Source organism: Meriones unguiculatus, chromosome 8 (assembly GCF_030254825.1).
Source record: "Meriones unguiculatus strain TT.TT164.6M chromosome 8, Bangor_MerUng_6.1, whole genome shotgun sequence".
Lineage (NCBI taxonomy): Eukaryota > Metazoa > Chordata > Mammalia > Rodentia > Muridae > Meriones > Meriones unguiculatus.
This window is the reverse complement of record NC_083356.1, coordinates 45988654-46060742: the sequence shown is the minus strand read 5'-3', so window position 1 is coordinate 46060742 and position 72089 is coordinate 45988654. Positions and strand designations below refer to the sequence as shown.

Below are 72089 nucleotides of genomic sequence, written 5' to 3'. Positions count from 1 at the left end.
TTGATAGGCTGGAGTCAGTTGATTGGGGAGGAGGACCTCCCCTTTCTGAAGACTAGAAAAGGCTAGGCAGATGGGACTGAAGAAAAAGGGAAGGTGGACTGAGATGAGACAAGGGAAGGGGCTACTACCAGGATATAAAGTAAAGAAATTTTTAAAAAATATTAAATAAAACGAATCAGAGTCAGGTGCAGCTTCTTTTTTTTTTTTTCAATGCAGTTTATTCAGGAACATTGAACAATCCTCGGACCCCGGAGAAAGCCAGCCCACAGCTTAAATAGCCTCTGGGTAGCCAACCCAGGCATGCCACGGGGGCAATGCAGATAGGTCCACATACATGGAAGCAAGCCAGATCCTCGGCCTTAGCCAAATGTGGAGTTGTTCGTGACAGAGAGCACTCACCATCGGGAAGGTGGGAGGCGGAAACCAGCTCCATCTTTAAGGCATAGCATTCCGCAGCTCTCTACAGTTCCCCCTTTTTGTTTTACACGCATCAGGCAAGAGTAGAGGTCTGATCTCTGATATTAGAAATAAATTGGGACTTTGTACAGATGTTCATTTAGGTGTGAGAAAAAGGTATCGGACGGTCTGATGCTCAGGTGCAGCTTCTTAAGTAACACCAGGATACAGGGTTTCAACTGTCCAGAAAAACTGTACCCCTGTAGTTCCAAACTGATCATAAAAAATGAGGAAGAACTTAGGCCAAAGGGCTCTGATTTTTTCTTTGGCACTGTTATCACTTGGCATAGGGCAATACCACAATGCAAATGCAATGGATGAACAGCACAAAATTGGAGACAGGGGAATATCCCCAGTATATTTATGTGAACATATTATAACACTATGACTAGCTGCCACTTTCTGACTTTACTAAGTGTCATTATTAGTGCTATTTCCTTGCATTATCTCATTTCTGCTTCAGTAAAGTCTCCCTCATTCTCAGTAGCAAATGTTTTCAGGATTCCAAAAGGCCTCTATGGAAGCACCTACCCACACACATGCATATGTGAATGGACTTTAGATGTCTTATCTGACATCTTTTAAATCTGTAAATTATTCTTTGTTCAAAAGTTACTGGTACTTTGGTATCTTCCTTGTTTCTTCACAGTTACCAAAATTGCTAAGGGATAATTTTATTGTTTGGAGAAATTTTCGTTTCACTTAAGGTTAGTTCATTATTTTACACGTTGAACACATAATTATTTTACCTTCTATCTCTTAACTGCTTTGTGTGTAGAGTGGGTTACAACATTCTTATCTCTTAAACATCCAGTGTTGTGAGGAAGAATGACTAGCATGTAGGTAATTGCTAGGAAGTTACCCTTTTATTCAATGTGTATCCGGATATTAGCTCCAGGTACTACAGAATATCTGATAAAGAAGAAATATGGGTCAGTCACAGGAGACTCAGGGAAGACTTCTCAGAAATGGGTAATTTACATGCTAGGATGTAAAGTACCTGAGTAGGAGATGGAAAGTAAAGTAGAAGGAATAAGTTACTCCATGGAGTACCGAACATTTACGAGGATCCAGATAGGACATGGTTTCACACTGGAAATCATCCTTGTTTATTCGGCTTCAAGACAGTTTGCATGCAGGTCAGTGAAATAATTCACTCCTTAGTTAATTGTAGGAAGAAGGGGAATTGACTTAGCACATTGCCAAGAGAGCACACAGGCAATAACAAAAGAATGGCCAGCATATGGCTATAGTCGGAAAGGATAGTCCTTGCATTAGGATGAGCCACTGGGCTGTGCAATTTCCCAGCATACAATTCCTGCTATGTAAATTAGGCAGGTTTTGATGGTTGGCATTTGGTCTGCAATTTGGTTAGGGTCAACAAATGTGTAGGCAGTTGGTTATGCAAATCCAGCCATGTAAATGAGGGCAACCCTGTGGCAAGTGTTGCCGCTGATTTTGTTTGGCCACACCATTCTGCTGTTCTGCTTTTTAGGCAGAACAAAATTGTTTTCTTTTTCCTGTTGTTTCTAGACCACGCTTACATTGAAAGACCTTTCTTGCCTCTCAACTATAAGAGAAGTGACCAATGAGATCATACACCAGATGCAGATTAGCTTCTAAAAGTTAACCCACCATGTTGAAGAGTTCGGATTTTATCCTCAGGGCACTTGGTCTGTCAAGACAGACACACGGAATGGATGAGCGTAATTACCCAAATGAATTGAGAGGCTTACACATTAGCATTAGATCAACCCGTGTAGGGAAAGTCATGGCCCTTCAAATAAAATCATCTAATTAGAACTAGTGCACTCACTTTGCAAACAGCTTCAGGCTGTTTCTCTATGCTTTCCATCACTCATATGTATACACCTCCTGTTGGACTGTATCTTCCATAGCAAACCAACAACAATGAAATAAGGTCAATGCAGAGTGAGAAGAATCTCTCACAACAGTTAAGTTATTTTAGTTCAAAATAGAACACGGACAGTCTCCAAGGGAACCCCCAGCTGGAAGCTGCTTCTAAACTGTTAAACATGCCAGGTCCCTGGCAAACGCCTGCCACCTCTGTCACTGAGTTCTTTGTAAACCACAGTCCTCCAGCTATTTTCGCCTCCGTCTGACTTCTGTTCCAGCTACGGGTAAAAAACGGAAGGTGCTGCGGAAAAGGAGACGGCAGAACGATTCTGCAGAGAGCACCTGCTCCTTGGCATGCTAGGTCTCTCCTGCTACTGTTACTGTATTCATTTTGATCCTTACAAAATGAGGTAGGTAAAACCCCCATTCTGTGCAGACATTGAGCCGCTGGGTGTTGCCTTTCCACTCCCTCTATGCCAGGCACTGGGCGGAGCCAGAGAAAGCTGTGTTGGGTCACTGTGCCGGATTTGGGAGGGATCTGAGGACAAATTCTTTGCTCATGCCTTTCCAACTACATCATAAACAGGGTTTGGTGTCTGTTATCAAGGTCTTTTGTTACAGGGGCCAGTGCTCATGAGCTTGCCCAGTTTCTGGTTTCCCAGCTGTCTGTCCCTGCCTTTCCCTCCCTGTGTCACTCTGAGTCGATGGCTACCTGCCCAGTCAGACTTGGGAGTGAGTACTCATATTACTTTGCCCTTGGGTGTCTGCGGCCTCCAGATTTCTGACTGCCCACCTGTGTAAACTTCCTCTTTGGTTTATAGCCAGCTCAAAACAGCTCACCTGGATTCAATATTTTAGTTCCAGTTCCCCCTTCAGCCCCCCCCCAAAAAAAACCTATGTCTGACAAATACCAACATGTAGGAAACCTGACTCTTACCAGTCTCCAAATCCCTGCATGACCCCTCTCCTGTCAAAGGCCTGTCAATCATTCTCAAATTCAATAAGAGAGACATTTAGAACATGCTCTGTTTTCTCCTCCTGAGCCATTGAGCATTTAAAACAAATTCCAAAATAAATCACAAAGAGCCTCATGAAGAAGTATTAATGCTTTCTGTTTTTATTAAAGTTTCAGGATCCAATTAAGTCTAGTCATTTCTTGCAAATTGAATACACACAGTAAATTCAAGCTTATGGGTAAATTTGAGTCAGAAAATATAGACAGAGAATTACAAGTTTGAGCTTTCTCAAAAGCAATTTACCTTGCCTTTCCCCTTTAAGAAGGAGCCTAATTAGAATTGACAGACAGACAGACGAGGAGCGAGGGGAAGAGGGGAAGGGAGAAATAGAGAAAGAAGGAGAGAGAGGAAGGGAGAGGGAGAGAGAGGCCAAGACACAGAAAGAGATTTCATGATACATGGTATTCTTTTAAACTTCAGGAGAATTTTAAGCTATTTTTCCCTTAGGGCTATTCATACTAGAGATTATTGTATGGAGGAAAGCATCTCAGCATCCCTGAAAAGGGGGCTGGAATGGTTTTTACAATGGAAGAGGCTCTTTCCTGAAGCAGCTGTTTAATTTGAAAAAGTCCTATGTAGCACCCCAACTTCATAGCACAGTTCGAGTCTGGTACTTTTTTTTTTTAATATGGATAACTAACTTGTTAACTAATCATAATGTGTTTCCTGGTCCAAGATAAGATGTGAATGATCAAGTCTCATGTTTCGGGTTGCAAAGTAATTACTGAAGAGAACAGAGTTCCTTTGCCTGTTGGGAGGAGGGAACAGAGAAGGAGGAAGAGAGTAAAAGAGAACTCACAGTGAAAAATATAAAAATAAATGGATTCTGGAGAAGTGGAAGGGGATTAATCTCAAGGCTCATATGTGGACGGGAGGTTTGTTTGTTTTGTTTTTTTGAGCAGGGTTTTTATATGTAGCCCTGGCTATTCTGAAACTTTCTGTGTACACCAGGGTGGATTCAAACTCATAGAGATCCACCTGCATCTAGAGTGCTCGGATCAAGTGCATGAGCTATCATGCCTGGCTTTCAGCTAACAAAGAAGAAATAAAAAGCAAATATTCCTTTAAATTTAGTTCATAATCTAGGAGCAGCTGTTGGACACTCATGGAGGACACCCCACTCAGAGATCTCTCAGCCTGCTTAGAAGCTTGGAACCTTCAGTCCCAACAAGAGGAGATTCTTCAGCTCTCTGTCTCTGCTTCTCTCCCATCTCTCTCTCTGTCCCTCCCTCTCTCCTGCCCCACCTCTCTGTCTCTCTGTCTCTCTGTCTGTGTGTGTGTGTTCAGAGAGAGCAAACCTAATGAGTTCCTAACAAAGAAAAAAGTGACAGTTCTCACAAAAGAAAAAGAAAAGTCTTCCCAGCAGCAGCAGGGAGATCTCTGAGTTTGAAGCCAGCCTGGTCTAAAGAATAAGTTTCAGGACAGCCAAGGCTGTACAGAGAAACCCTGTCTTGGAGGGAGTGGGGAGCAGAACATTCTCAAGATGCTTTTATAGATATTATAACACCTGCTGTAAAGTCAACTGTTACAAAGTCCAGGTGCTTAACAATAACAAGCTGAGTTTATTACACATATACACAGGCTGGAATGTTTCATAACTGTGTTTAACACTCACTGCAGCCTCAGAAGATGGGCATTTTTTTTTTAACATTCAGCTTAGTTTTTATTGGATCTTTACTTCAGGCTTCTTTTACTTGACTCTTTTAAAATGTTTTTATTATTATAATTTCATTGATTTACATCCCTACTCTGACCCCCCACCCTCATCTCCTCTCAGTACCCACTCTCCTCCCCCTATACCCCTCCAATAGTCCACTGATTGAGGAGGTCCTCCTCCCCTTCTATTTGACCTTAGCCTATCAGGTCTCATCAGGACTGGTTACATTGTCTTCTTCTGTGGCCTGGAATAAAAACTGAGCCCTGAGGGCCCTTCAGAGACTAATACCCCAAACAAGCACAATGCATGGAGAGGAACTAAAACCCCAGCTCAGGTGTAGCTCATAGACTCAGTCTTTCAGGAGGCTCCCTAGTAAGGGGAAAAGGGACTTTTTTTGGCATGAACTCAGCGGCAGGCTCTCTGATCACTACCCTTTGGGGGCTGCCGCCTTGCCAGGCCACAAAGGAAGACAATGCAAGATGGGCATTCTTAACTCTACTTTGTAGAAGGAACATTGAGGCACCTGATGTCACATGAATTCACTAAGAATATACAGTTAGCAAGTAGGTAGAAATTTTAAAGCCAGGCAGTTTGGCTGTGGGTTGGGGGAGCAGTCAGTAAGCCCATATTTTCTTTCTGAGAATGGATATAAACAAGGAAAGGGAGTATTCTGGACCCAGAGTCAAGACAAGAACATGAAAGTACTGTTAGGGGAGCAGACAATCACCACTGTGTTCAGCCTTTCTTGACTCTGAAGAACATCAGCTTATTGTTCCAGAATTTTCAAAACTTTTCTTGAAGAGAGAAGCTGCACTATAATAAACTCTTACCATTTTAAATTATATGATTTTATGTGTATGAGTGTCTTGTCTGCATGCATGTCTGTAAATCACAGGCATGTCTGATGCCCAAAGGGATCACAAGAGAGAATTGGAACCCCCGGAATTGAAGTCATGGACAGTTGTAAAACAGCATGTGTGTGCTGGGAATAGAACCCAAGTCCTCCAGAAGAGTGACAGGTGCTTGTAACCACTAAGGCATCTTTTCATCCCTCTTATCATTTACAAACATTGGCAACTCATTTTATTAATTTAATCCTTACATTTGGGATATAGTTCCACTGACAGAATGTTTACACAAAGTCCTGAGTTCAGTTCTAAGCACTAAATGGCACATGGTGCCACAACCCTGGCACCCTGCAGTGAGATGCTAGTGGACCACAAGGTCAAGGTTGTTCTTCACTACATAGGAAAGTGGAAGCCAGCCTGAAATACCTGAAACTCCATATCAAAGGGCAAGAAAGAAGAACTTAAATATTACCTGGGAATATGTCCAAAAGATGCTCAAGTACACAACGAGGACATTTGCTCAACCATGTTTGTAGCAGCTTTATTTGTAATAGCCAGAAGCTGGAAACAACCCAGATGCCCCTCAGTGGAGGAATGGATACAGAAATTGTGGTACATTTACACAATGGAATAGTACTTAGAAATTAAAAACAAGGAAATCATGAAATTTGCAGGCAAATGGTGGGATCTAGAAAAGATCATCCTGAGTGAGGTATCACAGAAGGAGAAAGACACAAACGGTATATACTCACTTACAAGTGGATACTAGACCTATAGGAGGATAAACATACTAAAATCAGTACACCTAAAGAAGATAAAGAGGACCCAGGGTAAGATGATCAATCCTCACTTAGAAAGACAAATGGGATGGACATTGGAAGTAGGAGAAAACAAGTAACAGGACAGAGGGCCCCTGAAAGACTCTACCTAGCAGTGTATCAAAGCAGATGCTGAGACTCATAACCAAACTTTGGGCAGAGTGCAGGAAATCATATGAAAGAAGGGGGAGTTAGCATGACCTGGAGAGGACAGGAACTCCACTAGGACCAAATATATCTGGGCACAGAGGTCTTTTATGAGACAGTTTCTCCAACCAAGGACCTACCAACCATGGATATAACCTAGAACCCCTGCTCTGATGTAGCCCATGGCAGTTCAGAAACTAAGTGACTATCCTAGTAAGGGGAACAGAGACTGTTTCTGACATGAACTCAATGGCTGGCTCTTTGACACTACACTTACTAGGCCACAGAGGAGGACATTGCAGCCAGTCCTGAAGAGACCTGATAAGCTAGGGTCGGATGGAAGGGGAGGAGGACCTCCCCGCTCAGTGGACTTAGAGAGAGGAGAGGCAGGGATGAGATGAGGGAGGGAGGGTAGGATTGGGAGGGAATAAGGGACTGGGCTACAGCTGGGATACAAAGTAAATAAACTGTAATTAATATTAAAAAATAAAAATTTAATTAAAAATATTACCTGGAAAAGCTGTCTTTAAAAAAATAGAGGCAGTTAATATTTTTTCTTACACATATCTTAATATATGTAAGAAAAAAAGTTAAACACATTTAAGCTCTTGCTTAAATGTGGGTACTTGTCTCACATATGGGATAGCTTGGATTCAATTCCTAGAAATGAGATTAAGATTAAAATGAGAATGATAATAAAATAATAATAATCAAAATGAGAGGAGGAAACCTTCAAGGAAAGAAGAAACTCACAAAATTACATTTTTAAATTTTTAATTTATTATTTATTACAATTTATTCACTTTGTATCCCAGCTGTGTCCTCCTCCCAATTGCTCCCTCTCTCCCTCTTCTCCTCCTATCCCCCTTCCCTAGTCCACCTATAGGGGAGGTCCTCCTCCCCTTCTATCTGACCCTAGCCTATCAGGTCTCATCAAGACTGTCTTCTTTGTCTTCCTCTGTGGCCTAGCAAGGTTGAACCTCCCAGGGGGAGGTGATCAGAGAACAGTCCACTGAGTTCATGCCAGAGACAGTCTCTGCTCTCCATACTAGGTACCCCACTTGGAGACTGAGTCTATGGGCTACATCTGAGCCAGGGTTTTAGGTCCTCTCCATGCATTGCCCTTGGCTGTGGTATCAGTCTCTGCAGAGGCCCCATGGTCCAGGGTTTTTGCCTCTGTTGGTCTCCTTTTGTAGCTCCTGTTCTCTCCAGGTCTTTTTATCTTTCCCTTCTTTCATAAAATTCCCTGCACTCTACCCAAAGTTTGGCTATGTGTCTCAGCCTCTGCTTCAATACCTTGATCAGTATATTCTTTCAGAGGCTCTCTGTGGTAGGCTCCTGTCGTGTTCCCTGTTTCCTCCTGCTCCCAATGTCTATCAAATTTAGATCTACCTTCCTCTGACTCCTGACTTCTGGGATTAAAGGAGTGCACTACCATTTTTTATTAATAGTAAGATTCAATATTTTTACCTGTTTGTTAGACACCTTTGTCGTTTGTAACTCATGCCTATTTATCTACTTAAGCTATAATTTTAGTTATAGAGTTAGTAATTTCTGAAGTGTTTTTATGGTTTTTTTTCATATATTCAAGGCTTGGTTCTCAATATGATATTCAGCTTCTAAGAAGGAATTTGTTTACAAGAGCTATGACCTAACCAATAAATTAATATGTTGCTGGGTTCTTAATTGGACAGACTCATTGGGCTATGCCTTTTAATGAAATATATTGGAGTTGGAAATTATTTTCCCTGCTTCCCAGCTGCCCGAGTTGAGCAACTTCCCTCTGCTACATCTTTCTGCCATGATAATTTTGCTCCATCACAGGCTGAAGAAGAATGGAGACAGACAACCATAGACTCACATCTGAAACCGTGAACTGACTTTCTCAAGTGATTCATCCAACTAAGAAAAACTGACTAACACAAATGATCCTATATATAACAACACACATAGCTCATAAAAAAGCACTTTGGGAGGCAAGTCTATAAGTATGTCAAGGAAATCCCATACCTTTCACTTGGCAACATAACTTTATAAAAAGATCTTATTGACAAAGATATTTAACATCAGAGGTTTTGTTTTGTTTTTAAAATTTTATTTATTTATTTATTTATTTATTTATTTTATTTTTTTTCAATGCAGTTTATTCAGGAACCTTGAACAATCCTCGGACCCTGGGGAAAGCCAGCCCACAACTTAAATAGCCTCTGGGTAGCCAACCCAGGCGTGCCACGTGGGCAATGCAGATAGGTCCACATACATGGAAGCAAGACAGATCCTCAGCCTTAGCCAAATGTGGAATTGTTCCTGACAGAGAGCACTCACCATCGGGAAGGTGGAAGGTGGAAACCAGCTCCATCTTTAAGGCATAGCATTCCGCAGCTCTCTACAGTTCCCCCTTTTTATTTTAGACGCATCAGGCAAGAGTAGAGGTCTGATCTCTGATATTAGAAATAAATTGGGACTTTGTACCGATGTTCATTTAGGTGTCATCCACCCAAAGAGCATCAGACCCGTCTGATACCTTTTTCTCAGAGGCGGGACCTGGGGCATCAACCCACATGCAACCAGACATGCTCTTCTCTGGGTCCAAAGCGGCTGACCCTGAGTGCAGTGCTTAGCCTTGCATCCTGAGCGTAACATTTTAGCTTTTTATGGTATCCAACCATGCTTGGGGAGAATGTCCTGCTTCAATGGCTGTAAAGGCCTGAATGATCATGGCTGCATCACCCTGTTTTGAGACTCTAATCTTGCATATATACCACAGGCAAACCAAGGAGACCAACACCAGAAGGCCTGCTAACGCTCCCATGCCCGCCCATTCCTTCAGATGATTCATGGCTGCAGCAATCCATGTTGATAATCCTGTGGCTAGTCCTGCGTCCACTCTGGTAGAATTTACTGTGACAATGGCCACTCTCAGCTGCTCCATCGTAGTATCGAATTCTCCAGTCCACTTACCTAAAATATAGCTAGACAATTGTTTAGACAGATTTGCAGCACAGGAAAAATTCTCATGTTATATGCTAGTGACTCAAAGTCCAGCATATTTTCATTGACAGCCAAGTTGAGCGATTTGCCATAGGGTATCAATTTGCTCCTGCACGAGGTCAATCCTCTGATTGAACACCATCAAGCTTCCTTTTAGTTGAGCATTAATTCCTTTATGTACAACTAAGGCATGAGCTACATTGGCTAAATGATTGTTCAGGGTCTGAGCAGTCTGCCCAGTATGACTCATGGCTAATGCCCCGGTGGTAGCTCCAACAGCCGCCAATGAGATGGTAGTAACAATGGTGGCTGTAGTTCCAAGATCCCTTTTCTGTCTGAAGAGAGTCATAGCGTGAGGGGCATCAATGGGCACAGGCACGCAGTGAGGCATGCGAGTAACCAGGGCATACCTAAATTTACTAGCATTCCAGCATTGGGCAAAAAAGCAAGTATCATTACCACAATTACTTGGCTCTATCTGGCTAATAATGAATAAAAATGGGGGATATAGACAAACAGGTGTGGGCTTATAGGAAATATTATGAGAAACCTTAACCCCCTCGTTGGAACATCCTGCGTCAGTTCTAGAACTAGCAGTGGTGTGTCCAAGGTCTGAGTAGGTTCAGGAGACCATTGCCCCCAGGGGCGAGACGTGCTCCATGCCAATTGACTAACTCCATGTTTTCCTCCACTTTTGAAAGTCATTTAAGGTTCTTAAATTATTTTTTTCCCTTTTTTTTAAAATTTTTCATCAATTACACTTTATTCATTCTGCATCCTCCTATAAGCCCCTCCCTCCTCCCCTCCCAGTCCCACCCTCCTTCCTCCCTCTGCATGCATGCCACTCCCCAAGTCCACTGATAGGGGAGGTTCTCCTCTCCTTTCTGATCTTCTTCTGTCAGTTCACATCAAAAGTGGCTGCATTGTCCTCTACTATGGCCTGGTAAAGCTGATCCCCCCCAGGGGGAGGTGATCAAAGAGCAGGCCAATCAGTTCATGTCAGAGGCAGTCCCTTTTCACATTACTATGTAACCCACTTGGACACTGACCTGCCATGGGCTACATCTGTGCAGGGGTTCTAGGTTATCTCCATGAATAGTCCTTGGTTGGAGTATGAGTCTCTGGGAAGTTCCCTGTGTTCAAATTTTCTTGTTCTGTTGCTCTCCTTGTGGAGACCCTGTCCTCTCCAGCTCTTACTATTTCCAGTTCTTACCTAAAATTCCATTCACTCTGCCCAACAGTTGCCCATCAGGCTCAGTATCTGCTTTGATAGTCTGAAGGGCAGAGGCTTTCAGAGGCCCTCTGTGGTAGGTTCCTAGGTTGTTTCCTGTTTTCTTCTTCTTCTGATGTCCATCCTCTTTGCCTTTCAGGATGGGGATTGGACATTTTAGTTAGGGTCCTCTCTCTTGCTTAGTTTCTTTAGATGCACAGGTTTTAGTGGGTTTGTCCTATGTTATATGTCTATATGAGTGAGTATATACCATGTGTGTCTTTTTGCTTCTGGGACAACTCACTCAGGATGATCCTTTCCAGATCCCACCATTTACCTGCAAATTTCATGATTTCCTTATTTTTCATTGCTGAGTAATATTCCATTGTGTAGATGTACCACAATTTCTGCATCCATTCTTCAGTTGAGGGGCATCTGGGTTGTTTCCAGCTTCTGGCTATTACAAATAAAGCTGCTACAAACATGGTTGAGCAAATGTCTTTTTTGTGTACTTGAGCCTCTTTTGGATATATGCCCAGTAGTGGTATGGCTGGATCTTGAGGAAGCGCTATTCCTAGTTGTCTGAGAAAGCGCCAGATTGATTTCCAGAGTGGTTGTACAAGTTTACATTCCCACCAGCAATGGAGAAGGGTTCCCCTTTCTCCACAACCTCTCCAGCATGTGTTGTCACTTGAGTTTTTGATCTTGGCCGTTCTCATGGGTGTAAGGTGAAATCTCAGGGTTGTTTTGATTTGCATTTCCCTAATGGCTAGTGAGGTTGAGCATTTCTTTAAGTGCTTCTCTGCCATTCGGTATTCCTCTACAGAGAATTCTCTGTTTAGCCCTGTTCCCCATTTTTTAAGTGGATTACTTGGTTTGCTGCTTTTCAGCTTCTTTAGTTCTTTATATATACTGGATATGAGTCCTCTGTCAGATCAGAGGTTTTTATAAGAGTGCAAGACTTAAAACAGTCTAAAACACATAACCGGAAAAAAATACCTGAATGTGTTAAAATAACAGGAGAAATGCTTACAATACCGCCTAACAGAGAAGGAAAGAGATTGTCTTACTCAGGGTTGTAATGAGGGACCATGACCCTCATTACTCAGGGTTGTGACTCAGGGTTACTCATTGTTGTAATGAGGGTTCATGACCCAAACAACTTGGTGAGGAAAGGGTTTATTTGGTTTATGCTTCCACATCACCGTTTGTTGTCAAAGGCAGTCAGGACAGAAACTCAAACAGGGCAGGAACCTGGAGGCAGGAACTGGTGCTCAGATCATGGAAGGGTGCTGCTTATTGGCTTGCTGGCTTGGTGGCTTGCTCCCCTTGTCTTGTTCAGCCTGCTTTCTTTTTTTTTAAGATTTATTTTATGTATATGAACACTGTTTTCATGCTCAGCAGAAGAAGAAACTATTACAGATAGTTGAAAGCCACCATGTGGTTGCTGGGAATTGAACTCAGGTCCACTGGAAGAACAGCCTGTGCCCTTAACTGCTGAGCCATCTCTCCAGCCCTTATGTGGACTTCTTAAGCCAAGAGATATATTATAGTGTCAGAATAAGATATTGAAGTTACCATCAAGTCTTTTTTTAATTTATTTTTTACTTTGAACTAAAAATAAAAAACAGTTTAAAAAAACTTAAGACCTAAATAATTGCTTTGAGAATCCTCATGCATGCCTTTTGAATGTCTGTTACTGCCTGTCGCTGGTCACTTTTGGCATTTCCTGATGACATCACCTTTGTCTTACCTTTTTTTTAATTATGTCTTACCTTTTATTAATTATGCTTTATTCACTTTGTATCTCCCCATAAACCTCTCCCTCCTCCCCTCCTAAACTCACCTTCCCTCCCCCTTCTTCATTCATGACCTTCCCCAAGTCCAATGATAGGGGGATCCTCCTCTCCTTCCTTCTGATCTTAGTCTATCAGATCTCATCAGGAGAGGCTGCATTATCATCTTCTATGGCCTGGTGGGGCTGCTCCCCCCTCAGGGGGAGGTGATCAAAGAGCAGGCCAATCTGTTTATGTCAGAGGCAGTCCCTGTTCCCATTATTATGGAACCAACTTGGACAGGACTTACTTCAAAAGTCTATATGCCACAAAATTTGAAAATCTAAATGAAATGGACAATTTTCTTGATCGATTCCACTTCCCAAAGCTAAATTAAAACCAGGTAAATCAATTCAATAGTCCTATATTCCCTAAGGAAATAGAAGCAGTCATCGAAAGTCTCCCATCCAAAAAAAAAAAAAAACAAAAAACAAAACAAAAAAAAAAGCCCAGGACCAGATGGTTTCAGCACAGAATTCTACCAGACCTTCAAAGAAGAGCTAACTCCAATTCTCTTCAAACTATTCCACAAAATAGAAACAGAAGGAAAACTACCAAACTCATTCTATGAAGCCACAGTCACCTTGGTACCTAAACCTCACAAAGACCCAACAAAGAAAGAGAATTTCAGACCAATCTCCCTTATGAACATTGATGCAAAAATACTCAACAAAATACTTGCAAACCGAATACAAGAACACATCAAAGATATCACCCACTATGACCAAGTAGGCTTCATCCCAGGTATGCAGGGATGGTTCAAAATATGGAAATCCATAAATGTGATCTACCATAAAAAAAAACATTATAATCTCCTTAGAAGCTGAAAAAGCATTTGACAAAATCTAACATCCATTCATGTTTAAAGTATTGGAGATATCAGGGATACAAGGCACATACCTAAACCTAGTAAAGGCAATATACAGCAATATACAGCAAGCCTATAGCCAACATCAAACTGAACGGAGAGAAACTTAAAGCAATCTCACTGAAATCAGGGACAAGACAAGGCTGCCCACTCTCTCCATATCTCTTCAACATAGTTCTGGAAGTCCTTGATAGAGCAATAAGACAGTTGAAGGAGGTCAAGGGGATACTAATTGGAAAGGAAGAAGTCAAATTATCACTATTTGCAGCCTGCTTTCTTAGAGAACCCAGAACCATCAGCCATGGGTGGCCCATATGCAGTGGACTGCCCCACATCCCTACCCAGCACTAATTAAAAACATGTTCTACAGGATTACCTGCAACATGATTTTATGGAGGCATTTTCTCAATTGAAGTCCCTTCTTTCAGATGATTTTAGCCTGTGTCAAGTTGCTATAAAACCAGAGTTTGTTGGAGTGCGGTTAGCATCAGTATGTAAATATATAAAGAAAAACGAATGGGATGAAAAAAAAAATGCCTCCTGTTGTGATTATAAATAACCATGGCTTACTCATAAGTTTTCTGTGTTTGCTCAGAATGAGATGTCCCCCAAACACATAGGCTCTGGCATTGAATACTGGGTTCCCAGTTGGTGACATTATTTGGGCCTTGAAGGAATAAGTATGTCACAGGAGGCAGGCTTGAGGTTTCAGAAGCCATCTGCCGTTTTCAATGATCCCCACCACCACCTACCCCACTAAAGTCCCCATCCCCAACCTCACCCCTGCCTCTTTGATTCCCATTTGCGCTGGAATTGGGCTCTCAGTTGCCACTCCAACTTCCCTCTACTTCTGCTCCCCCATCATGAACTATTATCTCCAAGGAATGAAAAGCCAAATAAATCTTTTTCTTCTACAATTTTCCTTAGCCATGGTGTTTTATCACAACAATAAACAGGTAACAGTATACTAGGATGAATGCATATCATTTTATATATATTACCCAAGATGCCATGTTTTAGAAATGCATTTCTTTAGTTCTTAAAGAATTTGAGAATCAAGACTCATGTATGCATCGTTACTTGGAATAAAAACAGATGTTAAGAACCCCAGGTCCCGCCTCTGAGAAAAAGGTATCGGACAGTCTGATGCTCTTTGGGTGGATGACACCTAAATGAACATCTGTACAAAGTCTCAATTTATTTCTAATATCAGAGATCAGACCTCTACTCTTGCCTGATGCGTCTAAAACAAAAAGGGGGAACTGTAGAGAGCTGCGGAATGCTATGCCTTAAAGATGGAGCTGGTTTCCACCTTCCACCTTCCCGATGGTGAGTGCTCTCTGTCACGAACAACTCCACATTTGGCTAAGGCCGAGGATCTGGCTTGCTTCCATGTATGTGGACCTATCTGCATTGCCCCCATGGCACGCCTGGGTTGGCTACCCAGAGGCTATTTAAGCTGTGGGCTGGCTTTCCCCGGGGTCTGAGGATTGTTCAATGTTCCTGAATAAACTGCATTGAAAAAAAAAAAAAAAAGAAGTAGAAGTAGGTGGGAGGCAAGTCAAGAAAATCTTTGTCTTGGGACATCAATAGGATTCTCATTTGCCTCTGAAAGAAGAACTCTGTATTATGAATATAAAATGGTTTTATTAAAGTGCATGATATAGCTCAGTGAATCTAAACACAAAGCTAGAAATAAACATACCAAGAAATATGTGAATCACTCTGAACATTTTCTGGAGACATCGCTGCCTCAACTGGGCTCAGCTCATGCACTTGGCTTCACAGATAATGAAGCTGCCCTGGAACAGTCACTGCTGATACCAGTCATGTTGGCATAATGATTGGGCTTAAGAGACCACCCAATCAGAATGATTCTGTGTGTTCTCGGGTTCATTTACTAAAGTCTGTGCCAAACTCTGACACAGACACATCTAATAAGACCTATCTATACAGCACATTCTACCTCAGTGGCAAGGAAGATTACAAAATAAACAGATAATGAGTAGTTAGAATATTTAGCTTCTGAACTTGGTAGTAGACTATGTCTCAAGGTAGGGGAATTTTCTAATCTTGAGGACACACCTATACTAATGGTAAAAAAAGGAATATATCCTCTATAAGGGATAGATAACTAGGGTCTTGTGGGGCACAGCATGGTATTCTGGAGGCCAGGCATATACACACTTGAACAAAGCCTTGGAACTCAGCCTTTCAGAGTTTAGAACCTAACAATTCTTCAGTAATGTGAGATAAACAGTCTCTGAGATCCAACACTGAGGCCGCTTGTCTAAACATTGTCCCTCCTTGCCTCTTTCAGTTTCTTCTGTAGTTGAGTGTTTTATCCCACTTGTTTTAAAAGAGAGGTACAAATTAGAAAATAACTTAGCTGATCTCTAGAATTATTTCCTCAGCAACTAAGAATCTGTTTTCATTCATCTCACTTTGGAGGGAATATGTTCTCTATATGCTTTTCTTTTCCCATAGGAGTCATTTTTTGAGCCTTAAATCATATCACACTTCATTTCTTTTTAAGGTTCTTGCAATACAAAAGATTCATGTTTGATATAAAAACCTGATATGTTTGTAAGTAGCTATATAACACTGAAACATATACCAGAAACCCAAAATCTGTGACTTACTTTTTTCTCTCTTTGTAGGTAATTTACAATATTTAAATGGGGTTCAGTGAATCTCCCAAACATTGTGCATTTACCAGTTTCTTGCAGCATTTCCAGGTGAATGTCTTAGTTCCTTGTCTGGGTTCACATGCATGTCTAACCAAACCTCTTCAAACAAAGAGAAATGTAGTAAGCCTCGAGTGGAACAGTAGATCTCAGAACTAGAAAGCATGTATAATGCATTTCCTTCTCTACTGTCTATCCGCGTGCTGGCTTTGCTATCTGGCATAGCTAACTCCATAATCTGACCCTGGGAGTAACCAGATTCAAGAATGTCTTGGGCTAGGAAGATGGACCAGCAAGCCACACAACCCTGACTGCCTGAGCTCAAAACTATAACTCATGTAGGAAGTGTTGCAATGTGCACGTCTGTAATCTCAGCTCCCTTATGTCAAGATAGGAAGACACAGAGATTTAGCCAGCCAACCTGGAGTAAGCAGTGCAGCCACAGAAACAGTAAGACAGACCATGTCTCAACAAGATAGAAGGCGAGAACTCAGAACAAAAGTTGTCTTCTGACTTCCACACAAGCTCGTACAGACACACACATGTTCATGTGCAAAAAAACACGCACATGAAGTTTTTTAAAAAGGTAAGGACTGGAGAAATGGCTTAGTGGTGAGGTTGTTCCTGCAGAGAATCTGGGGTTTGGTTCTCAGCACCTACGTGACACCTCACAACCATCCAGAGAATCCAACCTCCTTCTTCTGTTCTCCAAAGACACAGGTAAATAAGTATAAAAGTACACACAAATAGGATACACAAATATCCTACATGTACACACAGGGGCATATAGATAAATGCTCACACATATTAAATAAATGAATAGATAGATAGATAGATAGATAGATAGATAGATAGATAGATAGATGCTTTTAAAATGAAAAAGAAAGTACCCTACTACAGCAGTTTGATGGGAACAATGAGCCTTGAGAATTCATCTCACAGAATGAATGGATAGGAAGACTGACCAGGACCCTCTGTGTTCTTAGCTTGCAGACAGAAACAGGCTTTTAATTCACCGGAGCTGCATAGACTAAGACTAAGGAATTATGCCTCATTATAAGATGTAAAGTCCTTTTCCCAAAAAGACGAACCAGTTTATAAACAGGCAAACCAATGATGCACACCTCAGGATAACCCTGAAGTTTGTTAGCAGATCATATCATGTTCAGGTATAATTTCAAGGAAGATTGTAGTGAATGTTACAAGAAAGAAATGTGTGTGGCAAGAACCGGCATGAGGATAGACAGAGGAAAGAGAGACAAGGCTGGAAAAAGGGAAGGCGCCATCTTTGTGGAAATTCCCAGCATCTGCTAGAACTGACGCTGCTAGCAGAAGTTAAGACATCACCTACTCAGGGATCTATATGAACCAATTCTGACATGGTTAATTGGGCAGATGCCTGGGAAATCAGAAATAAAACACATTAGTGAGGAATACACTATTTGGCAAGAATTCTGGTCTAGTCTTGATTTTCCCTGTTCTGTGCCAAATTCTTTTTTTCTAGCTCTTGGCCATGCTGACCAAAATTGACCACAGAATAAGGCTGCCAGACTCAACAAATAGGAATATAGGAACACTGGGCTAAATTTTGACTTCAACTACACAGAAATTACCTTCAAAACGTAAATGCGATATTTGGAGTATACTTGCACCAAATGACTATGTTTGTCAAAAATCTAGATTGCCCCTGATTCAGACTCTTCCTGTTTGTCTGGTAATATAACTAACACACACACACCTCAAAGTGCCCCACTGAGAGTCATAGAGGCAGCAGCCATGCTACCCATCACCTCCCATACACTTCCACAGTAGCTGGACCTTGCCTACAAGCCTCCTCAGGCAGGGTTGCAGAACAACTTTTTATAATCTTTTTCATAACTCTGCTTCTTCATGTTCCTCCCATCATTGTATAAATCTGAATGCCTAAACAGTGTTTTTTTAAAGGAGAACTAGTTGTCGGTTGTAGTTTTTTCTCTTTATTTTTACTTATTTTCCCACAAGTCATCCATTTACAGTAATTATGTTCCCACCTATTAGCCTCTCTTATCTCCCTCCTGCTCCTACTTTTATTGTTTACTTCATAACAGTCATGGGGTTCCTCCTTTCCTGATTGAATGCTAATACTCATTAGTTAGGGATTTTACAGACATTGGTATTTATATTCCATGGAAAAGAAAACCTGTGGCACTGTACAGTAAAGGTACTTGCCTTTATTTACACATGTGATGTAACCTGGGAATTCTAACTCAAAAGTTGATTTAACTATCACAATCTAATGCCAAGCAATACCCCTTCTCTTGCTCTCCCTATGTGTGTGTGTGTGTGTGTGTGTGTGCAGCATTTATAGATGCATGTACATTTGTATCTGTAAATACATAATATGTCTTGCATTTCATAAGTAAAATATATTACATAAACTCTGTAGCCAATTAGTTATATTGGTGTCAATGCTCAATACTTACAATTTAGTATGACAATTTCATTTAAATTCATTTTCCACAGTTTTTACTAGTAGATATAAAAATAACAATTGTGTGACATTGAGACTGGGAATATAAGTACAATTGTGTCTTAATCATGTGCAGCTGGTATTTTGATAACAGTTGAAAAACCAGTTCTGATATAAAATATTAGAACTCAGCTGTCACATGGACACAAATAATAGGTATCCCTGGATAATATTGGTTTCATTGTGAAAAACAAAAATAGGAAAGACAGCTCATTACTGTTCAAATGAGGATGCATTTAAAGAGAAGGTTAATGAGTATTTGGCGCGAGAGGAGTCCTAAGACAGTTTAAGGCCTTGAAACAAATGCAATGTTTAGGGAAAAAAAATGATAGATAATTCAATTTAATGAGTATATAGCAGATTAATTACTGTAATGGAGTATGTTTAATTAAAAAGAAGAATGATTTCTAACAATTATACACCCTGTAAACCAGTTTGTAACATCCTAAACATATGAACATGAAGGTCGCAGGAAGTTTGAGGAAGAGAAATGTATTTGCTTATTATTATCATTTAAATTTAGTGTCCTAACAACATTAGCCAGCTTATGTAAGAGCATTCTTAGTCAAGTTTCTACTTACTTCGTTATTACACATAGCCAGAGTTCTCCAAGAGGACAATGAAATAGAAGAATCAACCCTTCCAGGTTGACCCTTCTTTATTATAGAACTTTCTCTCTTTTTTTCTATCAAATAGGTCTTTGATATCTTTTTTCCTGCCATCTCAATCTACTTCTAAAGTAACAGTTTTTGATAGTGTAAAACCTGATCTTGACCTACACATGTGAGATGGGTACATTAGCCACCCCCAAAAAATACATGCTTCAAGAAAGACTGAGTTAAAAAAAATAGTATGGTGGTCTAAGAGTGTCGCTGCTCTTCTAAAGGAGATGACTCATAGCCATTTGTGACTCTGGTCCCAGAGAATCCAGTACCCTCTTTATTTCCAGAACCAGACATGCACAAGGTACATGAACATTTATGCAGCAAAACATGCACATACATATCATTAAAAAGCCATTTTTAAAAGTAGTATAGCACTTGCTATGTATTTTTACCATTTTACCTAACTTTTCATTAAATCATTCTTCTTTCTTCTAAACTATAAGCTAGACAATAAAATATTATTCCACACTAGAAATAAATGTTATTAAACTATGAAAGGATGTAAAGAAAACTTTACAGGAAGGAAGATTATCTGGAAGGTTTCTGTTACTATATGATATTCCTGAAAAGGCAAAATTTTAGCAATAGAATAAGTTGAATGGTTGCTAAGCACTTGAAGGAAGGAAGGATGTCCAGGTGGCCTGCAGACCATTTTCAAGGAGGCAAAACTTCTCTGTGTGATACCTCAGTGGAGAACATTAATCCTCACATAATTTGTCCAAATCCACAGGATGTACAGCTGTGATGCTGAGTTCTGAAGTTAACCATGGGCTGAGAGCAATAATTATGTGTGGAAGCCAGAGGGTGTGTGAGAAATCTTCATGCCTTCCACTCAGTTCTGCTGTGAACCTAAAACTGTTCTAATAGAATCACAATCTTAAAGCATCAGAAGCTTTTGGTCTCTGCTAATATCTGTCTAGAGGCTATACTTATAAATGTAATGTAATTAGAAGAGAATTAGATTAATAGGCCATATCTATCATAGTATAGTTTTCTAGCAAGATAGAATCTGGTTATGCCTAAGTCTTTAGAACAGTGGTAGTACAATTCCCTAGGGAAACATTTCTTTTTCTACTTTGGTGTGACAGAGCACTCAGTATAAATTTGGCCATTTGAAAAGGCTTTTCTACAGTAAAAGTCCTGGAAACACTAATTCTCTATCCTATAAATGTTTTATATAAACACCAATCCATTTCTTCATTTCATATATACTAAAATCATTGTCTATTGAACAAAATTAGGTAAGTGCCAAGGCACAGAGCTAACATTGCATTTTTAGGGATGATCTCTATGACTCATATGTTATTATTAATAATGTTTAGCACACAGCAGATGGTCCCTATGCATGCCGAGCCTTCTGCACACAGCTACTAGACCCTATGCAAAATAGTATGCCTCTACCCTTCAGATTAGCTTATATTCATCCTTGGGTTTAATTCACTTACTGATTACAAGGTTCCTCAACGTCCCACATTGGATGAAGATGCTCAGCTAAACATTTGCATGCTCTTCATATAAAGAACATCTGCCATTGTCTTCTTGGCAGCTCAGCACACAAACCAAGTGTTTATTGGCCAATTTTCCAAAGTTTAAGCTATACTGAGCCATGAAGACATTTCTCATTGTGTAAGACTAAAAACAGAGACCAGTGTGCCTTATTTTCCTTCCAGCTGGTCTACAGGTGCGGAAACCAGCTTTGGCAGGCTGGGTAAACTGGCTTCTTGGTTTGAATAAGAACTCACAACTCAAAGAAGCTTATGTGGGGAGGACATATTTTCAGGTGGTGGCGGGGGCTTCACCAATATCCAGTTTTAGGTAGACATGGGTGGCAAAGGGTCTGGTGGTGGTAGAATCAAGAATCTAGCTATAGTAAGAGTGGATGTCACGGATTCTGATGGTTAGTGATAGAAAATAGTGTCCTGGCTGGCTGTGGTGGTTCACACTTGTAATCTCAGCTCTAAGGAGGCTGAGGCAGGAGGAATAGGTTGTGTTTGAGGCCAGTCTGTCCTATGCAGTAAGTTCTAAGCCAACTTTGGCTACAAAGACTTTAAGTTAGAGAGAGAAGGGGAGGAGAGGGAAGGGAGAGAGAGAGGGAGATATAATCAGCATTAGCCTATTAGACTACTCCTGTAGTTGAATTTTGTACGTGGCTTTGTGGCTTTGGCTATGTATCTGTTCTTTTGTCTGTAATTTTCTGAGTTTGGCTTTCTACCCTGCCTGCCAAATCTGCCATCTTCTACAAGTCTTCTCAATAAAATGTATTTCTATTTAAATGACCTACATTCAAGTTTTGTTGCTTGCATTTTAGAACCCTGACCAATGTCCTTTATAATACTTACCATAATTTAAAATAAATACTTGTATCACTGATGTCTGCTCCCCTGATAAACTAGAAGGTTGATAAAGAGTAGATTTCTGTCAGTCACATGTGCCAGTATATCTCCAGTGCCTGGTATAGATTGGTCACAACACAAAATGAATCTGTGAAATAAAAGAATGACTTAAACCAAGTGATGGTGCAGGCCTATAATCTCAACTATTAAAGAAGGCAAGTCAGGAAGACTTCAAATTCAAATGTGGACAACAGAGTGAGTTCAAAACCAACCTTGAAAGTTAACAGGATCCTGTCTCAAAACAAAAAGTGAAAAAAAAAGAAAAAGAGGCCATTGTCATTATCACTGGTAACTAGCTCAACTGTAGAATGCTTCCTAGCTTAGGCATAGCTTTATTCTCAATACCCAAACACTACCAATAAATAATAAATAAATAAATAGATAGATAAATAGATAAACAAATAAATAAATAAATAAATAAAAGGAACGAATAACATGCACAACACTGGCACACAAAGGGCAATAATAATCATGATATACATTAGAAAAGCAAGTATATAATGAATTGTTGTATCATTCTGCATGTAAACACATATATAGCATGTATATGTGTGTGTGTGTGTGTGTGTGAATTTCCATGTTCAGAAATATTTGTTTGTAGATATACATAGGTGTATGAACTAGTAGGTGGCTGCTATGTAAGACAGAATGTGGAAAATGTTGGAAAGACAGAAAAGTTCAAATAAAATCACTGTGGTTTTCAAGAAGAAAGTTAAAGAACAGATCAAACTCAAACTCATATAAGCAAAAGCTGAAGGAGGGATTACCCAAAGGAGAGAAAAAATGGAGAGACTAACAAAGACGTTGTGATGGGGAGGGGGAATGAGGCAGCACAGCATCTTCCATTTGTTGTTAGCTTAAGATGTAAAAGGCAGACATTGAAGCTAGGAGGGCGGCAAATGGAGTGTCAAGGCTGCTTTTGATGAAGCCAGTGTCAGAGAACTGTCTAAAATTTACCAGAGAATATAAAGAGGGGATGACGAACAGCGGTATTCGCAAATGTTAGTGTATGTAATTCAAAGAAGAGGCAATTCAGCTTTGCTCTCAGTGAGGAAAGTGGATGAATGGGATGTATACAAAATAACTTGAAAATTACCTAAAAATAAGAAGTTTAAAAAAACAAAGCAGTTTGGTTTTGTTTGGTTTTGACTTTTTAAAGTAAAATTTAAAGCTGAGTGACTGGAAATAAAGTAATAGCAAGAGCAGCAGAAGAAACCAAAAGAAAGGTGAAGTATAACTTGAAGGAAGTTTATTGTACAACACGTTGAGCTTCGGATACAAGGTCGTTCCGAAAGACAGAAGCTGAAAGTGGAGAGAGAAGCGAGTTTGAAGTGTAACTAGGGAGCAAGGGAGCTGCTGCCATCACACCCCCAGTCCCTTTAAACACCACCTTCTGGTGCCTTCTGTAGCACATGGGGAGGGTCTGGAGGACATGGAATGGAGTCTTGTGCAAAGGACTGGGAGAAGTGGCGGCCAGGTAAAGAAGTATTAACTTGGGAGTCTTAACATGTGCCCTAAGTCAGGTCTAACCAACCTTTCCTCAATAAGCCAAGAAAGAGTCAAATTGATAGAGAAAAGCAGAAAAGGGAGATTTATCCAGATTAGTCACATTGGAAAGAGAGGGAAAGATCCAGGAAACCCCCACCCCAAGTTTTTGGTTGTGGTCCTGAAGTGAAATTAAAGTTTTAACATGGAGGGTCAAGGATACACTTGTAAGCAGTCCCATCCAAGTGGGGTTTGGACAGCCATTAGGTCCATCTTTGTCCATCATTTAAGTAGTTGGAATTATGTGAAATCTCTTCCTGGGTCACAAGTTCCCCCTCTGACTGATGCCTTTTCCTTCTCCAAGCATGCGATTCCTGGGGAAATTCCCATTTCTTTGGGGTACATTACTTCAGTCGTGTAATAGTAAGATCAAGAGACACCTGGGTCTTTTTAGAATATCTTCAGATTTCACTCCAGCTTCTTGGCAGCAACAGCTTGACTTTGGCCTGAGGTCACACATTCTTTCCTGGCCTCCTCAGTTTCCCTGTCTACTTTTTTTATGTATTTCCATTTCAGGCTTCCCCGAGGGCAGCTATTTATCAATTATTTGCACACAGACTCCTGGAGAGCCAGACATGTTACTGGTTGGTGGTGATAAGTCACCATACTGCCTTTCTAACTTTCCAATTATTGAGAAAAGGGGATAAGGAAATCCCACACTCCAGTTACGGATATCTGTATGTCTTTCTACATTTATACATAATATTTCTACATAATATATTTTGTAAATTATTGCAAAGCAAATAAGAATTTGGAAATTTTAAGCCCTCTTGTTAAATTGACCCTTTTATCAATTTTCACTGACCCTTTTATTCATTTTTTCCAGCTTATTTTTTTTTCAATGCAGTTTATTCAGGAACATTGAACAATACTCGGACCCCGGGGAAAGCCAGCCCACAGCTTAAGTAGCCTCTGGGAAGCCAACCCAGGCGTGCCACGGGGGCAATGCAGATAGGTCCACATACATGGAAGCAAGCCAGATCCTTGGCCTTAGCCAAATGTGGAGTTGTTCGTGACAGAGAGCACTCACCATCGGGAAGGTGGAAGGCGGAAACCAGCTCCTTCTTTAAGGCATAGCATCCTGCAGCTCTCTACAGTTCCCCCTTTTTGTTTTAGACGCATCAGGCAAGAGTAGAGGTCTGATCTCTGATATTAGAAATAAATTGGGACTTTGTACAGATGTTCATTTAGGTGTCATCCACCCAAAGAGCATCAGACCCGTCTGATACCTTTTTCTCAGAGGCGGGACCTGGGGCATCAACCCGCATGCAATCAGACATGCTCTTCTCTGGGTCCAAAGCGGCTGACCCTGAGTGCAGTGCTTAGCCTCGCATCCTGAGCATATCATTTTAGCTTTTTATGGTATCCAACCATGCTTGGGGAGAATGTCCTGCTTCAATGACTGTAAAGGCCTGAATGATCATGGTTGCATCACACTGTTGTGAGACTCTAATCTTGCATATATACCACAGGCAAACCAAGGAGACCAACACCAGAAGGCCTGCTAACACTCCCATGCCCGCCCATTCCTTCAGATGATTCATGGCTGCAGCAATCCATGTTGATAATCCTGTGGCTAGTCCTGCGTCCACTCTGGTAGAATTTACTGTGACAATGGCCACTCTCAGCTGCTCCATCGTAGTATCGAATTCTCCAGTCCAATTACCTAAAATATAGCTCGACAATTGTTTAGACAGATTTGCAGCGCAGGAAAAATTCTCATGTTGTATGCTAGTGACACAAAGTCCAGCATACTTTCATTGACAGCCAGGTTGAGCGATTTGCCATAGGGTATCAATTTGCTCCTGCAAGAGGTCAATCCTCTGATTGAACACCCTCAAGTTGAGCATTAATTCCTTTATGTACAACTAAGGCATGAGCTACATTGGCTAAATGATTATTCAGGGTCTGAGCAGTCTGCACAGTATGACTCATGGCTAATGCCCTGGTGGTAGCTCCAACAGCCGCCAATGAGATGGTAGTAACAATGGTGGCTGCAGTTCCAAGATCCCTTTTCTGTCTGAAGAGAGTCATAGCGTGAGGGGCATCAATGGGCACAGGCACCCAGTGAGGCATGCGAGTAACCAGGGCATACCTAACTTTACTACCAGCTTATTTTTAATTAATTTCTTTTTTATTAACTATAGCTTATTCACTTTGTATCCCAGCTGTAGCCCCCTCCCTCATCCCCTCCCAATTCCACCCTCCCTCTCTCATCTCCTCCCATGCCCCTCTCCAAGTACACTGATATGGGAGGTCCTCCTCTCCATCCCTCTGACCCTAGCCAGTCAAGTCTCATCAGGACTAGCTGTATTGTCTTCCTCTGTAACCTGGTAAGGCTGCTCCCCCCTCATGGGGAGGTGATCAAAGAGCCAGCCACTGAGTTCATGTCAGAGACAGTCCTTGTTCCCATTACTAGGGAACCCACTTGGAGACTGAGATACCATGGACTGTATCTGTGCAAGAGTTCTAAGACCTTGGTTGGAGTATCAGTCTCAGAAAAGACCCCAGTGCCCAGATTTTTTTTTTCTGTTGCTCTCCTTGTGGAGCTCCTGAAAACAAGAAAATCATAAAATTTGCAGGCAAATGGTGGGAACTAAAAAAGATCATCCTGAGTGAAGCATCTCTGAAGCAGAAAGACACACATGGTATATACTCACTTATTAGTCATATGATGTAGGATAAACATACTAAAATCTGTATACCTGAAGAAGCTAAGCAAGAAGGAGGACCCAGGGTAAGATGATCAATCTTTATTCAGAAAGGCAAATAAGATGAACATTGGAAGCAGGAGTAAACAGGGAACAATTTTTGTCATAATTACTTTAAAGTTCACAAATGACATCTTTAAATTTCCATAATCTAACTTCATGTACTAGTCACACAGTCTACATGAAGGAGAAGGACTTTGGGACACTATTGGTGGTATTTCGATCTCAAGATCCCTGTAATGTTTTAGAGGCACAGTATATTTCTTACATCTGTTATAAATCTTATACAATTAAACCATGTTTTTATTCAAGCAACTAGAATGTAAGATACTTTTTAAATCTAAGGTACCTCAAGGGAATGGTTCAGATATTTTATAAACTCAGGTGGGAAATGTTTTACATATTAGAATAAAGACCAGAGCTTGGATATGCACCATTCACATTAAAAAAAAAAAAGAGGACACAAGCCTTATGTGGTGGCATATACCTTTAATCCCAGCACCCAGAAGTCAGAGGTAGGCAGATCTTTGTGAGTGTGAGGTGAGACTGGTCTCCATTGTGAGCTTCAGACCAGACAGGGCTATCGTGAGCGCCTGTCTCAAAAGCAAACAAACAAACAAACAAACAAAAATCTGAACACAATGACATGTGTATATCAGCAGCGTTGGAAAGGTAGAAACAGGCAGACCCCTGGAGCTCATTGTCAGGACAGCCTGGGCAAATCAGCTAACCCAGCAGAATGAGGAGAAGTACTGTGCATGTATGATGTCTCCCGAGATGATGTAGCCAGTAAGTTGCTATGCTCCAGTAAGTATGCTCCAACCCATGATCATGTAAATTCAGCAAACAGTGAATTTTAAATACATGCAAGTGGGAGAACATCAGTGTGTGGGGGGGTGTCAGAAAGGAGCAAGAGCAGGTGTAGGGGGTGAGTATGGTAAAAAATTTATACATGAAAAAATTTTCAAAGATTCCATTAAAGTATTAAAAAGTGGTTTCCAGGTTAATACAGAAAAAGTAACTAAGAAAGACACTTGATGATAGACTCTGGCCTCCACTGGTACTCCTTCACATACACACACACACACACTCCCAAAACACACACAATTCAAAATATCCTGTGTTTCCCCACCTGTGCATTCATTATTCATTCTAGGTATTTCCTCTATGTAGAACTGGATTTTCTTTTTTTGTTTTTTAATACTAGGGAAAATTTTTATTTGAAATTTATAGTGAAAGAAATGGTAAAGGACATAATGAAAAATGATTATTCTAAACACTGAAAATTGACAAATTTATACCAGAATAAATTCATATTTAATCAATTCTAATAAAAATGGCTGTGCTTAATATTGTTCCATATAAGCATGGATATGGAGAAGACCAAGTCTCTATTTAGATCTATGTTCATCTATACAATGTGTATTATCTATAACTGACATTCACATCAGCTGTATTTCTCTTTGTGCTCCTTACTAAAAGAGCCCTATAAATCTATGGAAACACATTTCATATGGGGACCCTAGGGAAGGTGCTCAATTTTCATTCAGAAAGGCAAATGGGATAGACATCGGAAGCAGGAGAAAACAGGGAACAGAACAGGAGCCTACCACAGAGGGCCTCTGAAAGACTCTACCCAGCAGGGTATCAAAGCAGAGGCTGAGGATCATAGCCAAATTTTCAGCAGAGTGCAGAGAATCTTACGAAAGAAGGGGAGAAAGAAAGACCTGGAGGAGACAGGAGCTACACAAAGAAACCAGCAGAACCAAAAAATCTGGGCCCAGGGATCTTTGCAGAGACCAATACTCCAACCAAGGACCGTGCATGGAGATAAGCTAGAACCCCTGCACAGATGTAGCCCATGGCAGCTTAGTGTCCACATGGGTTCCCTAGTAAGGGCAGCAGGGACTGTCTTTGACATGAACTCAGTGGCTGGCTCTTTGATCACCTCCCCCTGAGGGAGTAGCAGCCTTACCAGGCCACAGAAAAAGACAATGCAGCCACTCCTGATGAGAACTGATAGGCTAGGGTCAGATAGTAGGGGAGGAGGACCTCCCCTATCAGTAGACTAGGGAGGAACATGGGAGGAGAAGAGGGAGAGAGGGTGGGACTGGGAGGAGATGAGGGAAGGGGCTACAGCTGGGACACATAGTAAATAAATTGTAATAATTAACTAACTAACTAATTAATTAAAAATTAGCCAGAAAGTCTCTATGCATTATCAGGACACAGTCAATCCAGTTCTCTTAGTCCGAGGGTCTGATATTCTGGGGACAAAAATTCCACCTCCTCCAACATACAGGAAAAGTAACACCCTGCAATAGGAAAAACAAAAACTATCCTATATTTCAGGTGCTACACTAACGCTCCTTTATAGTTACTGTTGTTCTGATGCATATTAGACTTTGTCGAGATTATCTGTACAAGTTGCAGACTAACATGCAGAATATGCCTAATTTTAAAGGTCTCCTCCTCTCCTACCTAAAAGACTTCATGTACCCTTTCCTGTAATGTGTTTTCTGCTCTCGGTCATTTTCAAGTGTTTCCATACATGAAAAAAAAAATTGTTTCACCCTCAGTTTTGAAAACATTTTGTTTATAGTCTATAGACTTTTTGTTTATAAACTTGTAGGGGGACAATATTTATTTCTTCCTTTTGGTAGCTTAATGATAACATCTTGCTGTCTTCTTGCTTAAATTTCTGCCTATGTGCAATCTTTTGCTGTTTTTACCTTTGTTGCTCTGGACACAATGAGGTTTCTTTCCTGGTTACTTTAAAGACATGTATCCTGGCTTTTAAGCAACTCGATAAGGATGTGACTTAGCTTAGATTTCTTCATGTTTCCAATTCCTCCAGTCTGTTGAGTGTTAAATCTGTGGGTGCAATTTCTTTAAAAATTGGATGTCATTCAGGGGTTGTCTCTAAATATTCCTTCTATTCTCCTGTCTTCTTTTGAGACTCTGATTAGAAATAAATAAAACATTTCAATTACACCTTTCAGGAACATGTTGCTCATTTTTTTCAGTCATTTTCCCCACTGTGTACATAACATTAAATTCTACTTCTATATTGTCCAGTTAAATGGGCTTCTCTTCTACAGAAGCTAGCCTGTTGTTAATCTTCTACAGATAGTTTTCATCTGTGGCCTTATTGTCTTCATACACTCTTCAGTTTCATTAAATCTGTCTATTTGATGTGTTCCACATTTCTTTTTTAGCATATGATGTCCATTTATAATAACTATCTTAATGTTCTTTGTACTGGAAAAAAACTTGGCTGATTTACACCTGGCCATTGTTAATTGAATACCTGACTTTGAGAACTTTTATCTTGCAGTTTGTTGTGTATTTTTGCATTCCTATGAAATTTCTAAGTATTGTTCTGTACCATGTTTGAGTAAGTAATGCCTTTTGAACATTTTTTTGAGTCACTTTTCTCTGGGTTTCTCTGTGTGTAGCTCGGGCTCTCCTAGAACTCACTCTATAGACCAAGGTGGACTTGAACTCAGAGATCCGCCTTCCTCCACCCCCTGAGTGCTGGGATTAAAAGCATGCACCACCACTGCCTCGCACTGCTGATGTATTTTTTAAAAAGGATTTGTGCCAAATCCCAAAACTTGGGAAACTGAGATAGGAAGATCATATCATAAATTTAAGGTAACCATAGCTAGAAGATTCAATCTCAAAAAAGAAAGAGAGATGAATAAAATATTGTCATGTTGGACTAGAACAGACATTGATCCAGCTTGGACTTTGCCCTAGTACTGAGGTAAAATTCTGAGTACTCTACCCAGTACTCCATTTGTTGGGAGTATCACACTATGAATGATGGAATATGAACTATTCTTGACCCTGTGTGAACTTCTGCTCCTTTGAGGTGTTCCTGCCCTGGCTGTGGGGAGATATCTCACTTTCATGTGTTTATATGTACTAATAGGTACTCCCTTGGAGATTTCAGGGACCCTTTTGGTGACTGCTCAGTTGTGGCTGGTAGACAGCTTTTTATTTTTAGTACCCCATGAACTCTAGCCCTTCTGTTTCCTTAAATTTCAAACTTCTGTCACCTAAACTCAAAGGAACTGCAGGCCTCTCCCAAGGAGACCTCCTTCCTGCACTCTGAAAATTCTTCAACCTCAGAAAACCATAGGGCTTTACTTTCCTGTCTAACCATAGTTCTGCACCTTGTGATATGCAAAGCCTAAAATAATCACTATCTCACATATTTTCCATTTTGATTTTAGTTGTTCCTGTGATTCCGTATAACAAATGTTGGTTCTCCTGTTTAGAATAGAAATAAAATATTTCCAGCTTAGGGAATAAGGGAAAATTGAAGATATTTATTTGGAGGAAAGATGAAATGGAAAATGGAGGGTAGAAAGTCAAACAGAGAAAGGGAAAGTGAGGAATTAATTACCAGAAGGAAATGTAAAGAGGAAAATGAAAAACTGAGTTGAACTTCAAATCTTCATATGAAAGGAGAAAAGAAATGACTGTAAAGCAGAGAGATTTAAATACAGAGTTCTCTAGGATAGATTGTTGTACTTGACCTTGTATTATGCAATAATGACTAAAGGTTAATTAGACAGGGAGTGATGAAGAGAAAAAAATGGAAGAAGTGGAATTCCTCCACCTCTCCCCCAAACATATTTTCAAACTTTCTCATTCTCAAGATTTAAACATTCTTAACAGAAGACAGTAGCTCACATATTGTCTAATAAGCTTGCAATCAACCCCTCTCTAGACTTCTGATGTCCTGATACACAGTTCCCCTTGATACCTGATATTTCCTGGTGCCCTAACTGAACTTTTAAAATTAACATCCTGTTACACAACTCTAGCTCAGAGATGGGAGACAAGTAAACACCACCTCAATTCAGCAAGGTAATGGCACTAAGAGTAATCCCATCAAGTTGTGGGAACACATGTGAAGATATGGGGCCCGTGAAACTGGAAAGTGCTGTCTCTATGACCCAAAGGAACCTTCTAGGAAAGAGTTTTTAGGGTATGGACTATACAAAAGAAAGGATGTTCTAGTAGAAGAACGAATGTTGGGAGGCTGGGGACAAGGCTGTAACTGGCATTTTAAGTGGGTCAATAGAGCTGGAAAGAAAGAATGTTCACCTGAAGTCCTGTCACATAAGTGTTTGCATTCCTGGCACTTGGAATTGACCCAGAGAAAAGCATGGAATTTCTAGAGTGGTTATAAAGTAGAGGATTGACTATGGTCGGTTTTGTGTTTAGAAATCATTTTTATGTCAGACTATAGTACACAAATGAGGAAGGTAAGATGGACAGGGTGTTCGCTGTGAAAGGGGTTGTGTCCTGTGAGGTAGAGTGAGACAGTAGTGAGCATGAGGAGAGGTGGATATAGCGTGGGAAGTAAAATCCACATCTGGTAGCTGCCTAAAGCTGTAGCACGAGAAAAAAAGCAACAGAAATATCCATGTTGGCCCTGGATAATTGGATTGACAGCAATGTTTTCAATGAAGCAAATACTATAGGTCAGATGTTCTAAAACTCCTTGTAAAAAAAAAAGGAAGCCAGAAAGACTTAAATATTCTAGATTTGCTTTAATCCACTCAAAACCTTGTTTTCTTGTTTCACGCGCAAAGACTAGAACATGAAAGAAGCCGGAAGCTATGAAATAATAACCAAGAGAAAGGGGGTTGGGTAGAAGGATCTATAAGGCTCACCCAACACTAGCTAGCACAAGTACTGCTGAAATCAATAGCCATGGTTCTAACACCCTTTTCGTAACCCTAGGAAATATGATAACATTAAAGGGGCAGATGAAGTAATTGGACTGAACATCAGCTGAAAAACAAGAAATAATGAAGATGAAAGAAAAAGACAAATAGAGAACAGTGTGTGAGGCTAATGCGAGTGTTATTTCATTCTCTCCTAAAGGCATAGGGTGGATAGAAAAGGCAGAAATACCAGACTGGTCCAATAGGGGAATAAAGACAGGATAAACTGCTGGAAACCAAGGAATTGGTGATGATGGAGAGATAAATGAATAGGAGAGTCCAGCAGAAAGCATGTCACTCACAAATTTCCCAGGGGTAAAGTGGCTACAGATGTGGTTGACCTTTATAAAGACAGCAGAGAGCTGTGAAGCAGGACTGGTAGAAATGTCAGCAGGTGAGAACATTGACTTCAGCGCAAAAGAGAGTCTCGTAGTTTCAGCTGTTTCAGAAGCTGAGGCAGCAGTATATGGTTTGAAGCCAGCCTGCACAATTTAAGCAACACATGTCCACAAAATATTAAAAGTGCGCTTAAGTGGTTTTAATTCAGCAGAGAGGTACCTTGCCTAGCATGGGCAGCATCTCAGATTCAATATCCATTATGTACAGCAAATAATTTAAAAATAATTAACCATTCAAGAAGGGTGCTCAGGAAATCTACGAGCAAAGTAAGGTACTCTGGGTGTCAAGGAAATGGATAGAGGTGACACTATTAAGAACTCTGGGTCAATGCTGTGGAGAAAGAAATAAGCATCGAGGGAAAGGATGCTTAGAGATTTTGCCATTCTGAAGAGGAAACTGGTATCATCAAAAGAACTGGTACAGATAGTGATCATGAGAAGGGAGCCCATTCCAGAAAAGCCTTCATTTCTGCGCAGATACGCTGAAGTAGAAGAGAGGTACATAGCAGTCTCTTGCATTCTCCCGGCCATACTGAAAACCAAAGTAGGTATGGGCAGGGACAGCCATATGGCAAGGCAGGTGCTGGAAGCATGTAATCCCAGGCTTTCTCTTTGGTGATAACTTTAAATGTATTTGAGGTATTAGGTCACTAATTGGTCTGGAAACTCCGAGGTCATTTCAAGTTCACTCACAATACTTTGAATATCTTGTATGCAGTTACTCTGCATTTCCACTACAAATTCTCTGAAGTGGCCTCACCTTTGAACATCCTTTAAGTGCTCCCTAAGCAGAAAATAAGACATAAAGATTTCTTGCCAATCAGGGTCCGGGCACAGAAAAGTTCATTGATCAAACAAATCAATGCAGAAAACTTGAAACCACCTCACACAAAACGCAGAACTTGGTGACTAACAGGTGGGGGTGAGAGGAAGTGCATACAGAAGGTTTCATCACACCTTCCTTTGTGGCTTTTCCTCTGGTGCCGCCACCACACCTATGAGTTTCGCTTATTAAAATAATAAAGACAGGGTAAAACCTGCTGACGATCCACGTAGGAAGCGACGCGCCGTTCAAGAGCTAAACTTGATAGACCAGAACAAGGCTCAATTTGGAGAATGTCTAATATTGGCTTGTGTGTGTGTGTGTGTGTGTGTGTGTGTGTGTACAAATGTAGGTAATAAACACACATCTATGCTTGCACAGCTTTGGTTGTTGTTTGTAATTGCTTGACGGGGTCTTCCTAAGTACCCCTAGCTGTCCTATTACTGCCGACTTCACACTCACGGCAGTTCTATGACCTCACCCTGTGAAGCGCTGTGATTCCAGGCCTGGGGCCCCAGGCCGGACCTAGCTTTCTTTAAGAACAACAACTTGATCTGCGTGTGTGCTGATTTGTAGAACTTATCTTCAGATGATCTTTGAGAAACGACTCTTCCTTTATTCCACTTACAGAACGTTGACACGGAAACCAAGATTAAAATGGGGGTGCAGGGAGGTGAACCGAGGCAGGGGACCACATAGCAGCATCCTGGTTCTGGTTTTTTGTTTTTTAATATCTTTTAAGTGTTTAAAAGCAATGGCAAAGAGTTCATTTCTGAGGGTGAAACAGAAGGGGTCTGTGTGGAAACGTAAGGCAGGTGGCATCCATGTTTGACATAGATATCAAAACTGGGGGAAAAAATAGCTGCCGTCCGTCCTATAAGCTACAGTTTAAAGAGCGCTTCTGTTCGTCCTTGGAGGGCATCCTTTCACGGATTTCCCGGAACAGAGCAGGACCGACTCAAAGCAGCCTTCAGGGCACCCACTGCCATCGACTCCAAAGGGCCACACGACCCTGGCGTGGGTTTCATAATCCCACTAGAATCACCCTTTCTAGCAGGTACTCAGTTCTCCAGGTGTGGCTGGCCACTTGGACTTTTCCTTCTGAGTCACAGCCTCTGCCATCCTACCCAACTGGGGAAAGTGGGTGAGGACCAGCAGGGAGGCTTAGGTGGGATGGGCAGGTGGGACGCGGCGGACCGTTAGCGCAGGGGTAACGGGTGGGAGCTGAAGATCCCGGGCGTGGGGTGGTGCGGAGCTGGCGCTGAGGCTGGGGCATAGCGCACCTGTGCCGGTGACCCTCGGGAACGTCAGGGCGGAGGCTCGCTCACCTGAGCCCACGTGATGGGGCGGGGCCCTGTCCGCGGAGAGCCCGTAGCCACACCCTCTCGGCGCGCAGCACGCCCGGACCCCGCGGACCGGATCGGCGGCTGCGGCGGCGGCCAAGCCCCGGAGGCGGAGGCGGGACGCGGGAGGCGGCGGCGGCGGCGGCGCGCGGAGACGTAGCAGCGGCAGCAGCATGTCGGCCGGAGGAGCGGCGATCCCGCCGCCCCCGAACCCCGCCGTGTCCTTCCCGGCTCCCCGGGTCACCCTGCCCGCTGGCCCCGACATCCTGCGGACCTATTCGGGAGCTTTCGTCTGCCTAGAGATTGTAAGTGGGGCAGCGAAGGCGACGAGCCAGCCCCGGGAGCAAGGATAGGCAGCATCCTTGCCCCCGGCCCGGGGTGGTCCCTCTGCGCCCTCGCTCAGCCTTCTTTCTCTAGAAGTGGGCTTTTCCTGCTGTGGGTGTCGGGTCCTCTCCACGCTGCACCGGGGCCTCTTGCCTGGCACCTGTTACGCGGACACCTGCTCGCGGGCCTGGAATGGAAATGTGCCCTAGAGAAAGAACGAGCTGACTAGGGGCCCACGGTTAGGGACTTTACGCTTGGAGGGGTCTTGAGGACTCAGGGCTTTGGAGAGGGACTCAGTTTGGCTGGTGGAACAGGCGTCCTCCCCGCCTCTCCTGTCGCCAACCTGCCATTTTGTTGGGTGGTGAAAAGGTGTATTGATGACTGGGTGGCCAGGAAGCTGCTAGGATGTGGAAAGTCTGGGCGGGAGGCGCCAGGGAAAGGAGGAGGAGGCTGAAGCCTGGGTACGGTTTTCATCCGACTCACCCTTGCCAATGTCAGTGCCCTTTGGATTGGGGAAGAACAGGGCAGGGAGAAAGGTGAGGTTGTAGGTGCAGCTGGCTGTGTGTAATCAAGTGGGTGTGAGAACGGACGGTGGGGCAAGGTGGAAGTGGGGCCGTCAGCTACAACTCTTGCCTTTGCCCCTTGTCCTTTTCCAGTTTACCCGAGAATTCCAAGCCTACTCAGAACGCTTTGCTCTGCCCAAAGTCAAGTCGATGTCACAGGCCTGCCCTGCAACCTTGTTGAACTGGACACTTGAACTTCTGAAAGGAATGCTGTGGAGTTGGGAGCTTTTGAAGCTCCTTGTGGACAAGGGGGGAAAAGTGCAAATATAAATTGGGCAACTGAGGTTGCATCATGCCAGGAGAATGTCAAATAGAAAGAAATGTCAGTAAGGCAGCGTCTTTCCTGCAGGCTGGTTTTGTTTGTTCTGCTTGGGGTTTTCATGTCAACCCTCATCCTGCAAGTTTGCATAACCTGGATCTGGGTCACTCGGGCTTCCCTTTTGTGCTGCTGCAGAGCTGAAAATCTTGGTTTTCTGTCCCGTTTTGCTTAGGTAGCCAAGTCACCTTAGGTTTAGCTCAGATTTGAATCTGAAAGAAGAGACCCAAGTGAGTGAGTCTCAGGCTGTGGCATCTGTGATCAGATAGTGTGTGTGAGACAGGAAGACCCCGGTGTGGGTTCTGGTTGGATCCCAGTTCAGCAGCATAGGCATTACTGAGATGGTTACAGGCATTGCAAGGAGAGGAACAGACCGGGAGGAGATGGCATGGACCAGCCTCCTGGTTGTGGAGGGTCATCGCCTTTAAATGAGGAAGCGTTGCAGAGAAAGAGTTCCCAGATTCTGGGCGCCCTTCCTGCCCACATTCCTCAAGTCCTACATGCTTGCTTCCTCTTTCACGAGTTCTTCCCACATCTTCACGTACTTGCTGCTTATCCTGAAATCTACAGAAGACCCACACGCATAGCCTCACGGCCTAACCTTTGGTAGAGTCAGCCCCGTCCTCAGCGGAAGGATACATCTGAGATGTCTGCTACTCAAAGTTGATACGCTGGTCTCTACTATGTATGTGTACATATGCATGGAAGTCCTACCCACGTGTTACCAGATCAGATGGTACTCAAGACCCACACGTGGATGTGCTACACTTTATGGAACACCATTTAGTTCTGAAGCTAAACAAATCCAAGAGGTGACTTACTGAACCCCCTCCCCCCAATGTCTTATCTCCTTTTCCTATCTACCACACTAGTTAGTTCTCAACTCTTGCTGTACTTAATAACTTGGCAGCTTTTGGAAGTACTGTCGCCAGCCCAGACTAATTAAATCAGAACCTCCAGGGGAGCACCCAGAGTCAACTAATTTTTCTAAAGGTTCCCTGGAGATTCTATTACACAGTGTAGCTGCAACTCACTGACAGAGCCTTTGAGCCAGGCTGTGCAGGAAAGAGAATCTCCTTACCAATGTGAATATTTCTGTTTGTTAGAACAGATAGGACGATCAGATCCTGGAAGTGTGGGGAAGTATCCCACACACCTCAAATTTTTTAAGAAATGGCTTGCTTCCTGCTTTCTTACACTTCTGCTCCTCTGGCAACTTTCCTAACCTGGCACAAACTCTTAGAATGATACCGAGTGTCTCTTTCCAAAGCCATTTGAATTTTCACTGGTGTGTGCCTGTGTCTCACTGTGTGTGTACATGCATGTTCAGTATGCGTGTGTGAGGGCTCATGCTTGTGTGTACAAGTGCATGTGGTGGCCAGAGGAGAACCTTGGGTATCATTCCTCGAGAACTGTTCATTGCTTCTTTTTTATATTTTGCTTATTTCTTGAGAGAAGGGGAGGGCAGACTCATTCCACAATGGTTGTATGGAAGTAAGGCCACAACTTCCAGGAGCAGATGCTCCACTCCCACCATGGTCCAGAGGTCAAACTCAGATTCGCAGGCCTGAGGTCAGGCACTATTTCCCACTGAGCCATCTCACCATCCTGTCAACTCTTTGGGGGAAAATGGGGAGCTGTATGAGCAAGACCTCTTCCTGGCCTCTAACTTGCCAAGTGGAACAGGCTGGCCGGAGACCAGCTTGTCTCTGCCTGCCTAGCACTACCATCACACACCAACACAACCTGCTTTTCTTAAGTGAATCCTGGGGGCTGACGGCCGGCACTTCAGGATTAAAGTAGAAGCACTTTACCGAATGAGCTTCCCTTCCAGCCCGACATTGTTATTTTTATGGCCGAACATCCTCCCAAGCTGAAGTCGAAAGTATCTTTTTATCCCTTCTCTGAACCTCCTGTTACCTCTTCCCACGGGGAGGATCAAAATGTCCCAATGAAACCAATGACCTCAGGGAAATGAGAAGCCACATTGAGCCAAGGCAACAGTTCCTTTTTTGGCCACCATCCTTCTGGAATGCTTAGTGATACTGGATCATAACATCAAGAGAGCAGCTAGCAGGCCACCTTTGTGGTCTTCTGCCCAGAACGCCCACCTTAAGTACAGACAAGAGCCAAGTAACTCATTTGAAGCACCTTTATCCCTAACTTTCATTATTGCCCTGGTGTTTTGTTTCGGTCTGTTTTGTTTTTTTCTTTTTGATTCCTAAGTCACAGACTCCCATGGATCCTCTTCAAAACTTGTTAAATGTGAGGAGGATTCCTTAGGCACACTCTCATACACTAAGTCAACTCCACACTGAGAACAATTATATTAGCGTCTGTTAGTGTTTCTGGATCCCTCTAAACGCCTTTTAAATTTGGACCTTCCATTGAAATCCATTTCTCTTTAAGACCTCTTCCCTTTGTGCCCTGTGGCTCTCTGAAGCTTTGCAAACTGTGTTCAGCGAAGATGGTTTCATCTATCGGGAGGCAATTCAGCTAATGAAACTGTGGTCTTGGAATGCAGTTCTCACACTAACTTTGCTCAAGGAATTTAATCCCAGTCTCTGGTACTCTACCACACTCACAGCTCTCTGTAAATAGTGCCTGCCCACCAGAACCAAGTAGGGCAGTTCACAACACTTATTTCATCAGTGGGGACTGCTCCAATTTTACATTCCTGATACAATCCTTTTCTGAGATAGCTATGTTCTACCACTGGTCTTCTGACTTGCCAGCCATTTTGTTTTGGTCTAACCTATTCTTACCACATATATCCTTACAATGCTTTTACATGAGTTTAATGCAAAGTTAGTATTGCTAAGCCAAGCCTTTTAGCTCAGGATGAAAACATTAACTCCAAAAATTATCATTTTGGGAGGATCAGGACTGAGTAAAGGACTTGATGGGAAAGTATGAGGACCTGTGTTCAAACCCCAGAACTCCTGAAACACTGGCCTCCATGCAGCTTGTGTTTGTAGTCATCCACCGTGTGTGAGAAGGGAGGCAGGGACAATGGAATCCCTGAAACCTCAAGGGCCAGAGAGCCTCACCTAAGCATCAGTGAACAACAAAACAGACCATCTCAAAAGTGGGACTCTGAGGTCTCACACTCCAGGTTGTCCACACTGGCACAGACCCATGCAATGCACACACTTGTCCTCATGAACAAAAAGTCATCATTTTCGAGATCCTCTCGGTGTTTCTAGAGTGGATATTTATTCATTACCTACTGTGTACAAAACCATTTGGAAGCCTCCTCACCTGAAAGCCAGTATAATCTAGATAAGAAGATACATTTGGGGAAGAGAAGCTGTCATGGAAGGTGAACTACAACCAGAGCATTTTCTATCTAGGCCTAGCTGTAATATCAGAGTATTTTTACTCTCTGAATGAGCAACATAGCTAGGGTCCTGTTCTCAATGAAATTATTTAAGAAAACATGTGTAAGAAAGATCAAATGTAACACTTTTAATTGTGGAAAACAATAACATTGGTTTATTCAGTGAGTCTCGCAGCTTCAGTGTTTAAGAAAACACCTTCAATTTATCTGTTTATGTTTCTCTTTCTGAGGAATTCTAGAACACATTTTCTACATGTTTCTTACTGTAGTGTTTTAGGACCATGATTCTTTTCCTTTAGTTAACATAATGATATATCAAAGAGCACACTGTTCATTGGACCTTCTCTTTATGCCCTGAAGTATGCAATAGCTATTAGAGTCCTTTCCTTTAAAAGCAGTTGTGTAGGCCAGGCCCGTTGCTGCATGCCTTTAATTTTCACATTCAGGAAGCAGAGGCAAGTGGATCTCTGTGAGTTGGAGGCTGGTTTGGTTTATGTAGTGATTTTCAGGCCAGCCAAGGGCTGCTTAGTGAGACCTTTTCTCAAAAATAAATAAATAAAAATTAAAAAAAAAAGGAAATGTAGCAGGATATAAAAGTCAAAAAGCATTTACAGTCTTGTGAAACGCTGAGAGAGGCTTAGGAAAATGCTATGAGAAAGAGAACATTTGGCTACTGGGACAAACTGTGGAGAGCTAGGACAGGGAGCTGTAATAGGGCAGTAACATTTGAGGTTAGCCTGAAATGGTAAATGAGACAAAATTCCAGGTAAAAAGAAGGGCACACACAAACCTCAGAGCTTAAACAATAGTAATACCATACCATGAAATTTCTAGCAGTTGTTAGTATTTTGGCATGACTGATGAGAAGACGGGAAAAAGAGAAGGAAGATGCTGCTAGCAAAATCGAAGCTGTGCTTTGCTGACAAAATCTAGGTCAGGCTGTGAATCTCTTCGGCATAGAGCGCTGCTGAGAAAAGGGTTAAACGTGGTTAGACTGTGTCTTAGAAATCGTTAAAGAAATTTGTAAAACAGAGATTAAAGTTAAAAGGACAGTAGGTTGATGTAGGGGTAGGTAGAGTGGTGGGTGTTACTATTACTATAACTCAGTTAAGAACTGATAAGACCTTGAAGTAAAACCAAGAAAAAGAAAGATGAAAAAATAAAGGAGAAAAACCCTAAGGCTTAGCGGGCTGACTAATATATGAACTTGGTTGGTCTCTCAAGTGATACTGGACGAGACTGAAATAAAAGATGTATCTGAGATGAGCACAAGGGGAGGCTGATGGGAGGGGAAGGGCCGGAGGCAAGTGCAGTCATACAGAGAACTCTGGAAGGTATCTCCAGTTATAGTCTTTGACTATAGTCTTTTTCTTTCCTTGCTTGTTTTTATGTTTTTGTTTGTTTGTTTTCTGATACTGAGTTTTTTTTTTTATTTATTACGATTTATTTACCTTTGTATCCCAGCTGTAGCCCCCCTCCTTGTGTTTGTTTGTATGCTTTGACAGGGTTTCATTGTATAGCTTTGGCTGTCCTGGGCTTGTTTTGTAGATCAGGCTGGCCTTGAACTCACAGCAATTCGCCTGCCTCTGCTTCCCCGAGTGCTGGGATTACAGGGGAGCACCACCATGCCCAGCTTGAGTGTAGTCTTACTAACATGTAAATGTACTAGTATCTGTAGTTTTCTTTCCTTGGCTAGAAAATGGATTTTGATTGCAAAGAGACACTGTCTGAAGTGGATTAGAAGGCCTAGAAACCTATGTGTTTGCCTCTCTAGGTGCGTTTTTATCCTGTACATAAGACTTTTCCCCTGCTTGTGCCTATGAGTTAACAGTCAGCAATTATAGAAAAAGGGCCTGTAATTTTTGTAAGGGAAAGTCACCCAATGCCACCGCCAGAATGTTCAGCATTCATGTCCCCTGACTCACAGCCCTGTAGGAAATATGAACCAAAATTCTGAAAGCTTTAAACCAACTTGCTGAAAGGATTGACCTTGAGCTACCAGTGGAAAAGTGAAGGGGAAGAGATTTGGTTTGTGCTGCTGTGTAAAAATGTGCCTCGTGGTAAGAGCTGTGCACCTGACATGTCTGCTGGGGTGTGACTGAGTTTAAAAGGTCGATAATGAAGAACTGGTACCAGGCCAGTGTCCTAGCTATGACACACATGCAGAGTCAGAAAGTGCTGTGGCCTTATACTTGTATAAGAATATTCTAGAAGAACTGGTAAGTGGAGGGAAGCAGTTTGGAAGCAGATAAGCTCTTTAAAATTGAAAATCCTGATATTTTCCCCAGTAAGATAGTTTAACCTGAATTCCTGGTTGGTCTGTTTTATAGAGGAGGACTGAATCTTCTCATAGGAACCCTGCCTAAGACTCTTAACTTTTGTGTAAGGACTTTCAGAACAAGGACGGTCAAAAGAAAAAAAAAAAAAAAAAAAGCTAATGGTCTGTGCAGTTCTGGCCAGGACATTGGCATGCAGGCATTTTTAATCTACACAATCATGAGCTATCTACATACATGAAAAGGAGACTGTAGAAAGCAAGGGAGATGATGAATGCAAATGTAAAAAGGCCAGAACTCATTTCTCTTCTACCCTATTTGCTTTCTATTTTAGGGTTTGCGTTAGCTATTTAGAAAACTGACATGGACGTTTGAGTCAGATGAGGTGAAGGTATAATTTTGTAGCACTGACAAACGTAATTCAGATGCAAACCAGAAAGTAAAGAAGATTGAAAATTGGAGTTTGGGAGGTATGGCATGTCTACAAGACATGAATGCTTTTCCATCATCTTTTTCCCCTGCGTCCAAAGACCTTGTAGTAGGTGGGGCTTGTGGCCAATAATCACTAAAAACTTAATTGAGGACATGCTTCTCCATGGTAGTCTTCTTACCTGTTTTTGTTATCTGTCATGTACCAGAAAATGGGCTGGACTTCAGATAGCCATGTGTTCCTTGGATCTGAAGGTACATGACTCACACTTTTTTATTTTAGAGCCATTAATTGCTCACTGATTGGTTTATGTTCCTTTGAAGCAAGATACAACTGAACACCTTATGTAGAAAGTGCCTCCTGTGTTCTTAGTGTTCAGAAACATTTAAGAAAATGTCACCAATCCTGACTTCACAGCTCAGTGAGTGAAAGGCATGTGAGGCCATGATTTCAATCTAGATGTTGTAATGGTCAAAAGGATACATGCACCAGTAACCACAGAAACACTGAGGGTGGTTTCTAGCCAGAGAAGTTTTTGTGGAAGATATGGTACCACCGGTCAGCTATACAGCAATTTGTGTATGCAGGATGAAATAATGGACTAGAATGCAGAGAAAAGGGATTGGGAAAGGAGCATTTCCACAGTGAAGGAAGTTTGAGGTAGGTGAATGCCCAAATTCTAGTATGGCTACCACTGGGCACAACTACATGTTAAATACATTTTCATTGTATGGCCTGTCTTGTAAAAGTATCTACCAGCTAAATATTGTATCTCTTGACATAAGTATGTTTCTAGCTTTAAAAAAAAAAAAAAAAACTTTCAGAATATAATTTGTATGTAACATGGAGTTAAATATAGAATCTTTCTTTATGTAAGTGATAAGTTCTAGGTATATTAAACATTTTTATAAATATAATATTGAACAGGCACCCAATAAATAGGCACCCATTAAAACAGACACACTTAACAAGTAGGTGAGGGGTTCAGTAGGTTTGGGTAAAACTTCCCTATGTTACCATTTGGCCACTTTTACATGACTTGAAACAGTCATTTGGAAAGTTGATAGAAATCTAAGCCTAGACTGAACACTAAAATTTAAAGAGACAGAAAACTATACTGATAAAAGCATAGTTTGGGAATTCACTGCCAAGTCCAAATCCCACTTCTACAATTTGTTAACTGTGCAACTTTGGCAAAGTTAATGGGAGCTCTGCTTCTCAACTAACTTCCCTATAAAAGGGGGCTCATAATATCTCTTAGGCTCTTTAAAGATTAAGCTGACAAAAAAAAATAAAACTCTTAGAACAGACTTGGCCATAAGAACCCAGCATATGTTACCTAATACTTCTGTGATTGTATGACCATCAACTTCATGCTGATACCAACTCTGTAAGCCACTCTAGGAGACAGAATTATTCCCCCACTCCCAAGTTTGCGGATTATTCAGTGTTCTGGCTACAAAAGAGAGGTGGCATGGCAAGCTGTGTAGATAGCAGCATAACAAAATATTCTAAATGATGAAATATATTTTCTCTAGGGTTATTTGGTCTTGGAATTTGTCTCTCAAGATTGGTGTTCTCTCAAACATTAGAAAGTAGCTTGTTTACTTAAGATGGGTTCACAAAGGTGTAGGTGTCAAGTAGGTTGGAAAGTTATTAGTTAAATGTCAGAGCATATCAGGAAACCAGTGTCTTTGGAAAAGAGAAGAGATATTTGCAAGAATGAAAGACTCGTTGGGGAGCATGTCAGAGCTATCCAAATAAGAGATGGGTTGAGAAGTCTGTAATCCACACAGCCAAAATCACAAGCATCTTGTTCTTGCCAGGACCGTGTTTATTAGCCAATAGCTTCTAGGGGAAAACATGGTTCAATTCCAGCTGAGAGGGTTTACTGTAGTGTGATCTGTAGGTGAATAGCCACCCCCTTGTTTTTCTCATGGGAGGAGGTCTCTAGTCATGTCTACCAGGAGGGTTTCTGGTCTACAGAGCCCAAATGTAATTAACAAAGATATTATAAACTGCAAAACAAAAAATCTTTTGTTTTAGAAATGAGTAGTTTCTTGGTTTCATTCCCCATAACTCTGATAATAATAATAAAAAAATACCTGGCTCACAGTTGGGGGGTACAGTTCACCCTGGGACAGGAGAAGAGGCATAGTGGGTTTCTGTACAGCTGGGACTCTAACCAGGAAGTAGGAAGAAAGCTCAAGCCAGAAAACGGTCTAGACTGTGACCCTCAAAGCATGACCTGCAGTGACCCACTTTCCCCAGCTAGATACCCCACCTCTAAAATATTCCACAACCACCCAAGACAGCCTCCAGAAAATCATTGCACTTTCAAAACCTAACAGGGAACAAACTAATAACTTCACCTCAGAACATAATTGAGCACATGTGTGCCAGGGACCCATAAAGTTGAGCCAAGAAGATGAGAACAGCCAACCATAGGGAAGCTGATGGACGTTTCTAGGGGTTTTCTCCTGTATTACTTGAATGTAGAGGAACTTTTGGTTAGAGTTTGAGGCTTGGGTGGATCCATGAGCCCTCATTTAGTTTCTTACAGAAACTGGATGTGAAGGCTCATTTTATACATAATTATCATGCTTTTTAGAACACTAGGGAACAGCAACAGGCAGAGGTAGACATGAGGGCAGAATGTGGACTCGGATCCAAGATGAGAACGTGGGTGCACAATGGCATTTTCAATACCTTGTTCTGCAGTTTGCACACTTGCTGTTGCCAGGATATTTTATCAGCTCTTTTCCCTCAGACTTTAACCATGTCAGTGCTCTCCTGTTCATCCCTGAAAGCAGGACACTCTCCCCTAAACCAGAACACTGGAGATTATCACTTATTTGGGAAATGTTCCAAGCTTACCAAAGCCCAGAACTAGAATTCCAAGCACAGCCAGTCTCACTAGAAGCTCACTGATTAATGATGAAGTCATGTTGAGAAGCTTAGAAGAAAAGGTAGCTTTCTTTGAAAGGAAATCAGGAAGGAGGGAAGAGATACTTGTGTCAAAGCCATAGTGACTCCTACAGCAGCAAGATATTAGAGAGAGAGAGAGAGAGAGAGAGAGAGAGAGAGAGAGAGAGAGAGAGAATTGGGATCAAACCCGGGGCCTTGCAGTTACCAGTCAATGATACTCCTGAAGTGGGAAAACGGCTATCCAGTGCAAGTTTAATTGTGCCATCCACTCATTCACTTAAATGAGAACTTAATCACACATATCCACTGTCATTCAAAGGTAGCCCATGAGCAGAACAAACACATAGATGCCTAGGGTTGCTATGTGGGTGGGATTGATTGAGAAAGAAGGAACTAGCACTCACTCTCTCTTCTCCTGTTGCCATGCCACCCACACTCCATAAATGGGGCTAATCAGATCACTTTTTCTGCAAGTACTGAGTTTCCTTTTCAAAGCTTGAGGTTAGGAAAGGCTATAATTTAGAGTTCAATGGAGCAGTTAACCCATATATTTTCTTGTGCATGTTTGTATCCCTGCCCAAGCCCGACTTCAAATCTGCCTTGCTGCCCACCTTTCAGGATCCCTCCTGTTACATCTCTGTCCCCTTCTCCCATCCCACAGAACTCACTGTGCTCGGTTCTTTTCATAGCACTTGCTACAATCTGTCTGCCAATCAGATTTAATGGTGTGTGTTTCTTCCTTAGTTAGAACGTTGCTTTGTTTTTCTTGAATGTTCTTGCTCACTGTCTAGCAGTAGGTCTGGGGGCCCACCTATTTGAGGTCAGACTTATTAATATTACTTTTATTCCAAAGGATTACTTAGAGAAGTGAACTTACCACATTGTCTGGGTCATATTGCTGTGCTTATCTGTTCGATTTGCCTGTTCTAATAACCAATGATCAGTTGTTCTTTATTCCCCATTACCCTTGCATATAGCTTCTCAGTAAATGACTCTTGAAATATTTGAAATTTAATAATTATTTATAATTTAGAAAATGTATTTAAAGTGAAATAAATCATTTGTAGGTAAAGAATAAGGAAAGGCTACTAGAAAGAAGATGCTGAGAATCAAGAAAAGATTGATGCATTGGAGACTCACTGCCTTCAAATATGCATTAAGTGATATAAGAGAGGAGATAATCTCTTCCAGAAACAAGTGTATTTTAACTCTTAGGATAACTAATAAAGTGACAGTTAAAAATTAATATTCATCACTTAAATGGATTATATAAAATATTGGGGTTATTAATTTTTTATTTGAAAGTAATAGAAATTGAGATCTATTACCACAACTGCTTATTAAATGGATATTTGAACTGTCATTATACAGTATTAGATAAGTAGTAATTTATTATGTTTGTAGAATGCTTTTTCAGAGTACATCAACAAAATATGTGACTGAGCCCTTTGTCCATTTTATTTTATTTTATTTTATTTTTTGAGACAGTATTTCTCTGGGTATCCCTGGCTATCCTGGAACTCAGTTTTGTAGACCAGCATAGCTCTGAACTCAGAGATCCACCTGCCTCTGCCCCTCTGCCTCCCTCTACCTCTGCCCCTCTGCCTCTCTGCCTCCTCCCTCTTGCCTCTCTGCCTCCTCCCTCTTGCCCCTCTGCCCCTCTGCCTCAGCCTCTGCCTCTGCCTGGGTTAAAGACTTGTGTCACCACACCTGGCTTGAGCCCTTTTCATTTTAAAACTTGAATATATTTTATCTTTTGTGATTTGCATAAGTTGGATCTTACCTAAGTACATATGAAGCCACATGCAGATGCCCATTGGCCTTAAAGGTTTGCTCATAGTGCTAGTCTAGCCCTAGTCTGTTTGTTCACTAAACAAATATTGAGAACATCCTGTGTGGGGTTGTGGGGATTCCTACGTGCCCAAGGCATCTTGAAAGCAAGGATATGAACAAACCTTTTGTGTTGCCAAATCTACTATACTCTCTGACTGGTAGTTAGAAAAGAATCACCATGGGATTTGTAAATGACTTTGGTGTAGAGATTTAAGAAGTAGTGTTGCCAAGAGGGTATGGTATTGAAGACAGAAAAAAATTCCAAGGTATTCAATTCTCATGATGTCCAGTAGGTAACAAATGCCTCTTGGGAGGGTGTCAAGAAAAATGGTAGCTGAGAATAGGTAGAACTCAGTTGAGAAATTTTTTACTTTAGATAATGTTTCAAGATTAGGTATGAGTTAGTGACTCAAGCACAATCCGGTGATGTTCTGGGCCAGCAGGGCCAGCCACTCAGACATGAAACAGCTTTGTTTTTGAACTGTGGATTTTTTTCACTTTCTGAAATAAAATAATAATAATAATAATGTGAAGAGCTTGGTGGCATAAGATAAAAAGAGGGGCTGAAGAGCTATTCCGAGCTCTTTCTGCGAACCAGGGTTCAATTCCCAGCACCCACGTGGCAGCTCACAACTGTCTGTTACTCAAGTTCCAGAGGATCTGACACCCTTATAAAGACACATGCAGGCAAAATGTCAATTCACATAAAAGTAAATGAATTATTTTTAAAAGGAAAATAATAAAAAGGACTAGTAAGATCACAAAAAGCCTACCGTGTCTTGTAAAGGCCGTGCCACTGTTCTCTTATTAGTGGCAAGTTGGAGAAGACTGAGTATCATTGCCCCTGTTTCTCCTCTTTTGTTTTCTGATGCCATCATTGCTCGCTGAGCCAGAAATCTGGGGATTTTCCTTACATGCTTTGACTCTCATGCCCTACATCTGTTCAAGCGCTGTCATCGTCTACCTAGAAATTCCCAACTAACCCATCTGTACCTTCATGGTAACTTATGTTATCCTGTCATCCCATGTGGCCTTCAGTCCTGCATCCCTCCTGCTACAGTCCATCCTCACATTCTAGCCAGAAAACCTTTTAAGGGCAGGTCTTAAATACGCTCCCTTCTGCTCAGACAAGCATGGCCTCCATTGCTCTTGCATGGCCTGAATCGCCCTACCTGTCCTCAAGACGTCTTGGCTCAGGTGCTCACATCCTGCTGAGCTGTGTTCTTTGCCTGCACTAGGTGCTGTGCTCCTCTCTGATTACCACCAGATTCATCTCCTGCCTAGATTCCTTCTACGTCACCCCAGTCCTGTCCTAGGGCTTATGAATTCTGGTATACATTTCCTAACTATGCAGATCTGCAACTGGAGCATTTACTCTGTGGAAATAAAGAGGCCAGTTTTCTGCCCACTCTGGCACCAGTTCAGCAGTATCTTCACCACTTGCTTAGCTGTCCATTTCCTGGAATAGACTGAGTTCTGTGGTGTCAGAAGCCAGTGCAGCTTGATTTTATTCCCAGAACTTAGTACAGCACCTGGGTGTTATGGTTAGCTATCGATTATTACATGAACCTAGGGTACAAATTTGATTTCCAGAACATGGTAGTTAGTGCATGTTTGAGGCTTTCATTGCTTACTCTCTTGAACAACAGCTGCAGCTATGATTGTATAGGTAAGAACTGATGTCGAAAGTACAAGAAGGCTGTAATAAAGAAAGGATAATGAGCACTGCTCATGGGAATTTAAAGAGTTACAGCTGTTCTTCTCTTAGAAACTCTCTAGTAAGCAATGACAGCAGAAGGAAAGGAAATGAAGACCAAGCAGTGTATAAAATGTTGACTGGAATGAAAGCCCATCAGCAGGGTGGTTTTCAGAGAAGGAGCCGGATCACTAGATGGTATATGTTAAGAGCTGGAGAACATGGGAGGGGTGTGTGGGTGACTGGGGAACACTGAAGGTGTGTGTGGATGACTGGAGAACACTGGGAGTGTGTGTAGACAACTAGAGAACACCTGGGTAAGAAAGAGAATCCAACATGAAAATCCAGGAACCAAACTGACTCAAGCTCTGGGTTAGAGCTGGTCTTGCACCTAACAGAAGAACACATCTTGTGGAATGATATTGAAACAGTGATAAATGTACAGGGATTAGTACAGGAGCCTTGGTAAGAAATGGAAGAACAAAGTTGAATAAAAGTGTTCTCAGAGGCAAAACCTCTATTGTCTGTTTTGTTTTTTTTCAGGTACTTGGGGGCCTTGTCTGGATTTTGGTTGCTTCCTCCAATGTTCCTCTACCTCTGCTACAAGGATGGGTCATGTTTGTGTCTGTGACAGCTTTCTTCTTTTCTCTGCTCTTCCTGGGCTTGTTCCTCTCTGGAATGGTGACTCAGATTGATGCCAACTGGAACTTCCTGGTAAGAAATTTTTATTGTAAGTCTATTTCGAGAAGGTGTAAGAAACTTACAAATATCTCCTTCTGTTCAGAAATGCCCAAGTCCCTGCTCTGTTTGTTGCTGTACAAAAGAGAGAATAGGTCAGCCTGAGGAGACCACTGTGGTGCCCGTGTGTGGTTTTGGTGGGCAGTGGGAGCTAAGTTAGTAAAGGCCCCACACTAACAGAACTGAGAATTCACTGTTACTTTCATGACTTATTCAAAAGCTATTTCATACCATGCAACAAATGAATTGCTGAACATTAGAACAAATGTCTTTGGGAACTGAGTCACATATGTCTTGAAATTTTCCATTCATTCTTCTTCGGATATTTAAGTGGGTTTAGTCGTGCCTCAATAAGAGAGGCACTGATTGCACGGCATACCCTCACACCTTGGACACTAGCATCCATGGACTCTCAGGTTATATATATGTTTGTATATATTTAAGCATACTTTTAATTAAGTATGCAGATCTATTTGCATATTAGCTACATTACATTGTACTATAAGCTTTAAGTCATCTGCAGGTTACTTAGAATACATAACACATTGTAAATGCTATACACAGTCATCCGTAAAGATTTATTCATTTTATTCTGTGTGTGAATGTTTTGCCTGCATGTACGTCTGTGCACTGTGTCAGAAGATGCTTGAGAACCATGATGTGGGTGCTGAGAATCAAAGCCAGGTCCTCTGGCAGAGCACCAATGTTCTTAAACAGTGAGCCATTTCTCCAGCCCCTGCATGTAGATTTTATACTGTATTGTTCGGATAATGAGGACAAGAGAAGAATGTCTGCACATATTTTGTATACACACATATTTTCTGAATATTTTCAATCCAAGATTGTTTGCATTCACACCAGGAACTGCACAGACATAGAAGGGCAGGCAAGGGACCACACAGACACAGAAGGGACAGACTGTCCAAGATTTTTATAAAACAAGTAGCTCCAGAGTGTTTTCTCAGTGTTTCAGAAGAGAATATTTTATAATAAGATCTTCTCTAAAATTAATTAAAACCGTGAATCTTGAAAGATAAGTTGACAACACAGTGTTAAACTTGATGTTTAAAATAAGCCACCGTTCACTGCAGTTGATAGACTTTGTATATTCCCATGTGTTGTGTGGAGCCTCTCTTTCATCCATTAATCCTTCATCCTCCGGGATGAGTTCTGAAAGCACTGGGGATGATTCCAACTCAGGGTGAACAGAGCTTTAGTGATGCTCATAGGGAACGTCCTTCAGGCTCTGACCCACACTTGGGTGTTTTGAAACTGACGCCAGATCTTAATATGATGCTTTTGAGTTTGCTGCTTTTCCCCAGCAGCTTTGGGGGCAAATGTTAAAGAGAAATGTTTTACTCGTGAAACATAAAGAGCACTATAATTGCAAATGTTTTCAGCAATGACATCCGGCAAAGAGGGCCGCCCTTTGAGGCATACTGGCCAAGGGTGGCGTGGGTCAGACTGAAACTAAAAAGGCACTGCTATGTAATAGTCCCAGCCCTCAGTGGGGTTTTGTATAAAGCCTGTTTTGCCTTGGACAAAATAGTTAACTTCTTTTAATTTTAATTTCCTCCTCTGTAAGATGGTGGTAATATTAACTTCGTGTTCGCAGTGCTTTGCTCTGTGTCTGGGTTATAATCACCAGTTGACAATAGTTCTCTTTCCTTAAAGACACTGAGGGTTATTAGTTAGAACCTTGAGTGTTCTAGTTCTATGAGGTTGCTAGTGTATCCCTACATTTTCCCTAATTTCAATATTTGTTATCGATCATGTGAAAATATCCACAGTCCTTAGTTAGGACAGAGAGGTGCTTCATCTCCTCTTTCTGAATGCCGGGCTTTCTCATGAGAAGGTCTGCGAGTGAATCAGCTAACCTCCAAAGTTACCAAGGGAAAACTAGTCCTTCAAGACTCACACTCAAAGATGGTACAAGGCGACTTTGTTCTACTCTGCCCCTACTGGAACTACAGGATTCTTAACAATCACTGACCATCTTGCTGGCTCTTCCCAAATGCTGCATCACACACCACCCCAGACCCTTCCCCTGGGACTCCTGGCTCTCCTGATTACCTAGCAACTGAGTGTTCAATCAGGAAATATCTCCAGGATCCTGCGACATCCAGTACTCTTTCTAATTGGTTGATGTGTGTACATTTTAAGTGCTTAAATACTTTTGGACATCATTCCTGGTCTTGTTAGACAGTTATCCATCTATACTATATCCTTCCTTCCACTTATATTGAATTATGTTTTCAGTACTAAAGTATTCTTAGTAGTTTATTGGTTTTCTAAACTTTGCATTTCCCACCATTTGTAGCATTATAAATCATAAGTGTTCCCATTATCTTAATTGCACCTCTATATCAAAGTGACTAAGGGAAGGCTGGGCCTGATGACGCAAAGCCATAATTCATCACTGTGTAGCATGAGAAAGGAAAGTCTTAAGTCCAAGGCCACTCTGATTAACAAAGTGACACCCTGAAAAGAAAGAAAGAAAGAAAGAAAGAAAGAAAGAAAGAAAGAAAGAAAGAAAGAAAGAAAGAAAGAAAGAAAAGGAAACCTCTAATGGTTTGGCTCAAGGTTTCAGGGTTCATCTGGGAAGATTATCCTATGTTGCTTATTCATTTGTCAGTTAAGGAAAAGAAATAGGTACAGGCTGAGTAAGTGCTTAGAACCAAAAGTGTCTCAAATGTGTAGACTTTGAAAATTCTGGAATATTTGCACAAACGTTACTACTCAAAAAATTTTCAGTGTTTAGAACATTTCAGACATCACATTTTCAAGTCAACATTGTTCTCCATGCAATAGCAGTACACAGCATGTGATACTATGGTTGCCGTGGCACAGAGCTCATCACATATGGAGCATACTTCCCAGGAGCCAGCTTCTGCCTTCTTAGAGTTTGTTAATGTTGTTCTGGTTTACATAAAGATTTCCATTCCTTGTTTCCTGCGGCTTTCTTCATGTGCATTTGTGGAACCTGATCATGTACCTAGCTTTACATGAGCTGTAATACTTGTACACTCCCAGGCCAGGGCTGTTTTTGAGTCTTGCTCATCATGGAATCATCATAAGATTGGTTCAAAGTTCTAATTGCTGCACCCTGTAATTATTAGACATTAACTGCTAAAACAATTAATTATTTTCCTGTGGGTAATCCAATGCTACCCATGTACTCTAATTGAGAGAATTAGGAGTGCATCTTAGAAATAATTTACTCTCTCCAAGAATTTACTGGAGAATACTAGTGGTGAATTTTTTTCGTTTTCCATATTCACCTTGTGTGCATGTGTGTGGGTACACATGTATGGAGACATGTGGGTACACATGCATATATGTGCCTGTGCCTGTCAGCCCAAGGCAGAGTCTCATTCAAAGCAGAGCTCAATGACTGAAGGACAGGTCTTGGTGTCCAGCTTGCTCTAGGGATCCCCAGCCTCCACCCTCTGGAGCTGGGATTATGGGTGGGCCACCACACCCCCCAGGCATTTAAGTAGGATCTTGGGAATTCTTGTTCTCTTGCTTACCTGGCAAGCTCTTTAACCACTAAGCCATTACCTCAGCACATTCTCTAATTTTTTTATTATTTGGGATTAAATTCACATTTGTTGTGCAAGGTGTTTGGTTTTGGGTTTTTTTGTTTTTGTTGTTGTTGTTGTTGTTTTGTTGTTGTTTTATTTTTTGTTTTTTCACTAGCTTCCTATTTGGGGTATAGTTGGTATAATAAAAGCATTAAAAGCAAAACTGTTTCTTCATTATAATTTGAAGTAAAGCAAGACCATTTGCATCTGGGTGGCGCTGGAGGTTGACCCTCAGGCCGTCTGCTCACTAAGCAAGCTCTCTAACTCCGAGCTATATCTCCGGCCTTGAGGCAGCATCTCACTTGTCCAGGCTGCCATCGAACTTGCTTTTGCCTCAACCTCCCAAGTGGTTAGGATCACAGGTCTCTACCACCTGCCTGGATAGGAAACCAGTTTGGATTTTGAAATAGCTTGCATATGAGTATAAAATCACTTTGGTCTAACTTTAAAGAAGAAAATTTCATATTTATACCCCTTCCTTTTTAGGGGAAATATGCTAAGGAAGGATACCTTTAAGAGGAGATGTTTAAATTTTACACAATTAAACAAGTCTCACTTTGTTTTACAGAAGCCTAGAGAGCATACATTTAATCAGATTCATGCAGTGAATCTAACAATTTAGTTGACCTGAGTTACATTCTATGCCGCTTTGACTTGGACAATTCTTCTTTCCTTTGAGACAGCCTTGCTACCTATATGTTCACCAGATTGTAGCCCAAACTGTTGATCCTCCTTGTTCAGACTCCTGGGTTCTGGGGTTATGGTGTAGGCCACCAGTAATAAAACTCAAGTTTTAGTGTCTGCCTTCCCTTTTCCATGGTGCTGTGTAACCAGCATTTCCCATAGGAGGCAAAGAGATGTTTCTTTTGTTGTTGTTGTTGTTGTTTCATATATTTTTCTTTTTCATTCCTTCTTTCCTTCCTCTTTTTCTTACCTCTCTCCCTCCCTCTGTCCCTACTTTCTCTCTTTCTAACTATTTAGTGAATGTTCATCCCTGAAAAAAAGGACAGAGCATTGACTCAAGATTAGAATTTGAGAAATGGTTATGTGGGTTGAAAAAAATTCCAAGCAGTGTTTGAGGTTGAGGTTGTCTGATAAAAATGTGAAGAGGCAAAGCTCTGAGGTAATAAGTGCTGGCAGAGATTGTTAGGAGAGAGCACATGTGAGGAAGAGTCAGAAGAGGACTGAGCCTACCTTAGTGAAGAACTGTCAAAAATGATGGTTTGAAAGGTAGTGAAGTTTGCAGGCAAATGGATGGAACTAGTAAAGATCATCCTGTGTGAGGCAACACAGAAGCAGAAAGACACACATGGTATACTCACTCATGAGTGGCTATTGGACAAATAATACAGGATAAAGATACTAAAATCTGTACTCTTAAAGAAGCTAAACAATTAGAAGGACCCTACAGAAGATGCCCAATTTTCATTCAGAAGGGCAAACACTATAGACATTGGAAGCAGTAGAAGACAGGGAACAGGACAGAAGCCTACCACAGAGGGCCTCTGAAAGACTCTACTGATCAGGGTATCAGTAGAAGATGCTGAAACTCATAGCCAAATTTTGGGCAGAGTATAGGAAATCTTATGAAAGAAGGGGGAGATAGAAAGATCTGGAGGGGACAAGAGCTCCATAAGGAGACCAACAGAGCTAAAAAAAAAAAAAAAAAAAAAAAAAACAAAACTGGGGACCCTGCAGTATCAACCAAGGACCATGCATGGAGAGGACTGAGGACCTAAAACCCCAGCTCAGATATAGCCCACAGACTCAGATTCCCTCAATCTCCAAGTGGGGTACCTAGTAAGGGGATCAGGGACTCTGTCTGCTGTGAACTCAGTGGCTGGCTCTTTAATCACCTCCTCCTGGGAGTGAAGCCTTGCCAGGCCACAGGGGAAGACTATGCAACCAGTCCTGATAAGACCTGATAGGCTAGGGTCAGATGAAAGGGGAGGAGGACCTCCCCTATCAGTGGACTAAGGGAGGGGCATAGGAGGAGAACAGGGAGGGAGGATGATATTGGGAGGAGATGAGGGAGGGAGCCACAGCCAGGATACAAAGTGAGTAAATTGTAATAAATGATAAATTTTAAAGAAGAAAAAAAATCTAAGCACTTATAAAAATAGATAGATAGATAGATAGATAGATAGATAGATAGATAGATAGATAGATAGATGATATATAGAGAAAAGGTACTCTCCAACCAAGGCATCCGTGTCACCTGGATTCCTGTCAGAAATGTACAGTTTCAGTCCACTCTCTCAAAACTGCTGAGTCCTAAACTGGGGCTCATTCATCTATGCTTGAGTAAGTTCTCTAGATGGTTTTGCTGCATTCCCATATTTGAGAACCTCCAGGGTAGTTCAAGTGTTCTACACCATGAGTGAACCTTGCAGAAGACATTTTGTGTGGCTCCCATGTAGAACAGCAATTGGAGGAAGACGACCAGAGTGGACATATGTCAGTGCATAGATCTGTAGTGGTCAAGATGGACCGCTTACAGGAGGCCTGTAAGAGGCTTTCCAAACATTTCTGCCATAGACAGGGCAGCAAAAGAATCACTGTGCAGTTAATAACATCTAAAACTACATAATGAAGTGAAAGATTTAAAAAAAAATCTTAAGTACTCTCAAAGCCACTAAGTAACAGGCACTACAGAGGATTTAGAAAAGGTGTTGCAGCATCAGAGAGGATCCATCCAGCAATTGATGGAAACAGATGCAGAGGACCCACAGCCAAACATTGGGCAGAGAAGGGGAGGAAGAATTGTAGGAGCCAAAGGAGTCGTGGACACAAGAAAACCCAGAGAATCAACAAACCTGGACTCAAAAAGGCTCACTGAGACTGAACAGATAGTTAGGGAGCTTGCATGTGTCTAACAAAGGCATATGTATATATATATATATATATATATATATATATATATATATATATGTGTGTGTGTGTGTGTGTGTGTGTGTGTGTGTGTGTGTGTGTGTGTGTTTTGTGGGACTCCTAAAAGAGGGAAAAGGGGCTGTTTCTTACACCTTTGCTTGCTTTTGGAACCCTTGTCCCCCTGCTGAGTTGCCTCCCAGGACTGTGATAGGAGGGCAGGTGCCTGATCTTATTGCAACTTGATATTGCATGTTTGGTTGATATCTATGGGAGGCCTGCCCTTTCCTGGGGGGAAACAGGAAAAGTGGATGGGGCAGAGGTTGGTGGGAGGGAGAGGCTTAGAGGAGAGGAGGAAGAGAAGGCTATGGTCAGGATATAATGTATGAGAGAATAAGTTAATAAAAATATATCTAAAAGGAGAAAATTTTGTTGGTGGTGGCTGTTTAGATGTTTGGTTGTTTGATTGGTTTGGTTCAGGTCGGTTTGGTTTGGTTCAGGTCGGTTTGGTTTGGTTCAGGTCGGTTTGGTTTGGTTTGGTTTGGTGGGTCGGTGCATTCCTGTGTGTGTGTGTGTGTGTGTGTGTGTGTGTGTGTGTGTGTGTGTTTGGATGCTCGCATGTGTGTGTGTCTTTTGTGGGAAGGAAAGAAGAAATACCTATATTAGATAATGCAGAAGGAAGTAAAAACAATTAGAATAGCCTGATTTGTCATGCAGTGTTGGCCAAGATCATGAGAAGCCCCACAGCACAGCCTGCCCATTGAGATCCTATATTGGGCACAGTGAGTAGGCTCAGCCCAAATGTACTGTGACTCCCTGAGAGCCATCCAGGAAGAACATGTCTTTGGCTCAGACACTTAAGCATGCTTCAATTCTATTGAAACCCAAGAAACAAAGTACCCTAAGAACCAATATCTACTCACAAAAGCTGATGGAATGGGGCCACGTAAAAGATAAGCAGTAAATCTCACAACAGTTCCAAGTCACATCACTGAACTTTCTCTTTGCCTTTCTGTGTGAAAGGTGCCAGGGGTATATGTACAGCTATGTATGTGTGTTCATGTCTATGCATATGTCTATGGAACTCTGGGTATTTTTTCTTGGGGGTCATCTATCTTGTTTTTGTTTTGTTTTGTTTTGTTTTGTTTTGTTTTGTTTTGTTTGAGACAGAATCCCTCACTGGGATCTAGAAGTTATCTAACCTAGCTGTCCATCGAACCCCAGGGATCTGTTGTCTGTCTCCACCTCTCCAGTGCTGAGATTCCAAGTGCATGCCACCCATTCCTGACTGTTTAACATGAGTGCCGGTGAGAAATCAGGTCCTCACATCTGCATGTCAAGTATTTCACTTACTGGACTGTCTTCCTAGCCCCTGTCTTGGCTTTTTAAGATAAAACATTTCTGAGAATGCAGAAACGAGAATATTCAGTAAATTAAGTAAGTAATAGTCAATCTCAGTACACCTTCTCAATTTTTACAGCTTTTAATAATTAATAACCCAATCAGATATGCTTAACTCATGAATGCACCGACATTCCAGTTTGGATATTGACTTTTGTCTATGAACGTTTATTGAGTAACTGCATGACCACATGTGTCTGAGCACTGGCTGTGGGTTAGATGTGTGGTCAGCACCTCTGTGGGTCAGTTCTCAATGACAAGTGTTTCACAGGAAGCATTTTTCTTTATACCTTGTGTATCTCACCCTTGTTAAATTTCATCTAGCAGAACATTCTACACATAATAAGAAAAATTCTGTGGACAATGCTGTAGAGTGGACATGTACAAAAGCAATACGACATTCTCTTTTGTAATTTTGTTAGTATACTGTGCTAGAGGAGAAAAGTGACTTTGAAGAAGACTCTCAAACACTGTGGGAATGCAAATAACATCACTACTATGGAGTATATAAAATGTTCTTCAAAAACTGACAATAGAACTACTATATGACCCATGAATCTCACTATGTGTGTGTGTCACTCTGTGTTTGTGTGTATGTGTAATAAAGTCAGTATGTAATGGATCTGTCTGTACCCACCTGTGTTTTGCAGGATTATTTAAAGTCGCCATCATATACAATCCATTTGAGTCTTCATTAGTCAGTAATAGGTAAATAAAATAGAGTATATACACTCAAAGCTATTTGGCATTTTAGAAATTCAGAAGATCTTAGTATTTACAATAAGATGGATGAACATGGAGGATTTGTAAAATGAATAACCAGGTACCAAATGCTATGCACCATAATTTCATTAATAGGTGTAAAGGGAAAAAATAAACTCAAAGAAGTGGAGAATAAAGTGGTGGTTATGAAAGCTGTTGGGAAGAGGAGGTTGGGAAGGCATTTGCCAGAGAATGTGCAGTATCTCAGAAAGAAACAAGACCCTCAAAGGCTCTAAAGCAGAGATTCTAGTTAGTAATGAAATGCACTGGAAAACTGATGAGCAGATTTTGAGAGTTATCGCCATTTAAAAGGTGAGTATATTTCTTAATGTATGCGTATTTTAAAACACATACACAAAAATACAGAATTCCTATTTGTCAGTTAAAATTACTAATGAATTAAGATTTTTTAATGAAAAAAAATTTGGCTTTGGAAGCAGATAAGCATGGTATTGATCCTCCCCTCAAAACTTCATCTTTGTATGAAAAGAGAGATGAAAAGTTGTTTGTAAAGGAGATAATATATGATAAGTGTGGGGATAAGAAGTTACACAGATGAAGTCGCTGGAAATGTGGCAGCTGCAAATAGGAAGTAATATGTGGATGATATATTTAAAGTAAAACTGGATTATAATAGAGGTTGTGCGTCACTAATTCCTTTAATACACAAACTTAAAACAATGTTTGCAGGTATTCCTTGTTTTTAATGAAATATAAGATTGTATGCCATTCAGTTCTATCACTAAGTTTGGATCTTGTAGAACACAGGAAAATATTTAATTGCAATTGCAATAACAAATACTCAAAATAAAATATTAAGTATGAAATTAACAGAAGGCTATAACTTAAATATAATTTACTTGAACCTTAAAGATGACATTTACCTTAGTTTTAAATTTGATTTAAAGACTTTATTTTAATTCATATTGATATCTCTGTGTATTGACGTAAACTGATTATATTTTATCAGAAATACAATATATAAGAAAGTTTACTATTGTACCAAAGAAAATAGATAAACTGATAATTTTTTATTAGTCCTTTGAGAGTTCAGAGCTTCATACAACATGTTTTAATAATATTTACCCAAGACACCAGCTCTATATCCCCTTTTTGAAAATATGCTTCAGGATTTATTTGTGCTCCCAAATGTTTTTGGACATGTAGTTTCCCACTGGAATGTGCTGAACTTGTTCCTACCTCTCCCAGCAGCTAGCAACTGCCATTCCTCCGGAGTTAAGGGTAAGCTTATTTAGCTTCTAATGGCCTGATTGCTAAGACACTCAAAATAAACAACGGATATACTTAAGCTAATTTCATTAAGTGCTCTGAGCTTTCCTATGTAAAATTCCATTTTGAAATGAAGACCAAGAAAGCATCTTACAACTTTTACCTATAAATGCCTTTTCTCCACTCTTTCAGGACTTCGCCTACCATTTTGTAGTGTTTGTCTTCTACTTTGGAGCCTTTGTATTGGAAGCAGCAGCCACCTCCCTGCACGACCTGCAATGCAACGCAACCATGACTGTGCAGCCGCTGCTCAGCAACAACCAGTACAACGTCAACGTGGCAGCCACAGTGAGTGCTCCCTGAGGAAAGCGTTGCTCATCCCTGGCCAAGCATTCAGGAGACCCCTTAGGCAGCAGTGGCCTTGTAATAGTAGCCTTTAGAATTAAATATGTAATAGCTACTTATTTATCTGTTCAGTGGTCCGATGAGCAGAGTACCGTCATCATCCCGCTGTTGTGTGTGACTCAGTTGCAGCCCAAAGATGTTGACATTATCTGAGAAGACAATGGGTCTATGTTACTTGATTTTTTAAGAACTCATTGTCGTGTTCTCTTTTTCTAAATGTTCAGACCTGGTGAAGGAGATTGTTTCTAGCTCTGCTCTTTTCTACTTTGCACCCATTTTAAATCGAGATTATTGGCTGCGCGTTTACCATGGACTGTCAAGTAGAAAGGGGTTTCCTCCAGATGGAGCTGACGTGGATAAGTTACAGTTCTTATTGTTGGGGTCAGTGCCAGTGGTGGGGAGGCAAATTCACCAGCCACCATAACAGATGGGATACAGGAGAAAGCCTTCTGTGGGGACTTTAAACAAGAATCCTCCTTCATTCACACACTGTAGACTGTCATTTTGTATAAACAATACAAAGAAATAGTTTTTGTTTTCATGGATAACATTTAAAACTATCACAGATTGAAACTACTTCTTTGATTGATATTTAATAGTTCCTATAGGGCTTTAATGAGCCTAGCGTCTTCTCTTTAGCCCTTGCCTCATAAAGTCTCCAACTTTTAGAATTCTCTAGGCAGTTATTTTCTAGATGTGCCTCTTCTGGGAACCTGTTTCTCTCTCTCTGCCAAAGTGAAACCACCTGCATGTATGGTGTCTTTTATGACATTCTAGTTTATCCACCCACTTCAGTACAGTCAGAACTCCAGCTCTTAAGTTTCCCAAAGCTTAAATTGATCAGCCATTCATGTGTCACGTTGGGTTAAATCTTGTACTTTTTTTTTTTTTTGTTCAGTGTAGCTGAGAATGAGGGCAATTCCTTCTCACTGATAATAGATTCCCAAAGCACTAATTCTCACTCAGAGGAAATTTTCTGCATTAGAAATGCATTACAGAAACAAGTGGCACAAGTAAAGTTAATTAAACTGTGACAAATTCCTCCTCAGTTTCCTGGTTAAGAATGTCCAGTGAAGAGGTTGGGGGAGGAGAAGACGGAGGAGAAACTGTGATCAAGATGTAAAATAATTAATTAGTTAATTAAAATTTTTTAAATACAAAAATGAACCTCTACCCTAGCCAGGTAGTAGCGACATGTGCCTTTAATCCCAGCACCTGTGAGGCAGAGGCAGCAGGATGTCTGAGTTTGAGGCCAACCTGGTCTATAAAGTGAGTTCCAGGACAACCAGGACCAAAACCCTGTCTGGAAAAACAAAACAAAACAAAAAAAGAATTGTATTGTCTTGTAATCTCCTTTGACTCACAAACCTCTCAATGTCATGTGCGGACAATGTGGACTATTTACTTATCTGTACCAAGTGCAGTGATGTTTGCACAGTCGGTGTTAATGAAGCCCACATGGCACCAAGGAAGCAGCTCCAAGCAGGGCTTGGGCTATGATGACTGTCTCCCAGAAGAGAGAGAAGGAGCCACCCTCATGACTCATTCCTGCAGGGTTTGTCCACCGAGTTCTAAAAATCACAGAAACGATCTGATGTGTCCTCAGCGTTTGATGGTTACTGGATGATTAGATAACAGACTGAATTTTTAATACGCTGCCTAGGGTTTCATAAGTATTTAAACACATGAGCCTGCTACATGAGAAAATGTTGAATGTGAGGCTGGGTGTAGATTTGAAAATTAAGGGCTGCAGTGTGCAAATGGAAGTCCAGTGCTGTGAGCAGATAAAGCAAAGTCATCAAAACATAGATCCCTACAAAATATTGTCCTGAATTGAAGCATCTTTAGGTCATTTGGTGAGCATCTGTTCAGTGGCCTCTTAGGATGTGCTTGCTAAAAGTCCATGTTGTGAGTCTGAACGCAGTTTTTCTTCTCCTGTTCTTAGGTTTTTGCCTTTATGACCACGGCTTGTTATGGTTGCAGTCTGGGTCTGGCTTTGCGAAGATGGCGACCGTAACACTCCTGGGAAACTGACAGTTGTGTGCTTGTTTCATTTGTCTACTTTATATGTCTGATCACTTGGGTACCATTGGTCCTGATAAAACATTCCAAGCATCATTTTCTTACTACAGAGAGAAACTCAGTGAAAACTGTGGTTTGTTACATAGGTGGCATTTTCATTTTATTCTGATTTTAGAGAAGTATCCTTTCAATTTTCGTCTCTTTCTTATTTTAAATACATTTTCCTTGTATATTCCTAAAATATACAGACACTGTTCACAAAACAATAGTATTCCTTTTGTTTGTTAAGTCACCCAAACTTTAATAATAATACATAGCTAAAACAATACATCTCAAGCAGGATTCTCATTTACTCCTACCTTTAATATAAAACAGGAAATGAGATACATTTTTTTTTAACCAAAGGGCCAGGTAGCACATATATAAGCTTAAGAGGCCATATAGCTTCTGTGGAAATTTTTCTATCCTATGATAACACAAAAGCAGCTACAGATGACGTAAATAAATGAGCATGTCTGTAGCCTAATAAAGCTCTATTTACAAAAAGGGAGCAAGATTGGATGTGGTCCACAGACCACAATTTTATCAACTACTGCCAAAAAACCTTAGGTGTTCTTCAGTTCATTGAACCATCATAAGGTTTATCAACCTCATTAGACAAGCCACATAACATATTTTGTTTCATTATGCAACAATCACATTGCCTTTGGTTAATTGTTAAATATGTACCCATGGCAGGACATACAGTTTCTCAAGATAACCTCAGCAGAGCCTTGGATGTACAGAAAAATAAGGTATGAAATAAACTCCAAACTAATAATCTCCTAATAGCTCAGCAAGACTCTCACATGAGAGTGCTTAAGACATGATCCCCAGAGGAAATTAATCACTACTGGAACTGGAATCTTGCTACTGATGTCTTACTTTGGTTTATTTATGCCACAGACTATTGTTGTTTGCCCTGTGCATGAATATATAAATATTTATGTATGTAAAGTTTTTCCACATAGCTCTCTGAAGAGTTGAGTTTTTACTTCTGATTGTTTTTGCATTACTTTCTGAGTTAAATTTGAATAGAATATTAACTAGACCATAAAGCTATAGATTATTACATGCTTTGATAATAGCCTAGATATCTATGCTGTTTTTACATTGGTATCAGACAGGCAAAGTCAGTTTAAGACAGTAGCTAACACAAAAACTAGATGTGGCTGAATAGTACAGAAAACAATCCTAGTCCATCTGTAGACATTGTGGGCTTGGCAGTGTGCCACAAATGGCTTGAATCAAGAGCAAATCAGAAGTAGGCCAAGGTTCCCCCCACATTCTCATACAAGCTACTTTGCCTGTTGCTTTAACAGGGCTGCCTCTGGAAATGGGCTTGGGAATTGCTTCCTAGCTGATCCATCACCTAAGAGTGCCATGCACAGCTGGAGCATTAGAATTCGTGGAATATTAGGAAAATATGAGTGAAGAGCATAACCAATGCCCAGAGATCAAGTGCTGTTTACCTAGTCCTTCCCCAGAAGAGTGCCTCCTGGGGGCTCAGTTTGTAATACAGCTAAAGAAGAGATATACTTCTATATGTAGCTTGAAAAAAAATCAGTCTTATGACCTTACACTCTTGTTTTATCTCTTCTATAATGCCTGACTTCCTTTATTATTCTAGCTCCAGACCACACACTGAAAACCTGTATTATGAGTTCTATATCATGATGTCATAAATGTGCCATAAAGATACATTGTACGTTGTACTTGGAATCACTAAAATGTAGTACACTAGAATTGAGTTGAAATTTTTCCCCCCAAGGTGTAACAGGCCATGCTTGGTATGGTATTAATTTAAACGAATTCATTCAGATGTATTGGTGGTACTTTTGTAAATGGATTGCTTCTAGATTAGCAAGAACCAAACCCAAAGCTCACTAACTGTGAATATTTAGATGTGTAGATTAATTGCATTCTAGATTTGTGAGCTGAGTGACAAAGCACTTGAACAAAAATAATGGCGTTTAAAAATCTCTTTTCATATCTTAGCTGTAAAAACAAGAAAGTGTTGGTTGGTTTTAAAATCTGATAAATTTATTTTATAAGTGTTATGACTCTAATAAAGTATTCATTTGATAATCTTTTGGGTCACTGTTTTTAAATGCCACTCACTTTGACATTCAGTTAACTGTTTAGTACAAAGCAGACTGAAGTTCTAGACCTATGAATGAGCTCTGTTTCAGGTAGTTCTGTGTAAAACAGAGTCTCTCAGGAAATGCCGGTAAATGTTTTTCTGGGTTGAACACAAGGAGGAAAAACCTGGTGAAGTATTATGAGAGGGAACTTAAAGTGAAAAGTGCACTCTGTTTTATCTAGAAAGTATCTGGTCCATGTGTCATGTGTTGTTTGAAGCATTTTTAAAAAAATATTATCTCTTGGTCTTCAAACCAGAGCCCAGAGGGGCTTGTGGAGACTGAAGCACCAACCAAGGACCAAGGATGGAATGGACCTAGGCCCTATCCACATATGTAGCCAATGGGCAACTCAGGCTTCATGTGGGTTACCTAGTAAGGGGAGCAGGAAAGTTCTCTGTTGCCTGATCTTTCCAGGCCACAAAGGAAGAGGATGCAGACAGTCCTGATGAGACTTGATAGGCTGGGGTCAGCTGGTAGGGGAGAAGGGCTCCCCTTTCTGAGGACTAGAGGAATGGGATAAAGAGGAAAAGGGAGGGAGGGTGGGACCAAGAGGAGATGAGTGAGGAGGCAACAATCAGGATGTAAAGTGAATAAATTATAGAAAATAAACTTTAAAAAAGTATTAAAAATATTATCTTACCTAATCCTTATCAGAACTACCAGAAGCCTGGATATCATTACCTTATTTTAAAGATAAGAAGACTGAACCACTTTGGAGGACAGCCAGAGTCCTCCACTTACCAGAAGAAAGCTAGTCTTCAGAGGCATGAAATCAGTCTCTTGATTTCTCTGTATGCCTCTGCTCTCCCAGATTTTGACTTCCTTCTCCCCGGTCGCACCAAAAGTATTTAGCAGAATGTTTAATCATATCTTGTCTTAGACTATTTTTATCTCATATCTAATCTTAGGCTATTTTTATCTTAAACAAAACCCATGATATTCAAAGAGTGATGTTGGCCAACATGGCTGGGTAGGAAGGTAGTTCAGGCGGTAGAATTATTGCCCTCAATGTATAACTCTGGTTTTGATACCAAGAACCACAGACTGTGGTAGCATGTGACTCTAATGCCACCCAGCACTCAAGAAATAGAGGCAGAATAATCAGAAGTTCAGTGAATAAACATCACCCTATCTTCTTTCCCAATGCATATAGTTTACTTTTTGTTGTGTATCTTTACCTCAAAAGCTGTACAGTCTACATAATGAGTTAAAGGCCAGCCTGGGATATGTAAGGACTTGTATCAAAAAAAAAAAAAAAAAAAAAAAAAAAGAAAGAAAGAAAAGGAATTCAGGCCAAGGCTGCGTGGAGAGGGTAGTATTGGGCAGCTATTGTCTGGGTTATTTGGCTTTCTTGTTTGCTAACATGTTCACCTTGGTGTGGAAGGGGTTAAGTTAAAGGGGCTAAGAGATGCTTTGGTGAATGAGCAGCATTATCTCATGCTGAGTCAGCTGTTTTCCAAGTTGTAGTGATCCCTAAAACTAATTTCAACAGACTTTTCCGGTGTGTGATATCCAACATCAGACTCATAAAAGTAAACTGATGTTCTATGCTTGTTTGCTGGAGGCTGTGAATGAGAAAATGAAGTGAGATGTGTAATGTGGGGACTGGTGGTGATAGATCCGAACTTTTAGCATAAATACTGAGCTTTGGTTTTTCCAAAGAAAGAGTGACAAAATTATTTAACCTCCCACACACACGCTACTATACTTATTTATATGTGAGCAAATACAATCTCAGCAAATAAACATGATTCCATGTTCTTTCCTAATGCAATATATTTTACTTTTTTGTTTGTGCATCTTTACCTCAAAAGCTATACTGTCTGTAAAAATTTGTAAATTTCTTACATAGCATGGACATAGTTTTCTGGTTATATTCAATTTGAGAGACATTTAAGAAGAGAAAAATATTTCCCTTAACAGCAGTATGAGAAAGCCAAGTCACTTCTCCATACCTCCCCTATGTCCCACTAATGATCATGTAAGTCTCTGAGCCGACCCCTGTGGAAGAGGAACCAGGATCGAGTTAGAACAAGATGTTTTTGGAGGTAATGACTATGAGAAATGAACATAAGTAGGAAAGTTTCCTACCCCACATGCAGGGATGGCAGAAGGAAGAGTGAGCATAGGTAGGAAGAGTCTCAGCCTAAGATCTCCTGAGAAAGTCTTACTGAGCTAGCCATGAGCCCCAGCCTCAAGGTTGCCCACAAAAAAGTCCCAGATACCTAAACACGGCAAGTCCTATTGCAACATCATGACCTATCATTGGTGATGAATTACTCAAAAAGTGTGAAAACTCAGCTCATTGGCTCAAAAACATAACAAAGGTCCCACAGGCACCTGTAGCGAAAAACTGTCAGACTGAAATGACTTCTGTGCATGGGTCACTGTTAGAAATCTGAAAAGCACACATCCTAATCTCTGCTTTGGGTCACTTGCGCCTAATAAATCTACTTCTCCATGCATGTCCTTGAAGTCATTCCTCGCTGAATCTCTTGGCAGAAGGAAAACACTTAGAAAGACGTTAGTGGATAAACTGAACCACATCGCTATGGGTGGTTGGAGAACCACGCTGCTTTTTACCATCTCCCTCTCAGTGATCAATTCTGAATTGTATTGGCTGTCACTCACCTCTCTCTACAAGTCTTTGTGCAGTATCTGGTGTATGCCTGAAACCTTTCTTCATGAGGAAACTTGTCTTCTGACAATTTCTGCATATGGGGCGATTGAGCATGTATATTCTTAGCCGTAAATGAATGAGAAAGTACCAAAAATGGGCCCCACATGTGTTCATATCCCTCCTTGCATCCACTCTGTCAAACCAGTTGTCCTCTTTACCAATATGTGTTGACTACCCACGAACAGAGAGCAATGCCTTCTTATCTGATTCATAAGTTCCCTGGAAGGATGAACCTAAACCTTCAAGGATAGAAAGTGCCAAGTCCTTGGTAAGCCACTAGTAACGCAATGGAGTGGCCTCTATTTCCATATTCCCCCCAACCTCATGTGTTCTTCATTTTGAATACAGTGCCTTATAGAAATCTCAGGTTCAGTGGGCCTATGACACCCAAAAACATCACTTGAACTTCACGGTCTGTATTGGTGTCTCAGGTTTTCATCAGACCACCCCAACACTCAATCAGCTGCTTCTGGAAGGTATAGTATGTTATATGGTGATGACAAACTTGTGGGAATGTCACCTTGGTTGGCTGCTGAGTTGAGTCTGATGTCCCTGCAAGTGATAAACTTTAGACACCCACTGTGTTGCAAAAGTATATATTCTCACTTTGGGACATTTTTCTTTCACAAATGGTGCCTAAGATAAAACTCAGGGGGAAAGAAGAGAATAAATCCTTGTGACATTGAAAATGACTTAGATTTTCCTCTGTAATATTTAAAGGACAAGAAAAGCAACAACAACAACAAAAAAGAAATGGATAAAATAAACTTGAAGATAAAACAAGCAAACAAAAAAAAACCTGTTGTATATTAGAGGACACTATAAAGATGTGAAAGATAACTTACAGAATGGGGAAAAATCATTTTTCTTGAAGGTACAGTATACAGAATATATAAAGCATTTTTATAACTCAAACAGATAATCCAGTTCAAAATTGTCAAAGGACTTGCATGAAACTACTCCAAAGCAGAGCCAAGAATGGCCAACCAGCAAGCACAGGACTGGACGTCAGCATGTATAGCCTTCAGGGAAATGCAAATCAAACTAAAGCAGACATCACTCGACAACAGAGGAATAGATGGCTATATTTTTTTTTAAAGAAAATTACTAAATTGGAACCTTCTATATTACAGGTGAAATTGTAAAATGTTAGTTATTGTAAAGGGTTTGAAAATTCTTCAAAACACTTGGAGGGCAAACAGAACTATGTGTCCTTGACATTCTTGGATGGCAGCTTAGTCTACTCTCTGGGTAAATTATAATTAGGAGTGATTGTTCTAAAAAAAGAAAGACTTCTGTTCTGTTAATTCTCTTGACAATCTTCAGAGTTTGGGCATTCTTTAAAGTAATGACTTTAAAGGGTGGCTTTACCAGGAAGGCTCTGTACCAGTTCTGAACTGGAAGTTCTGAACAATTTCCAGGGAATCAGAGGAAGTCTTCTCAATCACTCGGAATAACTGCCGATAGCCAGTGTGGGCACTGTCCAAGAGGCGAGGTCGGTTAGTGAAGGGAGCTCCAGGAAGCAACTTTCCTTGGAGAGAGAGGCACAAACATAAACAAGTTAAAGGTATAAATCTTATGGAAAAGAGGATCAGAATGCTTCATGTAGAAGTGATAGACGGGAGAGGTGAAAACTCGGTCAAGGGGGAGTAGTTACGGCAGTGCCCTATTCACTCACAAAGGCTCTAAAGCAGAGACTGTTGAGCAAGGCGGCGGCTGCCGCTCCACTGGTGCTTGGAGAAGAGTGTGGTGCCTGCACTTGCACTACTCGTGCTGTATTTGTAACCATCCGGGTCAGGCAGAAAAACTGTGCTAAGGGCCTCCAGCTTGCTCCCATAAACCCCCGAGTGACATCCTGGTGTTCTGTGAGCTGACATTCTAATACAACAACTCCATGCCTTACGCGGTCCCTTTGCTGAAAGGAAAGGCCCGAAGTCCTTACTTTTTAATTTTTGCTCATCTCACAATCAAGTGCAGTGTCCTGTAGTCAGAACCACTGGATTGATGCTAGATGAAAGGAAGCAAATGCAGAATTGCTTCTGAAGTGAGCGAAGCTGGTGGGATATTAATTATTGCCGGGTTACTTTGAATTCAGGGTTTTTTTTTCCCTTCAGTTGAATAATGAAACTTTCTTTCCAGGGCCCTCATGGGAATTTTTATTATGCCTTCCTCAAAATTTTCCATTAACTCATAAAATTCAAATCAGCTCTGAAATTTTGAGCGATGTTTTAGGGATTTGATCTGAAGGTACTTAATAAAGAATTGACTTCAGAGAGGCCAAAGCCCTTACCCATGCAGAGGAGGTAGAGGGAAGATTGGGTACAAAGTAACAGCTGGATAGGATTAAGGTTCTGGTGTTCTGCACAGTGGGAGACTGAAATTAACAGTAATAAATTTTATATTTCAGAATAGGTAGAGATAGGCTCTATGTTTTCTCTATGGGCTAATTCCCTGCTGCAATTATCAGGCCTTATGGATATATGTGGAAATATCATACTCTACTCTACAAGTGGGTATAGTTAAACCTGCATTACAAAACCAATCTGCATTCCTGTGTTGTGTGAATTCTGGAAACAACTAGGCAGACCGGAACACATTTTTAAATCATGGTACCTCTGCTGTATGTTATACATGTTGTGAAAAGTGGTTTGGGGTTTCCTTCACTGAACACAGCTTTGAACATATGAGTGAGCCCTCTTTTGGCTGAAGAGCAGCATTAGCAGACAGCATTTACTGAGCATACTTTGTGTGATAATCACTCATTTAAGAATCCTGCATGCATCAAATTTAATCTTCACAGTTACAAGGCTGTTCTCTCACGGTCATCATTTGACCAATGTGGACATGAGTCTCTTAGAAGTCAGGAGACTCCGGTAAAGTAATTGTGGGTCAGTTTCTTGATTAGTGATTGCTGTAAGGGAGCTCAGGCCACTGTGAGTAGTACCAGCCCTGGGCAAGTGGTCCTGGTCACACAAGAAAGCAGACTAGGAAAGCCATGAGGAGCAAGCCAGTAAGCAGCATTCCTCCATGGCCATGGCCTCTGGCAGTGTTCCTTCAGGTTCCTGCCTTGAGTTCCTGCCCTGACTTCCTTCGACAACAGACCATGATGTGGAAGTGTAAAATGAAAGAAACCTTTTTCTCCCCAAGTTGTTTTTGTTCCTGTGTGGCATTTTATTGCAGCAATAGAAGCCGCAAGAAAGACAGTAATGCAACTGGAATATATCCATGTCAATGTCATAGAGTTGTGCCAGAGCCAGCAAGCAGTGAATCCATGGCCTTTGAAAGGTAACCATTCTGAAGCAGAGGCATGGAGCTGAACAGACAGACTTTCTAATCTTTAGCACAAGCCATGAATCTGATGGAAGACTGGCACAGGGTTTTACAATGAAAAAGAGGTCCTTTTCCTGGTTCTTTATCTCCTTCTGTTCTCATACCAAGCCTCATGAGCTTTTCATTCTTCCTTGAAGTACTCTAATGGTCCCTAGCTACCAAGTGAATAAAAGAATTCTTTAAAATGAGACACTGCATTCTAAGCTTTCATTTGGGTTCTGTCTTACAATTTATGGAGCCTGGTCATCCCTACCTAGAACTTAAATGAGTTCTGGTCACTCACAGTAGCTATCTGTGCTCGTTTAATCAAGCCTACCGATGAAATGTCCCAAAACAAGACGACAGCACAATCTCTTTCATGCAACCCATTAAGCGGGGTTTAGATTTGCACTGCAGAGCCACATGTGAGAATTCTTTTTAGGCCTCACAGCTTTTCTCTTTTGATCACATGATAATTTCCATTTCTATTCAGATTGGTCAAAGAACAAGCAAAAACAGCACAACAGGTGCTCACTGTCCCTGAAGCTATGCTTCCCTCCAGCCAGAAGAGGGCGCTCAGGATACATTTTAGAGAGTTCATAGGCAGCTGCTACGAAGCTAAGGGTGGGAAACTTCTGCAATATTTTCCATTCTGAGTCTCTTTCCTCCGGGTAACATGAAAATCCAAACTTTAAGGCGTGTGTAACATGCTGTTCTGAGTGAGAGCCAAAAACCTTGGCCCCTCTTTAGGCACTGACCAGAGCGCAATGCTGAAAAGCAGCCGATAGCACAAATGTGATTAGAATGCCTGCTTTCACAGGGCGGTGAGGGAGTGGTGAGGTGGAGGCAGAGCTTTGGAAACTGAAGACACCAGCGTTTTGTCTGTTCTTGGACAAGCCACATATCACCGTGAGGAGTTAATTTTTTAACGTCTTTCGGTGTCTTTCACTGTGCCCCTTCCGTTCTTCCCCACTTTGCTAAACCCCTTCACAGCACTCAAGGTACTAACAACTCTGAAAGGCATCGTGCGTGCCGTGGGAGAGGTACACGCAGAAGAAAAAGCCCTGGGAGCCACGGTGAACTTCCTTTTCTTCTTAGTGAACAGAATCAGCTCTTCCCCAGGTAGTCCAGTCTATTGGCTTCAGAAAAGGAGCACGGAGTTGAGTGTCACCCAGAACTTGTCCCACTCTGGCTCAGGGATGTGATTTGGGGCAAATCTCTCAGTTTTTAGTTCTGTTATCTCTGCAGTCTAAATAGTCTTACTCTGATCTGTCGAGTTGTGAGAGCTGCAGCAGCTGTGTTTGACACATTATTTGAGCAACATAGCCTGGCTCTAACTGGAGACTCTTTCCAAACCTGTCTCTCTGGGCCTTGCTTTGCTCTGCTGATGCTGTTGCCCGGACAGTTCCGGTTCTAGGGTGTAAAAGTCAAACTTTCTTCTCATTCTCCCCTAAAACGTCTGCACACACCAAATTCCCTCCTTCGTGTAAATTACCTTTCTTCTTGTGGAATTCTGCCCCTGTGTATGGAATAGGTGTTGCCACATTTTTGTTTTGTTTTTCGTTTGCCTTATTTTGTGTTTGCTACATGTACGTGAGCACCTCCGTGTGCACATACGTGTGTTCAAGGAGGCCAGGTGTTGATACCGGATCTTCTTCCATAATGCTCAACCTTGGTTTCTGACACTGGGTCTCTCATTTCACTTGCAGCTGGCCGGAAAAACCCTGGGCTTTTATCTCCTCTCTCCCATTGCAATTGCACGCATCCCATGGCCCTTGGCCTTTTATATAGGAGCTGCCCTTCCAAACTCAGGTCTTCATGTTACTGAATTAGCCCTATCCTAGAACCCCTTCCTGAGTCTGCATGCCAAAGCAATTGTGATCACGCATAGATAAGCTCTTATGATTGGACCTACTAACATTCCCTTGTGGAAGGGGAGCAGCTTAAGAGGTACTTGAGGCTCTTTGGACCTCCCAAAGGATACGTAAGCAGTTAACAATTGCCTTAAACAAAAAACTCTTCCTGGTGGCATAACCTCCATGTTAGGAATCCCTTGCCCATAGTCCATTAAGTAACCCCAGTTAAAGTCACTGGGTCACAAAGCTGCATCTGAGTAGAGCCATTTCTTTGGTCTGTCAATGCCTTCCCTATCTAGGGTGAACAGACTCCTCAATAAAAATAACACAGCATTTCCAGAGATCGCTTCCCCTTCGGAATGCTTAACATCAAGAATAAGAAGAAAAAAAGGTGGTTTTTAAGAAGTGGATTTCAGCAACAGTTGACACTGAGTTGTGTCCTAGGAAGGACTCTAACTTGGTTCTTAAACAATAGTTGGGGCCAGCAAAAAGGCCCAGAGAGGACAGGCACGTGCCGTTAAGCCTGACAAGCTGAGTTCAACCTCCAGGCCTCCTCCTAGTTGTTCTCTGAGTTGTACAAGAACCCGTGGCATACACATGCGCACACACACACTTGCACACAAAACAAATAAAATGTGGTTAAAAATTTTAACAAAACAAGATTTTTCAGTAAATACCAGAAATACACAAGAAGCGTGTCTTCAGTCATACTGCATATTGCTTTCCCTATGTGTAAAAATATAAGCAGAAGTGAAACTTTGGCATTAAATACAAACTTTATTGCAACCATCATCAAAGGAGGTAGATATTATTTACAATGT

General features: G+C 41.3%; 1 protein-coding gene across 1 annotated transcript; it reads left to right on the top strand.

Moving 5' to 3' along the window:
• Positions 1 to 34585: 34585 nt before the first annotated feature.
• On the top strand, positions 34586 to 63367 carry Mal2 (mal, T cell differentiation protein 2). Its single transcript, XM_021657941.2, has 4 exons — positions 34586 to 34829; positions 48774 to 48944; positions 59006 to 59161; positions 61164 to 63367. Exons 1-4 carry the CDS (start codon positions 34698 to 34700, stop codon positions 61233 to 61235), a joined length of 531 nt encoding a protein of 176 aa, XP_021513616.1. The 5' UTR covers positions 34586 to 34697; the 3' UTR covers positions 61236 to 63367.
• The last annotated feature ends 8722 nt before the right edge of the window (positions 63368 to 72089 follow it).

What these genes read in the sequence shown, in the direction of transcription:
- Mal2 (XM_021657941.2), top strand. Translation starts at nt 34,698, where the DNA reads ATGTCGGCCGGAGGAGCGGCGATCCCGCCGCCCCCGAACCCCGCCGTG. An exon ending in CTTTCGTCTGCCTAGAGATT is followed by an intron (nt 34,830 to 48,773) that starts GTAAGTGGGGCA and finishes GTTTTTTTTCAG; the next exon opens with GTACTTGGGGGCCTTGTCTG. An exon ending in ACGTCAACGTGGCAGCCACA is followed by an intron (nt 59,162 to 61,163) that starts GTGAGTGCTCCC and finishes TCCTGTTCTTAG; the next exon opens with GTTTTTGCCTTTATGACCAC.